The following is a 72089-nucleotide window of genomic DNA, read 5'->3' on the forward strand; positions in this document are numbered from 1 at the left end:
CTGATGAAGATGTCTGTTCATTTGAAAATACTCAAGACTGCCCTCTTGGAGTAACAAGTTGTGGATGTCTGTTCCCTGTGATATTTGTTATCTTGTCTTGTGCTGCAGATTGGTGTCAGAGATTGTTTATCTCGTTTGAAACGTGAATTAATTACCTCTTTAATTATCGTGCTGGCAATCTCATCAGAAAGTTAATATCTTTTAATAGGCAATCTCTCTTTCTGTCTAGTCATTGTGGACAGTGTCTGTGTCTGTGAGAGAAAGAGAGTGTGGAAGAGAGCAGGTGAGGAAGAGGGTTGTGTGTGTGTCTGTGTGCATATCTACAGGAAAGTTCTAATCATTCTTTCTTTTGTTTTGTCCCTTCTATTATCAAATCATGATCCGTGTGCAGTGTCACTGACCAATCAACAACTTCTCATTATAATTCTACTAAATTTTTTTGTCATTCAAGACTTCATTCGCTTTCAGAAGTTCCTGGAATTACGATCAAGCAGGATGAAGTATTTGACCCAACCATATTTCTTATCACTTGCGGGGAAACATATTGGGGAGATGATACTCTCTTCAACCGGGAAATCAGCCACATTCCTGACCAACCTTCTGGAACATCCACCCCGCGACAAATTGCCTTCAGTGGCAGGTGGTGTAGTGCATGAGTGTGTGTAGACAAATATCTGCGTGCGTGCGTGCGTGCGCGTGCGCGTGGGCGTGTGTTTGATTGTATGTGCTTGTGTGTGTGTGTGTGAGAGAGGATGTGTTTGTGATCACACAAAGTGTTTTCTGTAAGACGCTTTAGCCGGATATTGTCTACAGAAATGTAAACATTCTCATTTTATATTTATATATATATATACATAAAGCTTATTGCACTTACATAAAGGTAGTATCCTGCATCACTAATCAGTGGGACGTGCAAATGTTCTCATTCAGCCACACATGTCAGTGTTTTTGTTGTTGTCATACACTGTACACGAGTGTTTGTGATTACATTCAGGTCTTCAGTACTGAAACTCGGAGTTTTAAATCCAGATGCGGCAAAACCAGGGGTAGCGGTCACGGCTTTGCTTTCCCCTCTCACTGTCGGCTATGGGTCTGGAACTTGTGAAGACACAGGTAACTCCCCTCCCCACACACACACACACACACAACATTTCGTTGTTCATCTTCTACTTACATAGTGATTGTATACAGCGCCACCTAGACACTTAAACTGCTGACTGCTCAAATAGTTGAGTTCTTAAAGAACATATTTCACAGAATTATGATTTGTTGCTTGACCACTTGTTTGGCGCCCCTCCCCCCTATAAGACCTCAGGCTTGTGGTTGAGAAGCAATCCTCCCTCTGACCATCAGTTTCAAGCAGTAAGTATTGTATCTATCTATCTTCTTCCAGAGAGTAGTGTGGTCGAGTGCTCTTTTTTTAGAATGTAATATAATTTTAAAAAACAGAGTTGCATTAAAATCAGTGTTGGTGCATTTTTCTTGATCTTCAGGTCTGTACCGATGTAAGGAGGTGTATCGGCCAGTTAACGAGGGAAATTATACGATGAAAGTCAGCGAGGCGAGAGTTCAAGCCTGCTGTGAGTTTACACACTCTTTGAGGACTATGTTCTCTCGCACATGAACCACTTTCTTACTAGAAATACCTTTTACACAGTTTAACAATAAATAAATAAATAAATATTCCACATTCTAGCAGAAAAATAGAATTTAAGAAATTAATTTAGAAAAGAAATTGTTGTCCAAGAATTCAATTAAATCTTGGATACTAAGCGGTTCTTGCTGGTCTCCAATGGTTCCTGCTGGCTAACAGTGGTCCTCTCTAGCTCTCAGTTGTACTTACGTGTTTACAGTGGTTTATTCTGGTTGATAGAGGTACTTACCTGCTTATAGTGGTCCTCTGTAGCTCCCAGTTGTACTTACTTGTTTACAGCGGTTTATTCTAGTATTTAAGTCAAGTGTTTATTTTCTGTTCCTAGTGCCTGGCGCCATTGCTACTTTGGAGAGTTTCGTGAATGCGACTTTTGTGAGAACGAAGTTGGTGTGTCAGGTGAACACCAGTCTTGTGTTCGAGCTGCTTAGTCTGGAGATCAGCGTTGTCAGGCAGGGCACCCGTCACCTGCTGGCCTACATCAACAGGTCAGTGACGTCACTTCCGGTGTTATCCTTATACTTACACGGGATTTTCCCACTTGCTGCACCCTTAAGTTCTAGTTCAGTCTGACTGTTTAATTTTTGTTTTAATTTTGTGTATGACGGCCTGAGAATTAAAAGCAATTCAGATGTATATATAAATAATAATAAAATTATTTAGATCAATACTCAAGTAGCAGACTTTAAATAAAGCAAAAAACATAAAATACAAACACAAAATCCAGACAAACACAGACATGGACAGACAGACACACAGACACATATAGGCACACACCGACACAGACAAACATGAGAGAGGGAGGAAGGGAGGAAGAGAGAGCTAGAAGAAGGGATTTGCTAACCTTCCTGTGTTGACCTTACGACTGCTACCCTGACAGCTTTGAGCAAAACAACAAGAACAACCACAAAAAAAAACTAGACGAAGACAAAAAGGAGGAAAAGAAAACACACACACACACACAAAAGGCGACAGTCATGAATGTGTGTTATTACTGTATTATTATTTTCTATTTATGTCTCATGGGACGACAGTTTCCTGAACGACGCAAAGCTCAGCTACGTGAGCAAGGACGTAACGGCGGAAGGTCAAATCCACCCGTTTCACCCGGCTGCATCCAGTCTCAACGTGACCTCTGAGGTCACTTCCTTTCTGGATGCGTCCGAACACACGGCCACGTGCACAGCCGTGTACTTGGCTAGAAATGGCGGCGCCAGGAATGTAGTGTCCATGGCGGACATCAAGGTATGGTTCCAGATATGAGGTCTGGCAATGGAGCTCGAGATGGAAGATGGAAGATGATGGAAGATCTTCGACTAGCTGGACGTAGACATGACTAAACTGACATAAAATAATACAAAAGTAGTGATGCCATCTTAGGTGCACCTCTATTGATGCTGATGTCCACATAACATTTGTTGTCCATTTATCCAGTTGTTCACTGTCCTTGTTCACTTTCCCTTTATAAGGAGGCATTTGACTGACAGCAGAAGGCAGTGTTTCTCTCAAATAAAAAATAAAATCTGTGAAATATATAAAGTCGCAATGAAAGAGAGAAAAAAAAAAGAACTAATGAAGGAAAGTTGGCTAGTAAAGATTTTTGATACCATGTAGTACGCTTACATTTCTTGTAGAAGAATAAATGTCAGATTTATTATTATTGTGTTCTTATTATTTGTGACGGAAAATGTTTAGTTCCATCGCCTTGAGACACAGAAAGAAACAATTATAAAGGCTAGGGTGGTGTTCTATTTCCTGATGGTTTGAGAGTGTCAGCTCTCTGTATTTGTGGTTTCTAAGTTGGCCTGTGGTGAGTTTTCTGTCATTTGACACAGGATTCCTCGTCATTGTGTTTGTCTGTCTGCTTGTTTGCGACTTTGTGATTTCCTCTACAGACTTGTATTGTCCCGTGACTGCCACCCTCCAACTGTCATAACTGTCGTCTCTGCTTCGTTACCATGGACATCCTATCTGTCTGTGGACGGTTCTGTGGACACGACTATTCTGAGTATGAGCTGATGTGTTGTTATCTAATAACGACTTTGTGTATCACAGCTAAGAGCTGTTGAACTGTTCCTCCTGAACATCGTAATAGGAACAGATACTACACCTCTACATCAGCTGAATACATTAGTTCTATTGCAACACATAAATAGAAAGCTGTCTTCTGTATAGGTCTACAGATAATAAGGATGTAGACCTGTCGGCCATTGAATTTCTATCGATAAACGCATTAAGATCATCATCCACTGCCTCGTCGATAATGTCATCAGCATTCATCTACTGTGCTATTCCTCGTAGACTGTCACGACCTTACGTCGGACTTGCGCATTCTTTACGAAAAACGACACGAGATCACTTCCAGGTTGGGACGTTTGTTTAATATACACACAAACATAAAATACACAACTCTACCTCTCACTCGTCAAAACATCAATAATACATTGGTAACTAATCAGTCCGGTAATGGAGGTCGGAGCACCAATCTGGAACCTTGTCCAGAGTACAAAGGGTCTCCCTGATAAAGAATATGAATACACTTACGTTACCGTCTGCCAGAGTCACTTCAGTAAGCATCAAAATGTCCAACGTATCTCGGCGTCAGGAACACTCAGTCCGTCCACGGTGAGCGTGCAGGTACACCGACACACTCCCGCAACACACTAATACACACTCCACGCTGCTACGTATTCCTCCAGGATATCCGTATCTGGCGCTCACACAATGCTACACCAGAAATACACACTCCACACTGCTACGTATTCCGAACACTGGGTCCCGGAATATCACAATAAACACTCCAAGCTGCTACGAATTCCGAACACTGGGTCCCGGAATATCACGATACACACACTCCAAGCTGCTACGAATTCCGAACACTGGGTCCCGGAATATCACTCCAAGACGTCGACGGACTTCACTCCGCTCTGGACGTCAGACTCAAAATGGAGTAGGCATAGGAAGGCTCTCGGGCCTTGCCGCTGTTAGTGTCTTCTCTTGAAAACCTGGTCCACTTTAGTGGGTCCCCTCTCGAAGTTCCTGTAACTCGGTGGTTTATTTAATCTAATGAATTTATAACTTACATCTATCAGATAATTCCATAACGTTAAAAAAATATCTTTACTGTTAGAAATTAAGTCACCACGTGATTAATTTAGAAATTCTACTTATATTTAAACTTTAACAAATATTTAATCTGTTACCTTGTCTAGGCAAGGAACTTAATTTCAACGATTCCCCGATTCTATAATCCAGACATTCAGTACAACCGACCGTCTAGGCGGTGGCGTTGGGAATGCTCAAAAACAGTTCACCCCGCCAGAACGCGCGGTGAACACTACTCACTCCTAGCCACGTGAGCCACGTGAGGCACGGGAATTACACCTCAACCGAGCTCTGTCACACGCTCCAAAAAAAATACACACTGGAGGCACGGACTGGTCCTTGACATAGACTCAAGCTTGTTATTATATCTACGAGCAAGAGAGGCTACTCTCAAATCCATCAAAGATACCAGTATGGCGGTCTTGTGGTGAGAGACATGATGTGTGCAAGGCATGTATACTAATCCGTCAGTAGCAAATGGTTCTGTTACCGTGTTCTTCAAGTCACATTCCTTTCAAAGGCCACACAGACATTTTCTTACAACGACCTGATAGAAACTCCATTTACACAAAAGTTATGGCTGCTTTCATGCAAGACGGATTTGCAATCATGAAACTGAAAGCTGTACACAACCGTTTTTCAATAGTTTTTAATCACTCATTAGAAGACAAAGAAATGTTTTATGTATGTGAAAGACAGCATCTGGTTATGAATAAAAAGAAAGGTAGGAATAATATGCTGTAGCAGAAATGTAACAGAATACATCATCATATCGACAGAAGTCTGTGTGTCTACTTTGCTCTGAAAGCTAGACACGAACTTCATTTAATTTTGTTTAGATGGCAACATGTTAGAGATGCGATTCTAAATAGTTCTTAAAAGTATAACAATAATTACGAGTCGTGGAAGAAGGAATTGCTTTTTCGTCTTAGTCACGAGACATGATAGATACATCAAAGACATGCTTGAGAGACAGAAGGAAGAAGAATGGGGTGGGGTTGGTGTTTCTGTCAGTAACCGAGACTATCACGGAGATCAGCCAGCAATGTAAACACATGCCACATGCAGAGAAAGAACTGCGTGCGTGAGACGAGATCTGAACTGGTAGGTCTCCTACGAGTGGGCTTGTTTGCTCCAAGTTGGGCTAGTTCCAATGAATCGAATGACGATGTTGTTGATTAAGAGAACCAGTCCGAGTACTGACAGACGTCCTGTCATCAATTGAGCATAAGACCAACATATAAGACTATCCTAAGTGTGGTTGCCACCAAGATGGACCACTAGGCCTGGTTTGCAGTTAGGGTCTTGAAAACAAGTAAAGCACCGTTGTAAGTGTGCAGATAGCTTGGTCTGAATAGTCATTATGCAACATGAGACTAAGACGCGTGCCTCTTTTTCAACACTTTTAGTGGTAACCCAATAATCTTTTCTCAGAACAACAAAGCGATGTCAACCGGTCTGGTTCGGCGGTGTTACCGGTACGACGTCACACTTTGATATCGTCCTTCGGGGTACCATGGACGGTGGTCAAAACTGATCGGGTAGGGTAGACAGAAAAATACTGGCTGGGTATAACAGACTTGCCATACCATGCAAAACTGACATGCAGCTGATCAAGGCAGACCTCAGAAATGAGCCTGGTGAGTCGATGCATCTATATCCACCTGTCCACCCTCCCTCGACAACCAGTTCTGGAGGAGAAGCTTGACAGGGCGCCATTTGATACCAGTGAAGGGATGAATAAATTAAATGCTAAAAAGTAGACTGCAAAGCTAAAGATCATTGTCGCGCTGACCATCCGTTTCCGGACAGTAACTGTCATGGACCTGTTCTGATACTTTTTTTCCTCATAGTCCTGATTTCATCCACCTATGCGTTGTGTGCATACGTGCATGATGGTGACTGTGAGGCACTAGACTGTGTCTTACATGATGCTTCGTATCGGATGGCCTTGATGGTAGAAGCAGTCTATCAGAAAAAAGTTTTGTTGTTCTTTGGTGCAGCTAAAGGATGGTCACTCCTGGAAAAATGTCCAGTACCCAAAGCTCTGACATTACCACAGTGAATACAGAGTTATGTTAATCTGTGCAATTTCACCTTCATTATTACTGTTGAATATCTTAAGAAAAGTTCTGATACACTGGATATTGTTTTTTACAAATGCCTTCATAATAATATTATGCATCTATGCATAATATTTTATCCATGGCAGTTTTCATTGTAACCAGATAAAGCAGTTTTCCTGTCTGAAAACAAGTGAAAACATGTTCACGTAGCTGCATGACTCAGATAAGTTACAAGAATTGCCTCAAAATACATTTCTTCTTAAAGTTACTCTTTTATTACTAATAGAAGCAATGATATATCTTTGGAAAAAGGGGTTTTATCAACTGTTAATGTCCTTTTTTCATTGTTGGGGGCGAGTATCACAGTTGCCCATTGTTTTTGCCACCTTAATAGAGCATAAAAGTGCAAACGTCCAGTGAAAAGTGTGCAAACAGCTTGAATTTCTTGCAGTCCATACTGTGATATTGTAACACATTTATATTATTCATACTTTGACTATTTATGACAGCATTGGTGCATGTTAAAAAACTCATAAATACCACTTTTCTAAGGAAGGAAATTAGCATCAATTAGAAAAGTATGGTCTAGGTAATTACTTTTTTTTTTCAGTGTTCTTTTACACAAAGAAATGTATTGAAACAGATCACAATGTATTTTTGTGAACACATAATAAAAGAACCACATTGCAAATATTTTTACCTAGCACAGGTAATCTCTTCAATAAAATAAGTCACATATTGTATCAAGTTTAACTTCATTTTTATTTATTCTGTAGCTCTGAGTACTCTGTTAATGTTTTATGCATTAATCAGTATCACAACAGTCTACAAGTTAAGTGTGTACAGAGCAGCATCTAAGGACAGCATTAAAACATCCTTAATTTCATATTCTGTTTCCCACTCTAAGTAAAAACAGTTGAGAATAATAAGAGCAATTGAGAATAATGCATGTATCATTGAACACAAGTAGCAGAGATGATTAAAGCACCTACTTGCAACTATACTTAATCAGGATTACTCGCTTCATTTGAAAATAAAATCATTTGTGTGCATTTTTAAAGAGATTGTCAGTTTGTTAGTATTATCTGCATGATCCCATTGTCATAACAGTTCAAATATTGTATGGCTATCAGTATACTTAATCTTCTTCTAAAAGATTTAACAATGTATTTAAAGCATGCAGTTATAAAATTATAACATCCTTGAAAGTGATATCAAAATGTTTACATATGAGATCATTTTGACACATGTAGACACAAGCAGATCCTTTTTGTTACCATGAATGGTAAAGGATTACATAAGAAGTTGCCTGTCACTTTAGTTGTGTCCAAACAAATCTTACTTCCACACAGGCATGACTGTGTATAATTACTTGCCATGGAACCTTTCCGAACGACCAGCTTTGAAGAAAAATGTAATTTTTATACATCGGTTTCTGGTATTGTTTTCAATTATTGCTGTACTCTGTGTGTGTGTGTGGGATAATAATAATTTTTATTTAATTTTTGGGAGGCCATCTGGTCAATATCATCACCATATACTGCTGGTTACATGCACGTTAACAGTGGGTGGTTGCACAAAATCAATACCCCAATTGTGTTTGAGATTTCAACTTACTGGTAAACAATGCAATGACATTCAATATTGCATGATTATATGTACAGTTATGGTGTTGTCATTTTCAGACATTCTGTTATGTTTATGACAACATTAGTAGCTTTATTTCCCTGACAGTCCTTGCACAAAAGGTGAATTTAAGAGGAGCAGGGGAATTATATTATATCATGCTCATGTCATGTCCAAACTACTCTACGCAGCTCCCCTTTTTGTACATTTGAAATCTAACCATCTAGCGAAACTCCAGTCAGTTCAGGCTAGGGCACTAAAAGTAGTGTTGGGTGTCCCTTCGTATACACCAAACTTGTCTGTATTAGCGGAGACAGGGCAAAAACCAATAGAGTTGATTATCAAGGAGAGAGCTGCCACCTACTACTACAAAACGCAATGTCTCCTTCCAGACCATCCAGTGCGGCGGGTCCACTCTCAACCACACAGACACAGAACAGGTCGTCCTACCCCTCAACCAACTCTACAGCATCATGTCCAGCAGTTAGAAAGAACCAAAGGAGCACAGATCAACATAACGGCTCCCTACCCACTAGCTGACTTGGCAACTCCTCCCTGGTTGTTTCCACAACCGATTATAGACACTGGTCTCTCTCAATTTAACAAAGAGGAACAACAACATCTCATCATCTCCGAGATCAGACTCAGACTGGACACCATCTACAGGGATTCTGTACAAATATACACAGATGGCTCCCACAACCCAGAGACATTCGAGACTGGTCTAGGAGTCTATAGTCCTGATTTCATTAGCCTTTCTCTCAAACTACCAAATCACACCTCCATTTTCACTGCTGAAATGACTGCCATACGGACAGCCCTCGAGACTGTCCACCATGCAATGGGAACCATCACCAATCATCATTTCTTAGTACTCTCAGACTCTCTTTCTTCGCTCCAGGCTATTCAAAATTTATCGTCTGGAAGACTAGACATTGTTTTTGGTATATTGTCCACCATAAACAAAATCACTGCTGGATATGGTGCAGTCAGGTTCCTTTGGGTTCCCTCCCATATTGGGTTAAAAGGGAACGAGGAAGCTGACAAATTGGCTAAATGGCTGTACTCCATCCATTACACGAAACATTAGTACCCTAAACATCTCTCTTTCACCTGAGGAGAGGAGAGTGGCTTTAATGCCAGCGATACAATCACGGTGGTTTGAGATGTACAAGCTTTCGGGTAAAGGAAATAGGAGGTTGCTCGCTGATTGCCCCAGCCATACACTGATATATTTTGGTGCCAATCGATTTAGTCAATCAAAGATAGCCAGAATGAGGCTTGGCGGGGAGTATTTCACTACATGTAGATTACAACCTCTTACATGCACATGTGGGGTTCGGCTCACCACTTCCCATGTGCTCTTAGAGTCCTGAACTTAAAGATGATCGAGTTGTCCTAAGTCAGGTCTTTACATAATCACGGGCTATCCTTAACTTTATCACTGTCTTAACCCACCTAAAGATATATGCACCCGTACTGTCATTGGTGTGTCAATGGTGGCTCACCACCCGTGTGGTAAATTTCTTTAAACAGGTTTAAATAGGTTAGGCTAAGCGTAATGAGGGTCACTTTGAGTGAGTGTTTCGTGATATGTTTGTTTGGGATTAGGCTACCTACATGGTGTTTTTTTTTTTTTTTTTTTTTTTTTTTTTTGGAACTGGGGCTCAGCCCATTGTTTTGACAGAGTGATTGGATGATTCGTTTGTGTACTAGATAGCCTAAGTAGTAGACATATGGCAACAACTCTGTGACGCTGCACCACCTCTGCGACCCTGGCAGACCTCTGGACCATCCTATGCAAATTTAACTTGGTTCATATAACCTGAGCTTGCTGGCTACGTGGTCGGCATCTTCTCTCCCTTCCTTATCCACTTTTCTTTCTGTTTCTGTCACCCTCCATTTCCCTCACCCTCTTCCATCTCTACCCTCTACCTCCTTTCCCTCTCCCACACAGTGCAAAATCGCCCTCGGGTGAAAGCACTTTCCCATCTAAACTACCTACCTACCTAGCAGGGGAATTTATGATGAAAAAGTGAAATATATATCTATTACGTATGTACTTAGAATATGCTAAGAAAAAAATGGTAAAGGCCTTGCACACTTTTGTTATCACATTGTTCACAATCAGGTTTACTGCTGACGTGGTGCTAAATGATCCCATTAAGGGTATGATTACTGGTCATATGTGTATTTTTATTTGTCATATTTGAGGCTGTTTCTGTCTGTTGGAATTGCGAAGCATGCTAAATTTTTATCAGAGAGAATGTGTGCTGCATATAAAAGAACTGCATAACATGTAATGCACAGTTTAAGTCTGTATGCAATCATCATCAGCTTGCAAAATGATTGCCTTCTAACAACCATTACTATATGACCCCAAAATATATTTATTGCTCTTGGTTTTGCATCTGAAAAAAATTTAAAAAGCAAGGATTTTAATGCAGATCAATGGCTATTCTCTTTGTTTTGGTGTATACAGTCTATTAATTTGAAACCTACATAAGGCAATTACCAAAGGAATTATACATCTTTACAATGTGATTCTGTCAGCACTGCTATCTGAATTGGCAGTTGGTGTCCAGGTTATCTTGTTTTGACAACACTGACTTCCTCATTGTAGAGATCTTGCAAAGCCAATGTAACTGTCTGATAGCTCACTAATTACGAATGAAGCATATACCCTCTTGGAACCGTACAAGTGGCCAGGTTTGCTTATGTAAGGTTTACTTATTATATTCGATGGATTAAATTGTCTCTACCATCATTGCAGTCCCTCAAACCTGATTTATGTGGCTTACATGTGTTGACTTTTAGAACCCCTAACTGCCTAGCAGCTTTTTTCAAAACAGTTTATTTACGTACATTTGCTTTCTTCGCTTCCATTTTATTCGCCTTCCAAAATCAAATATATATAAATAAAATACTGGCGCCATAAAAAGTCTCCTAAGAGTTACAGCCCTTGTTGTACAGCAGATTAAAAAGTTTTGTCTGCGCCACAACGCAATAATTATAATGTATTATGGTATGCTAGTGAATTCAAGCTGATATTTAAAAAATTGCGTGAAAATAAGATAATCCCAATAGGACTCAATAAATAGCATAAGAAAACGCCTGAAGTAATTATTTCGTACTGTTTCTGTGTGACCCACGCAGTTTTTATTCCATAGTTACTGACCCAAGTATTTAAGTAATTTCATTAAGATCTATTTTCTTAATTTATGTATGCTATTGAACTACAGCTGACGGAGAAAATAATTGCACTTATGATTAAACACGTTTCGAAAGGTCCTTTGAAAGAGCATTTAAGCAGATATAATATATATCGTTCGCTGCCTCAGTTTACAGCAGACGACGCAATGTTGTTATGAACCCTGCATTTGTTTTGGTTTAGTTTTGTTTTTTTTTTTGGGGGATGGTAGACGTGATTTTATTAAGATCTATTTTCTCGACTTATTATATATAAGATGCCTATAATAGCGAATTCCTATGACAAGAGAGAGGAGAAATATAAACATGAAATCACGATATCGTGAATGTGAAACCGGAAGTTCGACTTCAACGTTTAAGTATCGCTGAATATTTGTTTACAAAATTTGTGTTTACCACGTCTCCACCTACACAAAATTACAATAAAACATGAATACGACTATGTCAAACAAAAATGACAAGGTCTATGAAGCATCGACTGAATGGCAAAAGGCCACAAAGCGAGTCGCCACATTGGATGTAATCTAGCGTAGCTGTGCACTGTGATTGGTAGGAGTCTGGAGTATGGCAACATATACTCTGACCGTGGGCCGATGTCTTGTGGTCACTCGGCCACTCTGGCGGTACTCTCACCGTACTGAGTGGGGATACACCCAGGCGAATAAGGTGCCTGCATAAAGCAGACATACAAAGGTCACCTAACTCACCTGTCAAGGTAAGCTATTTGGCGCCGGCCTGAAGACCGCAATGGCTTATCCGGTAGAAGACTTAGTTCCATAGTCAGAAGTGTATCATACGACTGTAGATGGCTTTCACACCCCACCACAAAGCCGAGTGGTCGGTTTACGTAGTTATCGAACGCTACTTCCAGCTTGGTATTGTCTGAAACATTCGCATTCTGTAATGCATGAACACAGTTGAAAACAAACACAACATAACATTTCACGAGCTGTTCACAACATAGGACCTGTAGACAAGAGCTAGTACAGACAGCTCACCACAAGGACTTGATGCCACCAGTTCCGCACGAGCAAGCTGGGTGTCTGACGAGTTGAAGTGTGAGTATGTGAGGACACAAGCAAAGTCTCCAGCAGCCGCGTCCTCACAGCTTTCAGCAGCAATGTCCACCACGAGCTGCGATTCTTCGGGATGAGTCTGGCTTACTTTTCCTGAGACTTTTGTGATGCTTCCGAAGGAATTGAGTCCCTTGGTTGCTAGTCCACCATTTTCGGTAGCATTGGCGTAAACTATTTGTCTCTCTCGCCAGAAGATTTCCATGAACGAGATGGATCTGACATTTTTATTGGCTGTTACCTGACACGTGATGAGAGAGTGAGTGGGGTTGGGGAAGTCTGATGTCACTTGTGTCAGTTGAATGACGTTGTCTGTAGACATACAGTTTAATAATAATAATAATAATAATGTATAGCACATTTAACACTACATTCAATGAGCCTCACCACTGCTTTCACACACAGCATGTCGGAACAGTTGAGTATCAAAGGTAGACATTACAAGACAGGGGCTAAAGCAAGGAGAGTTTGAAGTAGCCAGTGGAGCCGGAAGAAAGAAATGAAGTAGTCGTAGTGCGCGCGACTACAAGACTCCACGTGGTAACACAAGTTCTGACGTCAGCAGACAGGTGAGGCTGGAAGGTCACATGACTGTCAACTCCGGTCCTCACACACAGGGGCCCAGCTTCTGTACCAACAGTCGAGGGATTTCCTGCCACACTTGCCACAAAGGCGAACGCAGTTACTAGTAGACGATGAATGTGTCTGATAAGTCTGCTCACCATCCTTCTGTTCATACCTGCTCAGTCTCTCATTCTCTTTCCTGCACGCATACCAACACATACACATATCAGAGTACCCAAGCAAACCCACCGAAGGCAGCCCTGTAAACAGGTGTCACATTGAGATACAGGTACGTTGGAGCCGAGATACGAACCTACGTCACTCGAGTCTAATTTGTGGTCTCATACACTTGTATGTTGCTATTGTGTGTTTACATGATTGGGAACTTCCATATCAATATGTTTACCTTCAGTAGTTTGCGTCTCTGCTGCCACTGAAACAAAAGAATATTTTCCTAATTATACAATGTCAGTCAGTTAATATTGAAAAGGTCTCCATTATACTGTAGGATGCATGTATAGGTTTCATATTATTGCTGTAGGGTACATGTGGCGGTTCATAACGATCTAAAATCATCATTGTATCTGCACTTAATACTTTCAGAAGCAAAACCTTATGGCCTCTGAATAATTAACATTGTTTACCTTCAGTGGATTGTCTCTGAGCTGCCACTGAAACAAAGAAATGTATTCTTAATTATACAATGTTAGGCAGTCAATATTGAGAAAGTCTCTGTTCACTATAGGATACATATATATATCATGTTATTTCTGTAGGGTACATATCTATCTAAACACATCTCCGCACTTTATACTTTCAGAAACAAATCTGTTTTGTCTTTGGATAATTAACGCTGTTTACCTTCAGTAGTTTGTCTCTGAGCTGCCACTGAAACAAAGAGATATAACACAGAAATATAAACCAGAAATATATTCTTACTTATACAATGTCTGGCAGTCAATGTTGAGAAAGTCTTCATGACTGTCCAAAAATATGAAGCGATGCTTTTGTATCAATCAAGTTGTGTACCCTGTTTGTTATACTATGGGATACATGTATAAGTATCATACTATTACTGTAGGGTACATATGGAAGTCCATACCTATCTAAAATCATCGTCGTCTCTGCACTTAATACTTTCAGAAGCAAAACCTTATTGCCTCTGAATAATTAAGAATGTTTACATTCAGTAGTTTGTCTGTGAGTAATATATTCTTAATTATACAATGTAAGGCAGTTGAGAAGAATGGAGTAGTCTGACGCACTTACGTAACTTCTGTAGCCAGTGTAGTGTCTTAATTTGTAACCCTGTGTGTAAATGAACCAATGCATAAGGGAGAAAACACGGGAACCTTTAGTATACGTTCCTGTTTTGATTGCTTCTCTTTAGAGGCTTTAAAAACGCGGTTTGTTGACTACAGCGCCATGTTGACATTCGTTGTTGGCTACGCAATTTGACGTGGATTTGTACTCAAACAACAGAAAATGAAAGGAAACAGTAAGTAATATTTAAATTCTAATGTATATTCTAATAAAATATCATCTTGTTTGGTATTAATGTTTGTATATATTATGTAAACATATTTTTCTTAATTTCTGACGTTTGACATTAGGTCAAATTTCTGAAATCTGCCCCATACAGTTAATATCTTTGATGTGAGCTTACTAAAGAAATCAGAACCTATAATTCTTAAAATAAACACCACGCAAATGTTTTTAAAATGATATTTTAAACGGTGTATCACATATAGTTGTCTTTTTTTGTAGGTTAACGGGTATTTTTTTTAAACACCGGTGAAAATTTGCTTCGCAGGCACTCAGTGCTCCGTAGTGAATGAGACTGCCATCAAGTATGTCAGTAAAATTAATCCTAGAAATCACAATTATCAAATCAATAGCTTAACAGACAAAAGACATTCCTCTAGTAAAACATCAAAATATGTTTACCAGAGACATACACACAGAGAAGCAGGCACGGAGACCACGTAGCCATTCTGCTGTTCTTCATTCTCTCGCAGTCAGCCAGTCTAGTCAAGACCCAAAGGTGATACATGTACCTTCAGTTCACACTCACCCATGTGATAACAATTATCATCGCTCCTTATCTGTGTCACGTCTCCCTCGTCTTCCTGTATCGCGTACATTGATTTTTTTTATTTACTGAGTTTAGCGAGTGGTGTCTGACAGAAGAGATGGCTTGTATAATGAAGATCATTCTCTTCAGAAGAGCTTCATAAAGCTGTAAGAATGTATATCAACTTCACATGAAATCAGATAGACTAGGTGGCCCTGGAAAGACCAGATTACTGTTGTTTATTTTGCATGTGTGCATCCGTGAAGGTTTGTGGTTAAATTTCATTAATATGTATTTCCATAGTTCTCATTATACTACAATTTTCAACAATAGTTTGTTAATCTGTGCTTTTACAGTCACTAAATAATTATGGAAATTAGTGTAGCACAAAAATCAAAACATTTTCATCTAATGAACTTCTGCAGGCATTCCACCTCTTTCTTTACTCAATAGCTTTCAATCATCACAAAAATCAAGAGGAGCATGTTTCTCTAAACATATTTCTATCAATCATTAAACATTCACTAATTAACATTGTTGGAAAGAAATGACACTTACCTTCATCGACCTGTTGACTTCTAGGACTTTTTTTCTCAAATATCTCAAATGGATCGCTTGCAAAACTCGCCAATAAAATAAAAAGCGGAAAGGATATTGAAAAATAAAGACTGAAAACTTTAAAAACCCTTTTTAACAAAATTTTTTAAAAAAATTCTTCTTTTCAGTTAAAAGAAACAATCTTCTTTTCAGTTCTCCTTTATCTTCAACTTGATCTGTGCACGCGTGAAACATGTAATGTAGAAAATGAGTTAATTTATATTTTGACTACTCATTCTTCATATATGACGGAGGTGGGCAAACTCAAGACCGGATGCGGGCCCTGGCGTCTTAAGACCAATCCATCTTTCAAAATGTGGTCTACTTGTCCTTTTTGGTAATTAAATCTAGAATAATCTGATTAAAATTTAATTTATAAAATATAACTTACCATTAGAAATCATCAGTTCATAACATTCTTTCCCAGAGTACAAAAAATAACAAATGTGGTAGCGTGTGTGATAAAGTCGTGGGATAGGACCGTCTGAAGCATTTTATCAGAATGTGCAAATAACAGATCACGTGATCATGTAACAGTCTATCATAGTGCTAAATAATAGCAACTAATGTAGCTGATGGGGTCGTGCGAGAACATCGGTAGCCACTGTCTTCAAAAACGAGGCTGGCAGCAACATGTCAGTCAGCATGACTACGGATTTCAACATCGTCTGACCACCTTATGTTGGCCTCCTGGTATCACAAATGTGTCCTGTGAACCTCTACAATGCAAACGAAGCCCAGATCCCTTTAAAATAGTTGTGAGCGACTACAAATAGCCTCCCTTTTCATGTTGAATTTACTGTAAACACTATTTCTTAGCCCTATCTTCAATAAGTTCTTTTGTAGTCACTCAGTGGGGGCTCATGGCAGGGGTGGTGAACATTTTTAATTCCTAGGGCCATATCGATACTTAAAACATCATCCACGGTCGTCTTTTTTGCCTTGGGATGAAAGTCACGTGCATGCATAAATCTTTAATCTTGTCCAATAGGCCATGGGCCGCCGATGAAACGCATATGTATCCACCCTGTCATGCACTCGTATGTGTCAGTCCATCCCGTAATGGACGTTCCTTCTTGTTCCTCAAATTTTACATTATCTTTTCCACTTAATATGCATTTATGTTGCTAAAAATGTCTAGATTACCTGAAATCTTAGATTGGCTGGGCATGCAGGATCACATGATTTCACTAACCAGACGTTCCTCACGCCTGGTTTATACCTCCACACAGTTTGGAATCTTGAGACCTGCCGTTATCAAGAAACTTTTGCCCAGCCCTGATACAGACATTCTGGATTCTCCATCAGTTCCTATGAAGCTCTGTAGCTTTAAGGACACAAAGAGCAGACTTACCAACACATGCTATGGCTGGTGTTTCCCATTCTCCATGTTTGCAGAAGGTAGCTGTTCCCTTGGTATACTGGCCAGAGTTAAATTTACAGGTGCAAACTGCCACGTCATTGTGCTTCAGTCCGGTGTACGCTATACGTGTCCCATTCACAGCTGGTGGTAGACCGCTACAATCTATAAAAATAAACATTGGAATGACCCGCCACACGTGCAAGACATCCACTACAAGTTGCTAGTGTCCTAATTGTACATTTCTGAAGCTTATTTTAGAAATAAATATATTTTGAAGCATTTCAATACACATTTACTCAAGGAAGCATATCCGCAAACAGAAATGGCGGGATATTCAAACACTGTTAACAGGTTGGTTGGTTGAGTTATTAGTAAGTGCTTCCAACTTATAGTGATTTTGCACTATGGGGTGAGAGGAAGGGAGGAGGAAACCGGAGTAACTGGAGAAAAGCCACTGTGTCCAGCCCTGCGGACACAGTGTCCCTAGACGAGATCCGAATCCAGAGATGATTACTGCAATAGTGAAGTTCGAGTGTCTCAAGTACTACACTACCAGGTTTCCCAATATAATAAAGTTTATTGTCTCCCCTACCTCAAACATCACAGCGAGGTACGTCACAGTTGTCCCACCGTGTGTTGTTGTCTGTTGTGTAACACCAGGCATACGGGTGGTCGTCGTTAAACACTCGACAGTAACTGCCAGCAGCCACCTTGCTGCCGTCCACAGTGTACAAGCTGTCGTCCTTGAATTTGGTGCCTTTGTCGTGGGGACTGTCACTTGTCCACACGTTGCAGTGGAAGCCATTGGTGGTTTTTTGTTGTGTTCCCTTGTACACAGGTCCCCATCTCCAATGATTAAACCAGCATGTTGTGGCTACGAAACAGATGAACAAGGGACGATAATAAGGATGTAAAATGTGTAAAGTGCATATTCACACTCGTAAGGAGCATGCTCTTAGCGCTTAAGAGCAAGAAGGAAACATGGACAGCATACGGGAGACAGGAAAACAAACAACATATGAACTATGAAGGAATAAACATTGGTACTAAACAAAGAATAAAATCAAATACAGAAAACAGAGGAACCAAATAACAAGAACAAGAGCTGAGAGTAGCATGGTATTACAAAACGAAGGGTGTGACAAAGGACTAGCATTATGGGATAGGGTGGCAGGAGTCATGTTGAGAGAAGAGGTGTGTGTTCAGTACACGTGTAAGGGATTCAATAGTGGGTAGGTGACGGGTATGGAAAGGGAGAGAGTTCCGTTGTTTTGCTGCACAAGAACTAAACATCCTGTGTCCATATGTTGCTGTTGTTGTGACAGGAAGAGTCAGGAGACGATCATCAGACGACGAGCGGAGTTGTGTAGCTGGGATGTAAGGGAAGAGCAGTTGAGAGAAATAATCAGGGCAGGTGCCAGCAAAGACATTAAAACACAGCACGGACAGGTGGTACTAGATGCAACAACGGATGGGAAGCCAGTGTAGACAACCAAGGAAAGGGGTGGCGTGGTCACGTGTCCTGCTCTAAGCACCAGACTACAGCAGAGTTCTGTACTTTCTGGAGTTTGTGAAGAAGGTATACAGGGTATACATGAAAAGGTATACAGCAGGCAATGAGTTGTAGTAATCAAGTCTGGATAAAACAAACTCTCAGACAAGATGCTGGTAGCGCGGGTAGACAGGATGTCACGGATGGCGCTGATCTTTTGTAGGAAAATAATACACAGACTGACAGACAGCTGTAACTTGTCTATCATAATAGACAGACTGATAGACAGCTGTAGCAACACTTGGCCTGGCGGCCTTTTAAATGTCTTTGTGGATGGTGAGTCCAGTCTTCCGCCAAACACGCTCTGCTCGCCGGCGACTTCTCTTCAGGTCACGGAGGTCAACACGGACCTGTGAACACCAAGGTGACCATGTGGACTGGCACATCAGACATCGAGACACTGGGGCATGTCATCAACAACTCTACACATAACACAGTCAAGCTGCTCAGCAGAGGGTGGCTGGAGCAGGGCCTTTTGCAGTTGGGATTTGAATGCGACTATATCAACATGTAATGCCATTATATCAACATGTAATGTCAGGACATTAACATATAATACCAGTATGTCAACATGTAATGCCACTGTATCAACATGTCATGCCAAAATGTCAACATCTAATACCAGTATATAAACACTGCGTAACGGACGAGTGAGTCTAAAAGCTGGCTCCGATGTTGGGCATCTACAATCAAGCTCAATCAATACACAGTAATGATCAGATGTGAGATATTGACAAACATCAACTGCCTGCACTAATCGGTCATCAGGTCGATGCATGACCCAGTCTATGATGTGATCTCTTTTATGAGTGGCCTGCAAAACAGACTGGACGAGACAAAAAGTGTGCAACAATTCTGAAATCTGGTTTGGACCTTTCAAAGGTCAGTGTTAGGGTCAATGTCTATTATTATTCTTTCAATTTGTTGTTAAATTTAGTTCAAGCTTCTAAATAAACCTGTAGTGTTGTATTTTTAAATTAGCCGTTTCATTTTTTGGGCAAATATTCCCTTATTCAACACAACAATCTGAGCGATTATTCTTCTTTGACTCAAAGATGGGCATGTGTTTGCTTAACTGAGCCACACTTACTCTTACAAATACTACTTGCATGTAAGATAACTCTCCAGTCTAGAACAGTACTTTTTCTGCTTTCCTACTGCAGGTAAGGATGCCGATGGTTATATCTTTAAAATTAAGCATCAGTATGTACTTATATTGTTGGATATTTCAAAAAAATTAACTTAACTCGATCATAAAAGAAAAATTGTAATCGAGTTGTCCTTTAAATGTTAAAGTTGTAAAATTGCAGAAGATTGTAAGCAGTGCATTCTCTCATGCATTCGATTACAAAAGCGAATAGTAAACAACAATCTTCAAAAAGTTGTTATTATTGAAAAAAATATTTTCTTGATGCCAATTTTTATTTTTTGTTTTTCTTGTAAAACACTTTGAGCCTGCCTTTAATGGTGATGTAAAGTGCGATATAAATCCTGCTTCTGCTGCTCAACCAGTCCTCCCAATTTTTAGTGTTCCGTTTCTTTAGTTACACATGGATAGCAGTGTTAGAACATAACATGAAATTCAAATCCTCGTTGATGGAAAACAATTATGCATAGTAACTCAAAACGTCGAAATGTACGTCAGCTTGTGGAATCGTTCGTGTGTGAGTTCATGGTAGTGTACAAGGCTTAAACAGTCTACTCACGTGCACACAGTATGGTCGGCGTTTCCCACTTTCCATATTTACAGTAGACGGTAGTTGAACCCTTGACGTACACGTCAGATGTAAAATTACAGCTATAAACTGCCACGTCACCGTGTTTCCATCCACTGTACGTCACACGTGTCCGCCGCTGAGGTTGAGGTGGACCGTCACAGTCTGAAAAATATGTTTTCTCTGATGAAATAAGTGTAAATTTCGAAGTCTTAGGGTTAAAAAAAATTTCGACGCAAATATTTGCTCAGTAAGTTGTACAGGGCTGTTTTTTGAATCAGGTTTTGTGAATAATTATACGTGCGACCCGTGTAGGCGAGAGATGTGTCTGTCACTGAATGAAATAGCTTCCATTTGATTTTATTGCTAAAAATAGTATACAATTAGTTTACTGAAGTATCATTAATTAGATTTGCAGTGTCCTTGCAATGTAAAGGAGGAAGCCCAAGCTACTGTCAGCAAAGTTTTTTTTTAATATGTTCCCTGTATACGTAGGCCTAGAGTGTTTTATTTTTTTTTATATCTATTTTTCTAGCTTGAGTCGATAGGTAATGAAGATACCCTTGTGCTGTTCTTATACAGTAAGATGGCAGATTAGTCCACATTGTAAATGGTGTTGTGCTAAAGCAGAGCTGAAACAGATTTTGAACTAATCCTATGCACCCATCCACCTTCAAACATCCACTCCATCCAAGCTAGTTTACACCTTCACCTAGTCAGTGTGCCTTCCAGTATATCATAAGTTTTTTTAGGCAGTCGGGCAGACCAATGTTTTATGTACAATGGTATGGCACTTAAACAATTATTTTTTCACCACCATATTTCATGCAGGAGTAACTCAAATTGCCTAGCTCTGAAATTTCTTCCCTTTTGCTTGAAATGCTTACCAGCTTGAGTAGTCAGGCTTGTGACTGTTGGTTCAGTCTGTGTCCTGCTTGCTTTCAGATTAGAGATAAATATTTCCTTCTTCAGCATCGAAAGCACGGAGCTGTTTGTGCTGGAACAATGTGCAGGACAATGAAAGTCAAAGCCTGATAGAGTCCTCGATACTTTTTCAATGTCTTATTGAAATTACACTAATGCGAGTAAATAAATTCATTAAAGTAATTTATAAAGGATAACTCTTTTTGTTGTGATAGCCACATTATGTATTTGTGTTCATAGTATATAATTGCTAGAGATAAATTGTAAGAATTCCTCATAGTTCCTTGTTTTGCATGACTAAGTTTTGCTCTCTCTCTCTCTCTCTGTCTCTCTCTCTCTCTCGCATGTTCTCTCTTTCTACCTCTTTCTTTGTCATTAAACAGTTTTTACAGTTATGTTGCTGCAGGCATATTGCTCGGACTTGGAGAAATTTTGTTCAAAATATAAGGACGGGTAATGAATCACAGAAAAATCAACATGATGCTTATTACATTGAACGAAATAGACCAGCCAGACGATCTTGTTGTATACGAAAAACTAATCATAGCAAATTATTTAGGAAAACTGCGTAGGTGAAATTCCTCCCCACATCTCCATGCTCTGCTGGTTTCTAAATTTTGTTTACAAAGTTTCATTAATGTATACAATGTTAATATGTGATATCTTTGGATTCATTTGCTACATTTATCAAAACGCAGGGGCTAAAGCTTCTGGTAATAACATTATCCACTGATGTCACTGATTATTTTAAGTGTCTTGAGGTGTTTGCAACCTATTTGTTTTCTTAGTAGTATTTTTATTGTTCTTGCTGTTGGTATTATTAAAACACTACACTGTTTACGTACCTTTGTGTGTGGACGACCACAGACAAGCTGATGGAAGTCAGAGCAAGAAACCATAGCAACCATTTCTGATTCATTTGAGAAATATCTGTCAACACCTAGAAACAATGTTTTTCTTATACAGCTGGTAATTTTTGTTGACATAAGATAGGATAATTGTTTGTAGGACCTTGAATTGATGATCAATTGCTATTTTGAAATTAGCCGCCATTTCCAAGCTACAAATCACAGTTCAGTTTTATTAAGCTGTAGAAAGTACTAAAAGATTGAGAACTGTGATCTAACATACATTCAGGGTAAGAATCAAAATAAAACTGTTTTTCTAACAAAGCTACTTCATCTTCTCATTCTTAGAAAATACTGAGCTATGAACAAAGAGAAAATACTGAGCTATGAACAGTGACAAAATGCCGGTGAAACTTTCGTGCTCGATTGAAATGAAAGCCAAAGTGAGTGGCTCCTAGCAACTCATGCACGATGCATCATTTTGCAACTTTGGCCGAAACAAAGCACAGGATTTATAACACGGCTATGGGTTCAAATACCCTTAAAGATTTCCAGAGTTTAAATATTACTACTATTTCTATGGACTTTGTTGTAATAGTAGTAGATTCGTAAAACAATCAGTAACCATTTGTTTTCTAATATTTTCTAATTTTTATTCTCTTGTATCCCAGCTACACAACTCCGCTCGTCGTCTGAAGGTCGTCTCCTTACTCTTCCTGTCACCACCACAACATATGGCCACAGGATGTTTAGTTATTGTGCAGCCAAACATTGGAACTCTGCCTTTCCTTACCCGTCACCTACCCACTGTTGACTCCTTTACACGTGTACTGACAACACATCTCTTCTGTAACCATCACTCCTAACACCCTTTCCCATAATGCTCGTCCTTTGTCACACTCTTTCCCCCTTATTGCTACCTCCCTACTTGTCTTCATCAGCAGAATCACGATGCTCTCAGTCCTTGTTACTTGGGTCCTCCCTGCGTCTTGTGTGTTTGTCTTTCATTTTCATCCGTCCTGTTGTTTATCCTGCCGCCGTTCATTTCGTGTTTATTTGTTCTTTTGTCTGTCGTATGTTGTCCATGTCGCGTTTTTGTTCTTAAGCGCTGAGAGCTAGTGTGAGAATGCGCTTTACAAATCTGACGGTTTTTTATCGTCGTCATCATCGTCATTTTCGTCATCGCAATTTAGTTTCAATAGCAGCATGGTCAGGAAAAGGAAATCACTGAATTGTCAATAATATCTAGTTCAAATTTGGGCAAAGAGCAGGGACCCCTTAAAAATCTGAAGAAGGGTTCCCAGCGGTTGAAGTGCAGTCTTCCGTTTCTCAGTAATGTAGATAAGAGTTGCCTGAGGATTTCGAATAGTTAATCACCTACACGTGAAATTCCCTCCGGATGGCTTTGGTTTGATCCAGTCTTCCTAAGAAGGACGCTACGATTCTATCTATACAGCCATCGTGTCTGCAGTCACTACTTTCTTGAGCAAGAACTGATGTCCTCAATTTTCGATTGTGAAACATCTGAGAGTGACCAGGGCCGCTGAGAGCCAGCCCGGACCCCGGGACAGACGACCTCTCCGGGCCGCGTATCTTTTATTCCTGAACGATGAAGCAGCTTCGGAAGCCTTCGGAACTTCGGAAGCCTTCGGAAGCGTGACGTATAGTCTTAAAAGTGATTTAATGTTCTCAAATGTTCTTTACTCAATTTTGTTGAAGATTCAACAGCATTAAATAATTGCTGATGAACCACTATGGTATTCCGCCTAAATTCATAAATAAATAAATTTTACTTTCATAAGTTTTAGATTCAAAAATATAAGTATCACATCAAACGAAAAACATTCCAAAGCAAAATAAAAACGATCGCCACCCCAAATTTGGAACACACCTACATTCAAACATCAGGCTTCACACCTAACCACTAGACTACAGAGGCGAAGCTCACTACACTTTGCAATCTAACGTACTTGTAGAAACATCGTCTCGCTTGTGTTGGATGGGCCCTCATTGATTTTACTTTGACCTGTCATCAGTTTAAGGCCTTGAGCTATTTTGCCTGTCACAATTCACTTTATGCCACCCTTCATAGTATTTAAAAGTTGTAGAATTAGTCCCCAGAACAAGTTTCATAGCTTTCAAAGAGTGAAGCGGAGGTTGGCTTAGAAGGGAAGTGTGCAAGGTCGCTGACGTCACGCTTCCGAAGGCTTCCGAAGTTGCTTCATCGTTCAGGAATAAAAGATACGCCTCCGGGCCCCTTGTACTTGTAATCCTAAATTATTTTCCCAGTACAGGTAGTCCTCGGGTTACGACGGTCTCGAGTTACGTCGTTTCGTGGTTACGACGCTCATTCCGACTTACGAGGTCAGTGCATCAAAGAAAAGGAAGGCCATCACCATGGAGGTGAAAGTGGATTTCATAAGGCAATCTGAGAAGGGGGAGACAGCAACAGAAATTAGCAGGTCATTAGGACTTAGTCGCTCGACTGTCGCTACGATTATCAAGGATAAAGATCGCATCCTTGAACACGTGACAGGATCTGCCCCTATGACAGCGACAGTGATGACAAAGCGTAGTGTACTGCACAATATTTTACTGTACTTGTGTTTATTGATAATTATGTAGGTTGCTGTGTTAGGATAGGTGTTTGGATAGGCTAAGTGTTTGCAGTACTGTACTGTTATTATGGTACAGTACTGTATGAACGTATGATCCAACTTACTTCGAAATTCGGTTTACGACGCCGCGTTAAGAACGGATCCCCATCGTAAGTCGAGGACTACCTGTATATAATGTATGTTTACAATTGGAATCTCAATATCTACACTTCATTCAGTAACGAAATATAGACTGCAAACAGTAGGACAAGTGCACTAGGATCTACATCACTACTTGAACATAAAGTTGTTTACATGCGAGTGGTTAGTAATTGAGGAAAAATGATGTTAAAGGATCAGACTTGTAGCACCCCGCTCCACAGCCCCCCCCGAGTAAGGACTGTTACGTCAGCAGCGATGTCAAAACCTCGACAGATTAGAAAAACGGTAGAGCCTAAAGACAGCACAACAATCATTTCCAACAGCCTATTGCAGGTGTGATAAAGAAAGCTATTCGCCTTATATACAAGGAACGGTGTCTGGCATTACACAAATACAACAGTGTCCTCCCTACCTCTATCCGGGCCATCCACCCACCGTGCGAACACTGTCTCTACACTTAAATTACCTTTCTCATGCTAGCCTCCTCTTTATCATCCTCCTCCAGCTCCAAACTTCCCGCGACACCACCGTGATCAATTTATAAGCCTCATATTTGCGGGACGGCAGTTTTTAAAATGTTTTGCAATAATGTGTTCTATGTTGCTGGCTGCGATAGTATTACAGGATAAAATAGTCTCATTGTATCAAGGATCTACTGTGTAGACTAATGTAGTTGTTTGTTTGGTGATGGAGATACGGTTAAAGAAAGTCTCAGTGTTGCTTAGTAACTACGAAAAAAAGCAGCCTTGATGTCTCTCGCTTACAGGCTGCAGCGCCAGGGGCGGGCCCCACCATGTCGGTTCACAGAGTGGCACACATCAGTAACATACCTGCCTGATCTCCACTGTTCATTCCGATTTGCTTGCAGGGCCCGCCCCTCCTCCACCCACCCTTCCCCGTAGTGGCACCTGTAGCCAGCAATCTCATGGCACGAACGTTCTTCAGGGCGGTTGACACGCGATAAAATCTTCAGTGTCCAGCGGCCGTCACCTCTTGGCTTGTCCAGCGAGAATATGATAACCGCTGACTACACTTCTCACGACAGGCCCCAGCAACCCGAAATTGTATTCTACAGACTTGAAACTCAACTTCTGCATGTGTAATGCTTGGATTTTCTGTCCTTAGACCTTTCTTTAAAAGAAAAAGAAAAAGAGAAGAAGAAAAAAAAAATCCACTGACTAAGGCCGGACCCCCTTGACAGCCGCGGGCCCGGGTACACCAGACCCCCCTGTCCCCCCCTCTCGTCAGGCCTGACAGTGACAGACTACAGGAATGTCAGGACAGCTGTTGTCGCATACAGAGCTGTCTCTGTGTACTCGCTATGGTGCCAGCCGCCTGTTTAGTCACACATTAGTAATACTTTCTAGAGTTTTAGAACAGACCAGTCTAGAATGTTTCACACATTTGTGACACAATACATCGTCCCCATAGGATTTAAACAGTACACACTAATACCTGATGTCCCTTTGATGCACACGTCGTTGTCACTGTTCGTTATCTTCTGCACCATTGTAAGGACGCATCCGAGAGGTGAAGGGTCAAGTGAGCAAATCCAGTGAACTCATAGTTGATACCCTGGTGACACTTCAGTGTGTGTGTCGGGCTTCACATATAATATCTTTGTAATCCTGTCTGTCTGTCTGTCTGTCTGTCTGTCTGTCTGTCTGTCTGTCTGTCTGTCTGTCTGTCTGTCTGTCTTCATTCTTCTTGCAGCTGTTCCTAGTCTAAGCTCATGGGCCAGCATGGAGCATGCCTGTTGAATCAGTAGCCACTATCTCTAATCTTTAACTTGCGGAACAAACTCTTATAAACACACGTACTACTAAAGAAGTGTATATATATATATGTGTGTGTGTATGTGTGTTTGTGTGTGTTCATGTAAAATGTCATCACTTTGTGCATGTACAGAATTTCAGGCGGTGATAGAAATAAACAGAAATATATTTTACACATCGATGAGAGCGGTGTCGGGGGCAGCTGTTGTCAAGGTCAAAGGTTAAGGCCAGACAGCAGTAGAGGAGAAAATATCTTCACAGATCCTGTATCGTGTGTCACGTGAGGCCGGAACACGCCTCCACATCCGTTTTACTGCTAATTTGCTTATACAGCTCAAAATAGTTTCAAAGGTTAATAGTGGATTGGACTACCTGTACACACAAACGCACAAATGCAAATAAACGCCTGTGAGTGTACAGCTGTGTGTGACAAGACTGTGTGTACCAGTGTGTTAGTATGTGTGTGAACCCTCTTCTATGTTTACTTCTCTGTGTGTGTGTGTCCCTTGTTCTGCTCAAGAACGTGTTACTCCAGAAAGCAGCCTCCAGACCATCGTGACGAGAGTAAACAACCTGCTTTCTTTTGGCATTTATTTTGACTGTCAGCAAATAGAAACACATTCTTTTGATTTTTTTTTTTTTTTCAACTTCACAAAACTATTTTGAGTCGCTTACTTAGGCACAACACTTAGCTAATACCCGAGACACCTTTTAAAATATCTTTTGTGTCATAATGCATATTTTAACCAAATAATCATTAGTGACTAACTAGCTGTTTAAAGGATAAGGCAAGTCAAACGACGGGATAAGCTTCTAAAATTTATTGTCGCTCATTTTAATCCCGTCTAATCGGGTCTGTGGAGGCTTAAGAATGTCTCCATCGTTTGTACAAAGACTCCCTTGACTATTTCTTATACCTGCGTTCACTTTTAGTACAAAAGTGTGGTTGTCGAATCAGTGGAGAAAGTGTCATACAAGGTGGAAACCCACGACAGCGGGGAAGAGTTTAAAGGGGAGTAGAGTGGTGTCACCAAATGCCTTTCTCGTCAAATGGTGCATTCTACATTGCCACTTTGATGTCCTTTGTGAAACAGCAATAATGTTTAGAGCCCCGAGAACTGTTTCTATTTGAAATTCGAGAGTTTGAGCTTCAATGTCATTATCTGGTATTCATGCCCAACATTTAGTTGTATTTGCATTTTCTTTTGAAGTTCAAGTAAAAACTTTTAGTGAGTTGCATTGATCATATTCTCATTTAAGCCACTATGTACCCTGTTTTTCACAGGTTGGGCTAAAATACTTGTAGATAAAGGCAGCAACATAAAGAATTAAGATTCTTTTATCCCTCAATGCAATTCAATGCAGCTCGATATGAAAGCATAAAACCATTCCGCAACATCTTACTACAAAATATTAAATATCCGCTAGACAGACCCGTAGAATCATTGCACAAGCATCTGCATATATTCGAACACAGTCATTTCCACAATTCGCACGACCGAAAAACGAAGGACAGCCTCAGTCTGTTGGTCCTGCCTGCAGGTACACAGAACTGCGCTATGATGGGAGGTGGACAAAATCTTTTCACGAGACATGTTTGTTGTCATCACGAATAATTTCAGACACTTTTAAAAGTGTCTTCCTGTTATACAGAGATTAAAGAGAACTTTTGTCTGCTCCAATGACTTCAAAGCAGGTGGAAATAACTCGATTTAAGCTGCTCTTGTCATTCACCGATAAACTGCGGTCGATCCATAAAAGAACCGAAGAAATCTTTGGGAGACAGAAAAAGACTTCAGCTTCCGGTGAAAGGAATTCAATACAATAAAACTCAGTTGGTACAAACACAAAAGTTATAATTATTTGGTCTTTAGTTGTGAGTGAACAAGTAGATGTGAAGAATTCACAGGAAAGCCAAGAGGCTCAATAAGACAAACTTTACATCGTGTTGTGTTTAGGATGTGGAAGACATCGCTGGCGTTTGATTTGACAGTGAATGTCACGTGTGGTCGTTGGCCTCTCTCTGGCTGACTGAGCCAACCTGTTCACACCTAGTGGAAAACGGAAATGCGTCAAAGTGACATCCATCACTTGTGTAACATTACTATTTAAATCCGCATTTGTGCTTGCTTGCACATTCCTCTTCTCGTGGTGAACCAGGTGTTTGCACTGCTCCGGTGAGTTTTCATTTTTCTTACTGTCTTCTGGTTGTTTAACGCTTTTAGTTCTGTTTTGTTAACAATTTTCATGCATTCTTATACTACAGCAATATTTTTAGTACAGAGATTCGGCCAGAGAAAATATGCATGTCCTGAGTCGAAGGAACCACTACCATGCCAAAGTAGCATTTGCCAAACCCTACCATATGTCAAGAAAGTTTTTATTTTTCTGGGTTAGATTTTTCGTTGTCTTAAACATTTATCAGTACAGATTTGATTCTTTGTTTGATTTAGATAAAGTTGATATCATAAAAGTATAAATTTTTCAATAAAATCATGTAAAACTTAATTTTTTTTCCTTTTCAGGACATGGCCGGAACTGCTAGTGTGGTGAGACAACATATTTTGACAAATCAAAAGCTTTTTCCTGTCAAACAGCACAGACCTAAATGTCGCAAACATTCTTATTTATTATTATTGTTATTTTACAAACATTTTATAGTTGTATCTCTTTTTAATGTTTTGTAATCGAGTTCTTCTAATTATCTCAATCTACAGAACAATTTCAAACTACCAGTGACAGTAGTTGGCACTGAAAGTATGTTCCAAGTTCTAAGGCTTGTTCTAAGACTGTCCACACTCTTATATTTTAAGTTATTTGTTTGAATGAAAATCCGGAGAGCTAAAGAAACAACTCTATGTCCGTTGTAGTGTGTTGAATATCTCATCTTTTCTATTTTTAACTTTTTAGTCTTTGAGAATTTTGTTTCTTTGTTTGTTTTTGCTGTCTTTATCACGGCGCTATTTCAATTTTAAACGAAACTAGGCTTCATTTTCAGACAAAAGCTTTTCCTGATGCTTTGGCCTCTTCTTTTGTGGGCAGCTTTTTCTTTTCATTGCGGTTTAACACATCTGTTCTCTCTCTCTTTCACCAGATGGTCGAGTGTTGGTGGAATGTGACGGTTGATAATGTAGCGTGCGGTTATTTGACTGACTGACTGACTCACTCACTCACTCGCCGCTTTCTCTTTCTGTCTGTCAGGGTTGGTCGATCATTTTCGTATTGTGATACGCACCCTACTTTAACAGCAACATACTCACGCACATACTGCATGTCACGGTTTACAGATTATTTTTCGCTTTTGCTTGTGACTTTATTTCTTCTTACAGTGCGAGGTAGTAACATAGTTCACTAGTTAAGCAGCAGTTAGCTATCTCCACTAACTCGTCCTATAAGTTCTCGTAGAAATTAAAAGAAACATTTAGTGGCTTGCTGGAAATGGTCTCATTTTGCATTATCACCGTCAGTGAGTAATGGGTTAAACTTTCAGACATTTAGGACGATGGGAAGTGGATGAAAAATCAAGTACAAACTTCCACCGACAACAAAGGAAGTTAAATAGAAGATTTTAGTAATAATATAGATGATTGGCTCTTGTGATGTGATTACAAACATATTTTTTTCAGAATAATTTTCTCTTTTTTTTGAAATAGATATCAATCTGATTAGTTTAGCCTCAGTGTTTGTATGATTAAAGTTCGAGGCAGCAAATCATAGCAACTACATCAGTGGTCTCTAAACAAAGACCTGTCAGTGATTATCCTCGCACTACCTCACTTAAAACAGAAAAAACAAGCACAAGAATGTCATAGGTACTTTAAGATTTCTATGAAAACTGGCACTAGCACTGTAAAGTGTAAACACTGCAATGAACTCCAACCGCCACAGCATCGCAGATGCACGCTCGAAACCGCTCATACAGTCGGCACGAACACATGCACAAACACGCTCGCCCAGCCAGAGACGGTACGCGCCAGTCAAACCAGAGTCGAGCGCTGACCACAACAACAAAGACTGAATGAACTACGGTACAAAACAACAAAATTATTACACACAAAAGCTAATACTAATAAAAAGCCGTATACACATTTACACACCCATACTAAGAAAAATAAAAACCACCCCAAAAACAGGTGAGAGACAGAGATAAAAAGCTTAGAGGGGAGGATGACAGGGGGACACAACACCCACACACTGTGGGGTAGCTCTGGGTACGCGATCTATCGTTCTTCACAGTCTCACTGTAGCCTGCCCTCTGGCTCTGTGTACCGCCCCCCTCCAACTCCTTCTATCCGCCAGGTATAATACACCCGGCAACCCTCTGAAGGTCCCGAACCCGAGCAGCCCATTGGTCACTTGGGCGCCTGCTCGCAGGTTTGCGACCCTGACCTGACCCTGCGGCATCTCCGTCGTGACGTAAGCGGTTCGCGGTTCACAGGTCTACTGATTCCAGGGGAGATAAACGGTGGTGGGACTTAACGGCTTTTCGTCCACCTGACGGTCCAGTGCCGCCAAAGGCCGACTACTGTGTCGCCGCCGCATCATCGCAACCGCTAACTCATCCCCATCTTCTGTCAGGCTGTTTACCAGCGCGTCCGCCCAACCTGTGGAGGGAGCAGAAGTGCGGGACCAACACTATAACTGTATTCCTAGCTATCACATGACAACAATAATCAATTTGAGCTAAGATGCGTGTGTGTGGGAGAAAGAAATATTTTTTTAGGCTATCTCTTAAATGTTCAGAAATGGACTTTTAAGCATATGACTTCATGCATACACACAGATTGGTGTTGCACTCAGTCAAATATTTTCACCAAAACCATCTCAGTTGAAATGTTTTAAAATTCTTTCTATTGTGATGTCCACTTCCGCATCAAATACAGAACTTGCTGGCATCGCTTTGGGCACTAACTGTGTGGACATGTTTTGTTGCTGCTTCCATCCACGGGTGGGTATATTCTATTGTAATTACTGTTGGTAGCTCTTCTAAATAAGCAAAGGAATAATAAAGTCATTGACACCTGTGATACGTGACATTAAACTATCTCATAAGATATAAAATATTCAAACACAGTTACATCAAAGGCAAAAAAAATCAATTATTCATAAAACATTTTTTTTCAATTTGTGTAAACGCTTTGCTGCAATGCTCTTGCTGCAATGTAGATAACATTAAAACTTGAAACGGATTTATTAAAGTAATGTGCTTATTTACAACTTAATTTTAACATCAAAATATTAAAATAATTCTTAGAATAAAGGAGTATCCAGCTCTGTACATAATTCACATCTATCAAAGGAAGTGTCTGGTTTCAGATCGAAAATGAATGGAGTGAAGATTGAACAAACTGTCAAAGAAAATCCAAAACCTATCCTCCGTACGACTGGTAAGCACCAATTGTGGGAAATGTCAATAGTACAACTATAAGAGTTTTCTTTTTTATTTCAAATATTGAGTAAACGAAGTCAGGCAGGCAAGATCTTGCAAATTCGTACTTACCTATATTCTTCTTCTCCTTTCACTGGTACCGTTGGTCTTATAAAGCCTAAATAATGTGCGGAAGCTGACATTTCTGTGGTCACACTTTGTGCTGAGCCTTGACATCCTCGTCACCCTGTGACGTACTTCCGCCGCGCAGTTACCGTCCTTGCAAATGGTCGCGCCCAAGTACTCGTGACTCCACCTTCTGTAGCCTTACCTGGTAATGCGGATCTTTGGATCCGGTGTTGATCGTCAGGTTTTCCTCATAAGTGACTATGTCCATTCTGTATGCGCTCGCGCTGGCTGTTCACCCTCAGGTTGATGTCACAATGAGGGTTGCATAGCAGCCTCCCCCAGTAACTCATCTACGACGTCTAGGCTAGAGGCAGTTTGACCCACTTGGAAGTATGGTTTTTCCCTTTTCCAAAAAAATATTAAAAAATAACTGAAGGAGGTAGAAGAATAATTCAAACTGGTAATGATAGATCAAAATGTGTAAAATAGAAATAATTTACCTGAAACTTGCTTGAGAGCTCATTTTTATTATTGTAATCCATACAGAATCGGGTAGATGAAGTGAAGTTTTTCAATAAACAGCTGTAAACGTCTAAACAAATTTAAGCAACGGAACGGGTAAAACTATCCGTTACACACAAGTTGTTTGTGCGCGGTAAGGGTTAACAAAATACGCCACGTCCAAGAAGAGGTAAACACTGAAGTGTAATGGACCTAGAGCAGTGGTTCTTAACCTTGTTTGAGGTACCGAACCCACAAGTTTCATATGCCCATTCACCGAACCCTTCTTTAGTGTCATCACGAATTGCGGGTGTGTCTTGACCTCCGTGGCGGAGGCTCCGCCGAACCCCTGAGACCGACTCACCAAACCCCTAGGGTTCGATCGAACCCTGGTTAAGAATGACTGACCTAGAGTCAAAGATAGTTTAGTCCATAGTAGATGCTAAACAACATTGAGGACAGAGGTCAACTCTGGTGACCACCCACTGTCGTGGGAAAGAGCTTGCTATTTGAAGACTGTGGAGCTTCAGACGCCGCCGTGGTGTCTTAATCGTCCGAAAATATCAGTCAATCAGTCATTTGTCCCTTTACTGTGCCTGTCGTTGTGCGGAGCTCATGAGTAGACTTGTTTGCGAACAGCTCCCGCCACTCCAGCCTGTTCTGGTTTGGGCGATAATAAGTATGTCGTACTCCACACGACCAGTCAGCTGTTGATGTTCATATACTAGTTCTTGCTTTGGCCACCGTGGCGTCGACTGCCACCAAAGTGCCTTGAATAGTCTCGGTCACTTGCAAAAGAAGACCAGACTACGCCACTGGACTGCAGCAAGTAGACTTTGATGGTGTCCTACGAATTTGATAAGCTTCCTATGTACACAGCAGTTGGTTTTATGTTGTTTGTATGAGATCGAGAGCAGATTTCTGACTTACTTCACCTCGGATGCCTATTCTCTTGTCAGCGTCGAAGAGCCGTTCGTTACCCATGGTTCTTTCTTCATCGCAAGACTCGCTGCAAAGTTACATGATGTTCAATGCACACAAAAAAAAAAAAAAAAAAAAATGGCAAAAGGGTAAAATGACTGACTGCTTCTGGCTTTGTGGTACAAGGAGATAATTTCGCTGATAGAGAACGCAAAGCCGAAGATTGATTATTGGAACTGATATTATTTCTCAAAATATTTTATAATCTCTATTTTAAAATTAAGAAAAAGTTGCTATATTACTAACAACAAATTATAAACTAAAACAGCATATATGACAACAAAAACTTCCAAGTTTCTTTAACATTTCAAACACAAAATAAAAATAAAACTTTCACGTTACAAAAAAAAAGATTAATAAAATACAAAAAAAAAAAAAAAAAAAAAATTACCACGAAGTTGCTTTTACTTGTGTTTCTTCGTGCCTTCAGACTGTGATTGTCCACCTCCGCTAATAAAGCGCACTAGTGTGACGTACAGTGGAAGGAAACACAATGACGTGGCCACGTACGCCTGTAGCGTCACCTCAGATGTATACATCAAGGGGACAACTCAAGTCTACTGCAAGAATGGAGAGTGGGAAACACCCACAATACTCTGTGCACGTGTGTATACTTCTTCAGGCCATGTTACTCAAGATGGCAATAGCCTCCGATACTTGGTCTGCTTGTTTGTCTTTATCCTGGACTACTCTATGTTCAACACACGAAGATGCTATATATTATGACAATTTGAAGTCCAATAAAATATTAAGGTTGACCAGTGTTAATTGTCTACATTCTGATGTTTTAACAAAAGGTGAGAGTAAACTGTTTTTATTGTTACTTTCAAGTGGGACATTTCAAGGAGCGAAAAAAATACATAATTGAAAAGTTGATGTATTCGTTGACTAAACCTAGCTAATGGGTGTTGTCTATTGTCTACTATAGCAACCACCTGTTGGTATGACCATCCCATATGGGGACCTGTCTACAAGGGGACACAGGCGACAACGGAACTGGGGTACACGTGCAACGTGTGGACGAGTGACTCGCCCCACAATAAAGCAGACATATACAAGGACGACAAGGCTTACACTGTAGACGGAAGCAAGGCTGCTGCCGGCAACTTTTGTCGCCTCTTTAAGGACAATCACAAACAAGCCTGGTGCTACACAACAGATAAGACAAGGCGCTGGGACAACTGCCAGGTACCTCACTGTGACGAGACTCGAGGTAAGGACGGCAACCACCTGTCCACGTATAGTAACCTTCCCTTTGAACGCCATTGTTAGTTCGATAAAAACGGTTTTGTATTATATTCTTTCAGATTGTAATGGTCCACCTCCGCCAGTGAATCGCACTCGCGTGACGTACACTGGAAGGAAACACAATGACGTGGCCACGTACGCCTGTAGCGTCACCTCAGATGTATACATCAAGGGGACAACTCAGGTCTACTGCAAGAATGGAGAGTGGGAAACACCCACAATACTCTGTGCACGTGTGTACACATCTTCAGGCCATGTTACTCAAGATGGCAATAGCCTCCGATACTTGGTCTGCTTGTTTGTCTTTATCCTGGACAACTCTATGTTCAACACACAAAGATGCTATATATTATGACAATTTTAAGTCCAATAAAAAATTGAGGGTTGACCAGTGTTAATTGTCTACATTCTGATGTTTTAACAAAAGGTGAGAGTAAACTGTTTTTATTGTTACTTTCAAGTGGGACATTTCAACGAGCGAAAAAAATACATAATTGAATAGTTGATGTATTCGTTGACTAAACCTAGCTACTGGGTGTTGTTTATTGTCTACTACAGCAACCACCTGTTGGTATGATCATCCCATATGGGGACCTGTCTACAAGGGGACACAGACGACAACGGAACTGGGGTACACGTGCAACGTGTGGACGAGTGACTCGCCCCACAATAAAGCAGACATATACAAGGACGACAAGGCTTACACTGTAGACGGAAGCAAGGCTGCTGCCGTCAACTTTTGTCGCCTCTTTAAGGACAATCACAAACAAGCCTGGTGCTACACAACAGATAAGACAAGGCGCTGGGACAACTGCCAGGTACCTCACTGTGACGAGACTCGAGGTAAGGACGGCAACCACCTGTCCACGTATAGTAACCTTCCCTTTGAACGCCATTGTTAGTTCGATAAAAACGGTTTTGTTTTATATTCTCTCAGATTGTAATGGTCCACCTCCGCCAGTCAAGCGCACTCGCGTGACGTACACTGGAAGCAAACACAATGACGTGGCCCAGTACAGCTGTAGCGTCACCTCAGATGTATACATCAAGGGGACAACTCAGGTCTACTGCAAGAATGGAGAGTGGGAAACTCCCACAATACTCTGTGCACGTGTGTACACATCTTGCGGCTTTGTTACTGAAGATTGCTACAACCCCCTATGCAGAGTCTGCATGGTTTTCTCAGTCCTAGATGAATCTTGATAATCAAGCAAACAAATTGTTTTCGGTTTTTGTAAGTAATGAACACTGTACATCTGTTTGCATAAAGCTGTCGGTTAAGATTGGAATTGTAAACTAAACTTGGAAATAGGAAACGGAACATTTACTGCTTGACAGATGGTATGACACCTTCAATGTCTGGGGCCTTTCAACTGTCATTTCTCGTTATCATGTCAAACAAGTATCAGTCATCCATTTTCATTATTATAGTGAACTGATGTCAAACGACTCACATGTATACATTACTCAGCAACACATTTTCATCTTATCAAATGTGCATGCATTACTCAGTTACACAGGAAAGCAAATATTTTGTAGAAAAGTCGTAATACTGAACAAAATTATCAACTTGTTTTTTTACGAATGGTCCCATCACGAATACGACAATCAAAATGCAAACTAAGCTGTTATTTTGTTTATTAAATCAGCAAAACCTGGTGTTGAAAGCCAAAAGTTTTGCTAATCTTAGGTGACCTGTGGTGAATTCCCTCCTAAAATACCGAGTTATAGAAGGCGTCTTCGCTTTTTGTCGCCTGTCTCTTGTACAGCTTTTCGGGAGGGAGCATCTTTGAGAAGTGTTCAACAGCAGTCAGCTACCATGGTAGTGAACACTGATCTCTGCTACTTTTGTCGATTGTTGGACATCTCGATAAAAACGCTGGCCATGTTCATCACTAACAGTTGTCAAGAAGGAAATCCAGATGGCAATGATGGAATAGGATCTGTAGAGAAATATTGCCGCCACGTTTGTAATACTCTATCGACATGTCTCCTTCTAGCTGCTTGTAGACTTCTTCTGCACTAACACTCCCAAGAAAGTTTGTAGACACTAATCGAAAAGCGTTTCATGCTTATTTCGTATCAACTTCCAGCGAGTTGTTAAAACCAGTAATTTTTCAAGAGCTGCGAAAAGTAAACACCGACAACACTCCCTGTATACAGTTTGTCTCGCTGAGTCGAGGGCATTTAAAATGCAGGTAACGAAAAGCTGGCGAAAGTCGGTCCACAGCTTCCACCAAGCTTTTTATCCAACATAGTTTGATGTGAAGGGTTGGCATAACAGAATTGTGTCAGCCTAGGAAGGAGCTTCTTCTCTCAAACTGCTACGTTTTGTCAGTCTGCGAGTGCATTCCTTCCGCAAGCTGCGCAACTCCCTTTGCTCAACTGTCCCATTCACACTAGAAATATCTATTTTGCATATCACTCATGCCGTCTTGTGAAAGAGGCAACTTAAGTCAATAATCATTTCAATGTTGACCAGTGGTGATTGTCGACCTCGTGATATTTTAACATCTCGTGAAGGTTAAGATGTTTTTATCTTTACCTCCACGTGGGAAATTTCATTTCATTCAAGCGTTTGGTTAGTGGACAAATGATGGATTGTTTGACTAAACCTAGCTAATGGGTGTTGTCTATTGTCTACTATAGCAACCACCTGTTGGTATGACCATCCCATATGGGGACCTGTCTACAAGGGGACACAGGCGACAACGGAACTGGGGTACACGTGCAACGTGTGGACGAGTGACTCGCCCCACAATAAAGCAGACATATACAAGGACGACAAGGCTTACACTGTAGACGGAAGCAAGGCTGCTGCCGTCAACTTTTGTCGCCTCTTTAAGGACAATCACAAACAAGCCTGGTGCTACACAACAGATAAGACAAGGCGCTGGGACAACTGCCAGGTACCTCAATGTGACGAGACTCCAGGTAAGGACGGCAACCACCTGTCCCTGTGCAGTTACTTTCACTCTAGATAATAGGAGTTTTTTGTACATTATTGAGCATGTGCAATAGAGTATTGGTGAGATTAAAACTGTTTTAATTATTTTATTGAGATAATCGTATCAAGCTCACAGAATAGATACAATTTTGTTTTTGTTAAGATTCATTCATTAATTTTTTTAAGGGCATGTAACAAGATCTTTTATGTTTTGTAAACAGTGCATCGATTAAATTTTGTTTTATAATTTCTGAACAAACTTCTCCAATTTTTTGATTTACCTGAAGTTTAACGCATTTTTCTTTGACAGGAACTAGCTAATTAATGAAGAAAGACTGATAAATTTTTTAACCTGTCACATGATATTTACACAGAAAGATGAAATCTTTGTTTTTGGTTTGAGCTTTACTCTGAACTCTTGTTACATTTACCACTCTGTTAGTTCTTTTACCCTGCGAGCCTGGTTCTCAGCTTCTGGGTAGAAAGATTGCTCACGTCCACGTCAGGGAGGCGAGACGTTCGGCTTCCGGTGAGTGTTCTGCCATCTGCAGTGTAGAATTTTTAAGCTTAACAACGAAGGACACTCTTTAACAAAGAAAAGGTTTTGAGTGACACTTCGAGAGTACTGGTATTCTATAATGTTACTGTTAGTGTCACTATTATGCTGCTGCACACGATCAGAAGGCGATGACGATCAAAAACAATATTGAATTTTCTCTCATATTGAGATCAAAATAGGCGCTGTCGTCTCAATCCGTCATTTTATATCTCAACAGTGCCCTCAGAAAGTAAAATAGAGACAAATAATTATCAGAAATACATTTCTGTAAGTATGACCATTGATGTAGGTGATCTAACTTCCCACAATCATCTACGGACACCATCATCAGATGTCTTCATGTTTCGATACAGTGCCTGGTGCAATCGCCACTCTCATCAGTTCTTCCTCCTCAAACGACTCCTGGGCTGAAACAATTGTATGCAGGGCAGATCCCACATTGGTGAAGGAGCTGGTTAGTCTGGGGGTTAGCATGGTCAGGAATGGGTCCCGATGGCCGCTGGCCTACATCAACAGGTCAGTGATGTTACTTCCTGTTTTCTCTTTATGCTTTCCAAGGGAGCAAACGTTTACTCTCACTTACGGAGACATCTTGTTGAATTCACACTGAGCATCAATTTAGAATACAAGTAGAAATTAAATATCTTTATACATCTCATGCTGCTATACTCCACCTATTTTTATTAATTTTCTGTGCTAATAAAAGGCTTCTTGCCTTTCAATCAATGATGATCAATGGATGAATGATAATTAATGCAAATGATGACTTTTTTTTAAACACTTGCGGGGGCGACAGCTTCCTGAACGACACCAGTGTCAGCTACACAAGGGAGGATGTGGTGGTGGAGGGTACGATCTACCCGTATAACTCGGCTGCTTCCAGTCTCAACGTGACTTCCATAATGGCACCACAGGATGGCAGCCCCGTGTACACAACCACGTGCACAGCCCTGTATTCCGGGGGAGACACCAGCAACGGCCTTGCGGTGTCTATGGCGGATGTCAAGATGCGATTCCGCAAATAGCATCGTCTCGAGACAAAATGAAATCCAGCTGAAAACGTTTTATGAAATCAACCCTTTAATAATTTTATTGACCTTATAGCATACAATGTTTATGTTTTAACTGTAAACAATGAGAATAACACTGCACACAAGTAAATATTTTGCCTAAAGGCTGCCTTCTGCATGTCTCATGTTTGTTAAATAGACTTATGTCATACTGAGTTGTTTTTGAACTATTATTACTTAATGTTAATTACATGTAAGGTGAGAAAAACAAAGCTTAGCTCTTGTCCTTTTGTGTACTATTAGGCAGCCTCTGCGCTATCTTTTAATTTAGAATTATACAAATAATAAATCCATCTTTCACAACAAATATTTGTTGTACTCTCAAATAATCGTAAACGGACAAATGGAAGTGCGCAATAATTAAGACAGTTTTGAAAAAGTTAACACACCCACCCACAGACACATCCATCACAGAAACATCCGTTACAAAGGGGCTGAACTCTTTGTGACTAACAGCAAACACTACACGAAGTTGTCGCCCGTTAATTATCTCCGCTACTCCAGGCTCTTAACAGCTTTACAACTGAGTGAAAATTGCTCTTTTATTTGTGGTGACGACTGATTAATTTCTCTCTGAATGACCCCTGCTGGTGACCTCATGGCATTGTAATCAGGACGAGTGACGTGTTACGTTCGACAGTTAATTGAGAAATGTGTCAATATATTTCATTGTCGTTGATGCCAGTTACGAGGCCTGGACATCGAATGATGAGACTAGCAGCAGCAGTCGACGGTCATCTTTCTGTGTGAGCGGCATGGCACTCTGTTCACACGTGCCTGGTGTTCGCTCTTCTTGCTGGAAGGAAGTGACGTAAGCTCGAGGTCTCCGACTGCACGTGATGGGCTCCCCTGACAGGTGGTCGCTGTGACGTCACGCACGTGCGGGGAACAATAGCATCGCCGATTAAACCCGCCAATCACGCAACCGTTTGAGGAGATTGATGACAGCTGTCACTGCGTGCTACTATTAATCTTGCTTCCGTTTGTTCTCTCTTTCTTTCCTTTCATCTGTCGTTCGCTAGAACCCTGTTAAGTAGGTGAGAGTGCGACTCAATTAGCCCCTCATCAATGCATGCCCTCCATCTGTTAATTATTGTTGTCACAGTTGTAGCCTTAATTCCTTTTTTACACCTTTGCTCATACCGAGAGAGCTGAATCTATTATTCCTAAATAGCAGAATTATTTCGTTCTGAATAATTTTAAGGACGAAAGCAAACAGAGATTTTGAGTTTTGTAAAGAGTAAACAAACAAGACAACAGATGTATTACAGTGATATTTTCTAGAATAGACGTTTCCTTTATGGTTGCTGTTGCCGTAAACATTTCTGGGGAGCAGTGCGTCTTCAAAACAGATATTTTCTTGGAAATCCTACACAATTGCATGTCGTATGTTTGAGAAAAGGAAAAATATAATTGACTGTGTTTACTTACCAAGATTATATCAAGCTCAGCTGTAGAAGCTAAGCTTACCTCCTACAAATATAGTTTGTTCGTAGGCGTCAGATGATTTCACAAAGAACAGTGACTGTCCTCGACCCTGTGTGAGACATCAGCTTGAGGAATCAGACAAAAACATCGCTCTTTTTTTCTTCTTCTCAGACATTATTATCTCACTCCAACGGAGCCATGTGCATGCGAAAAACGGCCACAGACACACTCACACACACACAAACACACATCTAAAGGGAGTCGCCCGCACGCCCAAGAGTAGGACCAACTGCATCATGTGAACAGCCGTTGGCGTTGAGTGAAACTCTTCTGTTTGAAGAAGGACACACAGCGGCAAATCGGCAAACACGGCCGTGATGCTGGCAAAATGCAAAGAAGTTAGAAAAGTAAACAACTTGTTTGCCGGGTCACCGCCGACAAGACTCGCTGCTGAGGCCACGAGTTGACGCGGAAATTGGCGAGCAAACAAGGGAGACAATGGCTCACGCCTGGCAAGGGCCGCAACAAACGCCGATCTCTAGTGTGATGCTCAGTCCACGTGACCTTAGCGGGAGGTCACGCTTTGCCCCCCACACCTACTCCTACATCCTTGATGTTTTGGTCGATCTCTCATCACACAAAACGTTTTCGTTCATTACTTTTTCTCCTGTTACCATGAGATATGTGAAGGTTAACTCCCTTGTAACTGCAAGTTTTATGTTTTTAATGTAGTAATCTCTCTCACTGTTGTTTTAACTGTTTTTATAACCAGAAGAGAAATCATTTGTGATCATCAACCATCATCAACAGTCAGGACTGTTTCTCGTGTTTTTGATACTATAATCCCACAATTCCTAGCATCTAGTCTCGTCTTTTATTTGCTCCATATTAAACACCTTCAGGTACAGATATCACACTTACTAAGTCTTTTATCATCATCGCCGTGCTTTGTCCACATCTCAAATATCACAGAATCATTTTGTTGATTTACTATGATAATTACATGGTCTTGGATTTTTTTTTTTTTCATTTTCTAAACAATTTTCGAATTTGAGAGAAAATGACAGCCTAGGACAAACATTTTAATGAATCCTATTCATTCAACCCCTCCCCCACCCTTATAAATTTCCTTAAATTATTGTAAGGCCCTAAATAAAGACATTGCCCCAGCTTTTCCATAGGTTATAACTCTTCTGCGTCAAATTTCATTATGTATATAAAAATAAATAATTTTAGTGATAAATAATAAACAATGATTAACTGTACTAAAGAGTGAATCAATGGAAAAGAAAATAAAGTAATTAAGAAGACATTCACGGGACTTTGAAAGAAAGACATGAATGAACCGATGTATGAATGAGTCAAATAAGCACCAAACGCTGTCGTCAAGTTTGTAAGAACATTCAGCAAATGGAGGAACACAATTATTCAGAACACACAACAAGCACATTCAACCAATTCCCAACAGACAGCAACGGCAGTGTCCTGTCTCTGTGCTCATCCACACTCCCAAGGGGGCCATGTTGGAACTCCACTGGCTGTCACGTGATGACTGGTCGCGCTATGCCCCCTCATTCCCTCCCCCTACACACCCCCACACCACACCACACACACACACCCACACACCCTCCACACACCACACACCACACACACAACACCCACACACCACACACCACACACCAACACACACACACACACACACACAACACACACACACACACACACACACACACACCACACACACCACACACACACAACACACACACACCACACACCCACACACACACACACACCACACACACACCAACACACACAACACACACCACACACACACACACACCACACACCACACACACACACACACACAACACACACACACACCACACACACCCCACACACACACACAACACACACACACACCCACACACACACCACACCCACACCACACCCACCACACACACACACAACACACCCACACACACACCCTCACACACACACACCCTGTTTTTAACAACCCAAGCGAGAGAACCCTCCCCACGCTCCACCCTGCAGGCTGTTCCATCCTTTGAAAGCGGAGAGGGGACTGTGGAGGACAGGGATAATAGTGATGATAGTGATGATGATGGTGATGAGCCGCGTACTCCGTGACGCTGCGTCTCCATGACAATGGCAGTTGTGACGTCGGCAGCGCGCGGCTCAAAACGTTTGCCGCCTTTGTTTCGGGTCTCGGTTCGCCTGAAGCGAGTGCGCATGACATGGCTAACAGAAACTTCCGGTCCTGGTCTCCAACATGGGAATGATCTCAAGCGCTGGGAGAAGAAAAAGCGGGTGGAGGGTGGCCTATGACATGCTGAATAAACACAACTTAGGTGTTTAGAGCAGACGATACCAGCGGTAAGTAGACACCCGTGTTAGGAGGAGAAAGGTGTGGAAAGGGAGGAAGATTAATACAAGATGGGTATCATCAGTGATGAGTGATCGTTAACGTCATCCCCTTTACACCCGAGGTCACGACCATCAGTGAGGCGCCTGCTGTTGTAAGACTAAGACTTCTGAGACTTTGCACGGAAGGACGACAAGCAAATTGCCGATAATATTGTTCCCATCGAGCTGCAGTAACCAGACGCATACACAGACATCTGAAGTCCTTTGGCCATTCTCATAGTCAGGTTGCTCATCACGTCCTCGGTTACACTTCAATGACTCCGTGGACGCCTGACTGGTCACGCGGGCCGTGACACACGGATCACTGTCTTTGTGACGATGGGAGGAGGGCCTCCCGGCGAGAGCCACGGTGGTGTCTGGAAGCCGCCAGAACGGTTGTGGAGGTCTAATTGCCTGACGGCCACTTTGATCACGTGACGCTATGCCGGGCCACGTGCGTCGTTATGACGCCTGACCATGTCTGTTTCATAGCCGCGCGCGTTGCCCTGGAGACCAGATCAAAGGGCCCGCGGGAGGATGTTCCCCGGGGGTCAAACAGAAGGTTCCTTCTTTCCTCCTCACCAGAGCCTGTAACGTCAGCTGTCACATGTGGTTTATGTCATCCTTGCCCCTGTCGTTGTATCATCATCGTCGTTGTCATCGGCGGCATGTAACGGTTGTCGTTATGGTTATCCACGGAGCTTACTGTGTAGAGTGTAGACTGTTTCATCTAAAATTGTAGGTATTTAATTGTTGTTTTTTTTAAATTTGTTTGTGTGGGTTTTTTTCAATTCGTATTACCTACTTGTCAGATGGTGTTTGCATACCCTGCTTGGCCTCCTGCCCTCTGTGCACTGGCTCTGTTGTCAGGTGCTGCAGGTGTCAGGAGTGTGACTTACATGTTACAAAGGATACCTGGCGTGCCGAGTGATGCACGAAGACAGACACGTGACACGGGAGCTCACCTGTGAGTGACAACGTATATCCTGATGAACGCTGTGATCAATCTTCCTCACCTAACCCCTCCTCCATCCCCACCAAACTCTGAGTGTAAGGAACGGGGGAGCACAAGGACCCCCTCGAATCTGCGTCAGGATTAAGATGACATAGTCTTCACAAATCCATACACACAGTCCACCTGTAAATATTCGTAAATAATTACTACTTTCATCATTGCCTGTTTCTGTGATTTTTATTGCAGACATTTCACCTGCTTTTCGCTGTGTTGTGGGGAGGTTAGTTTATTTGTTTCTAATCCTCGAGGAGCCGAGGGCCTCTACAGGCTATGGGGAGGTGGTTGACTGGAAAAATTCCACCGCTTTGCTCATCGTGTCGTCCTTGTAAATAACTGAAAATAATCTGTTTCTGTGTCTTTCTCGGGGAATAATTACGCGACCAAAAATATTTGTGCTTCTGTACAACAAACTGACTATAGTTTTAGCCGACGACTGTCATCGGTCAGACAGGAATGTGACAACAGATGCATAGACATCATCGTAGGTTTACAGTTGGCAGAACCACAACCACACGATATCTGTTATTTTATTCTGACAGTAAACCACAGGTACAAGCACATGATTGCTGGGTCTTTGAGTAAACCTTCTCATGCTGCTGGCTCCCGTTCCCAGAGCTCCTGGTCCTTCTTGTTTTTTATTTTATTTATGCTTATATTTAATGTCATTCTTGATGTATCATGTAATCTCTGCTTGACTGTGCAATAGTAACATTGGCAGACAAACATTTTTTGAAAAGGATTAATAAAGATGTTTTGCATCTCGTATGGTATGATAGAAAAAAATAGATAGCGTGGGAGAGTAAGGGGAGATCAGCTTTGGTGGAACCACATCCAAAAAAATACAAGAGTGAAAGGTTCACTAATTTTTTTCCCGTCGTCTTGTGAGCAGGAAGTATAGGAGTGCGCATGTCTCAGCAACGTCAGCCTCACCTGGTTCGTTCCTGAAGCACCAGACCTGCGACAAGTGTCGCACAAGTCTTGCAGCATCGCATGCAGCACACGTCGTGTGTCGACAAGTCGCAGCTGCCAGTGATGTTGGCAGTCGCATCACCAGGAGCTTCACACTGGCCGCAGCAGCATCGCCACATGCGCCATCAGACGCGCAGCAGGACCGCGCACGGCAGCTGCACTCATCGCGTGCACGCGGCAGCTGCCAGGCTTTTCATTAGGAAAATAAAGCACATGCAACAGCAATCAATACTCATCTCATTTTCAAGCAATCGTCGCAACTTTAATTGTCGTCGTTAGCAGTGCGAAGGTTATTTTGTAGCTGCAGGTTGTGAGGGTGGAAGCTGGTTATATCCGGGCAACTCGATATAAAAACCTCACGTGAAGGGTCGCACTGCAGATTTATTTCAACTAATTAACTCAGAATGCATTACGATGACATTTCCGGGTAAGGAGCACAATTGTAAACATTTTATTTAATGTCTTTCGTTTTCTTGGGGTTTTTCTTTTTCTTTAGAAGCTTTGCAAATGATTTGAGGACTGTGTGACAGCCTTGTAAGCAAGAGGAAAGTCGATGAGTAGGGTTCAGCAAGGCAGTGTGGGAGATCAACCACGTGACAACTACGTCAGCGTTCAGCTCATGTTGTGAACATCAGAGACAGAACACCATAGAGAAGCAACAGGATAAAGCAGACAAGGAGAGATAACTCAAGAGGAGCAGCAAGAAAAGAATAAAATAAAGGGAAAAGAGATGGGAGATGAAAAAAGAGAGAAAGGAGAAGCGTGAGTGTCATGAAGTATAAGCTATAAGTACAACAAAGTTACTTCTACAAAAACTTACTGAGGATTTCTAGAACATGGCTGGCTGCCTGCTGCCTCACATGGGTGGATGGGTGGATGGGCTGGTTTGGAGGATTCAGAAAAACTAAATCGCTGCAGCACATCTTTACCTTCAGTTGAGTGAAAGTAAAGTTATGGGAGGAACATTGAGAGAAGCAATTAAAACTCAACTTGTAGCAGGGTGTGATACATAAACATTGTTTATTGTACATTGTTTAACATGTTGTGATATGTGAGACATAACCATTAATACAATAGACATTTTGACGGGATGAATGATGTGATACATAAGAATTATTAATAATAATACACATAGTTCGTGTAAAGTCTGCTATCTTCTAGGATTTAGTTTTCTCACTTTATAAATCGATGAAGAATGTTCGAATGAAAGTCTCATCTTCCTAGTCATCAGGGTTAGGATCAGTCAAGGACACCCGTCGACGAAGAAAGGTCATTGGAATAGCAGAAAGCATCCGATACCCGGCCACCCCACTGAGCAAAGCCTGTGATCCTGATGCTCTCAGATGACAAATGTTTGTCGCTACAAATGTTGGCGAAGAAAAAAGATGAAATTGCGATTTCGCAACCGTCTGCGTGAGTGCGGCGTTGTTGTTGTTGTTGTGCACTGCGGGTGTCGGGTAGAGGGGTGGGTAAGGTATAGCGGGTACAGCTGTCAGACGAGCTGTAGGCCAGGGTGGATGCTGCCGCCGAAACTGAGGGTAGCCGACTCTCTGGACACTTTCATCCCAACAAAGTGTCTATTCGTCCGTTACAAAACTCATTTATCATGGAGACGAATATAAACTAACAGGTGGATTTCCTCCACAGCCCCATCTCCCACCTCTTAACACATTCTCTTTTTTTCTTTCTTTTCTTCTTTCTTACTTCTTTACTTTCTTTGTTTTTTTTTTTTTCAGCAGCCAAGTGACTCAAGAGCAGCAAAAGACACTTCGTTTAGTGATGTGCGCCTGGGCGAAGAAGAATCCACTTAATGTCCATCAGTTTTTTTTTCTTTCTATTTTTTGGTAGAACTTTTACAGAAAGTGATTTCTGTTAAAAGGTTGATGTCTGTCGACATCTGCAGTTCGACCGAGGTAAGTGCGCATGTGCAAAAGAAAGCGCATGTCACCTGTCGATAACTAGAACTCCTGGGGTGGGAACTGCTCAGAATCGCGGTGGGTTGGTTGGTTGGTTGGTTGGCTGGCTGGTTGGTTATTTAATTTTGTCTTGGGTCTCATTTGAGAGATCTGACGGCATGAGAGAGAGAAAAGAGAAGGGTTAGGAAAACAGTTCTCTTGACCTCTTGACCTCCTTTGCTTTTTCACACACGACTGTTGGCCTCAGAAAGCTGTGGTCACCGTGGGCCGATGTCAACAATAAACTCATTCAAGACATCAAGGCCACACACCTCGACACAGTTTGTCACTTTTATCATTGTTTATGATCGTAATAATTCTGATAATAACTTTCGTGTTCTGCTGTGTACTTGCAATCAGCATATTATTTTACATTTTTAAACGAAAGTAAGCGCGTGTGTGTGTGTGTGATTGTTATTTGCATGACATTTGGATTGCTCTTTATTATTATCATGCTTCATGTTGTAAATGCTAATTCCTTGTGTTGTTTTTCTCGCTAATAACTGCTCAGCAAGCTAGAAGGAGTTCGGATTCATCCATCTGTGAAAAGACATTAGAATACGGAATAAAATGTACTAACAAATAGAATTCATAACCTATATCACCTGCTTTCCTTATAACTGTCATTCATCACCTACCCATGTCTGTCTGTTTGTCTATCTGCATGTCTGTCTATCTGCATGTCTGTGTTTTCAGTCCAGCGATGGCAGAACATTGACAACATACTCTTCACTGTTGGACCCAATGGGAGCCGTCCTCTCGCTGCAGTATCTTTTCTGATTAAAAAAGTTGTGGAATTCTTAAATCACGCTCGTGGAGATCTTTAAGGTGAACGACACGTGTGCCTGTTGCCCTTTGTAGCTCCCTGTAGCCCTCTGTAGCCCCCTGGTGGCCATCTTGCTGCTGTGGAGAAGTGGAGGGAGGCTGCAATGTCACAAGAAGCAGCTGTTGCACTCAGTCCATTGACTTCCAATCAAGCTGTCAGCCTCTTGTCGTGTTCATCCGCGAGTCAATTAAAGGATATCACGTTGATGTTCACTTCAATCTTTGAAAAAAAAATCAAAAAGAACGAAAAATAAATTGTAAGACCATAAAACTGAGAGAAGAAAAAGTACAGTCGCTAGCATCCTGGCTGAGGTGTGAGTGACCAGACACACACACACAACTTAGCAAAGTTTTGAACCTGCAGTTATACAGAAACCTTGACCCGGTTGCATTGCTCGGGCGTAGCTAGTCCCCTGCTAGTCCCGACTAAACCCCCTTATACCCGACTAGCTAGTCTCCTCACTTACGCCGGTTGCACTGCTCTGGACTAGGCTCGCGACTAGCCACGTCCGAACTAGTAACTACGGACTAAGGGTTTTACAAAAACCTTCGCAGGCTTCCACCGCGAAACGAAATTTTCACGCGGGAGATCACTCTAATCTCGAAAATGTCAGATGCAAAAGTGAAAGACAAATTGAAAAATGAAACGTCTATGGATTAATAGTGACAGTCGCTGCAAATCAGACGTTGCTCTTGTCAAAATTTCGAACGGACTGCAACTAAAAGAAGTAACGGAAAGATGTGGTGAGGACGGTGTGTGCCCAGTCGTCAGCAGAACGATCAATGCATGAGGTAAATAAACAGTTTTAAGTTTTTTGCATGTAAACAACCACAAAAGTAATGCATAAAAATAGTTTTTTTGGATAGGTGGAATCAATTTGGAAAATAAAGTATCGCTCTGGCTGACACAGGTTGCAATTTGTTATTTTCAGGCAATGAAGAAATGCTCCGCGAGTGATAAACAATGTCCACAATGTAAAGCGGCCCTGTACAAAATGAAGTCCACAACCTCAGATTGCAGAGTGGATTGATGCAATCCTAAATTATGTTTAGGTTGCATAATCATGATATGTTTCAATAACATGTTACTCTCAGCTCTTGTTATTTAGTTCCTCTTTGTTTTCTGTATTTGAATTTATTCTTTGTTAGTACTGTTGTGTATTCTTTTATATGTTATTTGTTTTCCTGTTCCTCGCATGTTGTCCATGTTTGGTTCTTGTTCTTAAGAGCTAAAAGCAAGCTCCTTAGGAGGGTATGTGCTTTACAAATTTTGCATTTATCATTATTAATCCAAGTTTCAATGGCGTTGAACACATCAGTTACTAAAAAATATTTAAGCACTCTGTTAATTGATCATTCTTCTCTATTTATAGCCAATATCATGAATCATGGCAGTTTTTTAAACAACATTAATAGTTCTTAAATATTAATGTAATTTTTATTTTACTTTATATATTATTGTATTAGTTGGGAACTTACTAGCTGTAGTTCTTTTTTGTGTTGATTCATTAAACTTTTCAGTCTTAAGTCCTCATAGCTGAATGTGTATTAGATCATGTCACTATTAGTCAGCATTCATGTATCGGTTGATGAATTGAGTGCATGTCTGTTATGTCTGTTATGCTGCATGGATGGTACCAACATTCTAACATGTTAAAATGCACATATTTTTGAGGGAATAAAAAAAAGAAAGTGCAAGAATCCTAAATTCTTGTCTTGAAAAAGGAGTTGACAAACGGGATATCTATAAAATCTTTTTTTTTTTTTTTTTTTTTTTTTTTTTGCAATCATTAAAAGTAAATTCTGCCATACACTATGTATTGGTTTTCATTCTAGTCAGCAGCAAGCGAGGAATGTAATGTTACTGATCTCTCCCCCTATTGAAATGAGCTCAGGACTATTCAATAACACTTCAAGTGCTCCCTCTCTACTTTATTCAGGTGATAACGAAAATTGTTCAGTTGAAAAAGTGAATCAAGGTACAAACATAATTATAATTCATGTACATCTGTTTTTTGCATATCATGTATTATAAATGAAATATTTTTCAGTACGCAATCTTGTAATTGCCATCTCAGACATGTCCAACAGTTTGTTGGGATGTCGCCAGTTTCAGTAACCATATGCTTTTATATGAATGAATTGTTAGTCCATTGCCCATCCCCTTTAACCTAGAGGACCAGTGAACCACTTTTGATCTCTCCAAAATGGGTGACCATAGTGCTCCTGTCGGCATATTTCTGGGGGTCATTGTGACAACCATGCCACTTGACCATGGCAAAGGGGTGGTCCAACAGAGGGAAAAAAAAAACATGTGCACACTAAAATCTGTAATATACACCTGTAAACGCCAAGAACTACAGTATTTACATGTAGGCTCGAAAACCTACAATGTGTGCTTATTGAGCCACACAGATATTTAAAACTAAGACAAGACTATTTTCATTGAAAAAAGCTCTTTTACTGTAAAAAAAATATTATAAAAAGAGAAAATTGCTTGAATTATCTGGCTTCATACAAATTTAAACCACTTTCTAGAAGCACATCTTTTTCCCAGTTGGTACCCTCTTCATTGTAAGCCCTGATAGGGAGAGTGTCACTAAGAATCATATGACTTCCATCATCTGGTCCTGCTGCAACACTTGTGGAAATGAGAGTCCCTCTGTGCTGCAACATTCCAGAATCAGGGAAACATACACTGTATTAGTAATAATGAGTGAGGGTGGTGACCATACAGGAAAATCATAAGTTCCAGTAAGGAACATTTGAAGCTGTACCTGGGTAAAATAACTAGGTGTTGTGCTTAGTTTAAAGCTCCCACTGTTTGAAGATGTTCACCATCCAAAATCATCAGCACTTTTGTTTCTACCTTTCATGGTGATGGGACATTTGACCTCCACACATCCTCCCACAGTAATCACACCTTCCTATATTATTAACCAAATACAGGGTAATCATTATTTAAAACTAGTCCTGTGTCGCATATTTGAAACTCTTTATGAACTTTCACCAGGACATCTTTATACAAAAGCTTCTAAAATTACTGACAAGGCTGGCTGGTCTACATATATGACAAACACTGTGCAAGTTTGAGGCTGTTATTCATCCAGCCTTCATCTTAAACCTCTAGGAGGACTTATGCTGATCACAAGTTTTGCTTAATCTGATGAAAAAGACATGTCTTAATTTTAACTTTGAAATTCTGCGTAAAAATAAATTGTACTTTACCATCAAATATTAAAGCTCTAGGAGAATAATCTGTGAATAAGGGATTCTTGCTTTGTTCTTGCACTTAAGGCTTGTTGACCTCCATAAAGTTCAACATCATGATTATCATCATGCTCATCATACAGAATGCATACCATACTTGTGCAATACTATGCATGCCATGATGATAACTATAGCTCTCTTTGGACTGTACCTGCAAATAGGCAAAAAGGAATCATATATTCTGCATCTTTATACAAATGACATGGGCACACAACAACTGCTTAACCTAGAAAATGATAGTAACCAAATTAATAACAAAACTGAACAGTATACATGAGAAAAAGCTTAGATGTAAGTGCATAAATATATGTTAATTTATTTCTTTAGGGTAGAAACATGGCTTGAAAGGTGTGTATGTGTTATACATGCAAAAGTTTTACTGAAAAGACACATTTGAACACATTCAAACATGCACATTACTTTCTGGTCTTTGTTATTTGTGCAAAATATAATATATTAATTTATTAACATATAAGACACTAACTTGAAAAAAAAACATAAGGCAGTTATTATAATTTTCTCTTCCTTCATGTGGACATAATATTCAAATATAATGTAAAAATATTGTTTCCAAAACTTATGACTCCAATATAATTTAGTATGACATACCTTGATGTTTCTTTAAAAGGCAAGGAAGGCGTGTTTTCAGCACACTGTTGCATCTTCAATTCTTTCTTGAGTTTATCCCCTGACTAATCAAGGATGTACTTCATAAGCTCGGTACAGCTTTGACTCGGTCAAAATACTGGTGTCATGACTATTTCCAGAATACTTAACAACACAGTTAATTATATTTATGCAACTATCCCAAACTAGCTGTACATTTATTGAATGATAACCTTTTTTATTTACAAATTCACTTTCGTGCTCAGACGGTCCCTGTATTTTTACATGGGTCTCATTTACGCACCCAAACGCTTGGAAATCCAGCGATTGCGTAAAATTATTATTTCTGCTTTTTTTTCATCCCTCTGGCTAGCTATTTGATTTATCTAGACGATTTGTAAAGAGCCTTAGAAACACGGTGAATTGTTCGAGAAACTGTCGACCTATGCGCGTTGATCGTATCTCCTGAAACTGAAAACATCCCGAAGAATAGAATCGAAAACGTGACTCCGAAGGCTCGCTTTCGCCGTATTTTGTTAAAGTTCACGATAACGATTAACAAGTTTAAGGTCCATTTTGTAAAAGTATATAACTTTCATCTACCAAAAACAAGTTTCACATCGTCGTCCTACGTTTCTTCTGTAAAATTTATAAACGAAAACCGAGTTGCTGTGGACGCTCGTCAGTTAGTCACTTGCTAGTCGGCAGCTACGCCAACCCCCTGGTTGGACTAAAGTTACGCCCGAGCTGCGGACTAAAATTCGCCTAGTCGGGAGCAATGCAACGGTCGTAAATTTAGTCGGGTACTATACCCCTGCTACGTCCCGACTAAGGCCTTGCGCCCGAGCAATGCAACCGGGTCCTTGTCAAACTCGGGTCAAACCTTGGTTCAAAGGTTACAAACGCACTGCGACCCTTCATACGCGTCACTGCGGCCAAGAGTGGGCTGACCTTGACGCGGCAGGTCAGCGAGGTCACAGCGCTGTTCAGCGGGCAGCCTCCTGCACCACGTGCAAGTCACGTGACACTCACAGCAACACGCTTGTCTCGTCAACGTTTTCATTTGCAGACTCTGCAGTCACAGTAGGATACAGTGTGGATGGAGCTGCTGATGACGGCATCAACACACGTGACAAGGTAAGTGGATGAACATCGTTGGAAAGATAGACTGAGAGTAAGATGTACTTTCATGCTGCCCTCGTGCTATCTCTACAGGCCATCTGCTATTTCAGTTGTGTCCAGTATACAAACATTGTCATAAGACTACATCAGAGTTACTAGTCGCTCGTTACCATGACAACTTGTTGTTGTTGGAGGAAACTTTTGTGGCCGCGTGTAAATGTTCTCACTGAGCTGACAACACCATCAACTCGTCAAGTCGAAAAGGATTCGTCGAGAGGGTGTCTGCGTGTCTTTAGTGCGGGTTGGGGAGTATGTGGAGGGACTGGAGAGAGAAACAGAGACGAGAGAACAGCACTGTGTGTGTGTGTTTTGGTGTGTGCGTGTGCGCTTGTCTCTCTGTTTGTGTTGGGTTGTGTGTGTGTGTGTGTGCTTGTCTCTGTGTGTGTGTGTATGTCTGTGTGTGTGTTGCGGCTTGCGGTCAGAACAAAAAGCAGCGGATGTTTACATCATTCTATCGACCAATGACTATTAGAAGCGTTTGTACACGAGATGAATCCGGGAGGTCAGACGATTGCTGATAATTATGAAGATGATGCAGGTGATAATGCAGTTCCCTTGTAAGCATCGCTGTGCGTGAGTGGCGCCCTCTACAGTTCATTGGTGTGTTGGTAAACCTCAAATTAAAACGCGTGTACATACTACTGTAGACAATATAGTATTTATTCTCGTGATGTCTCTCGGGTCCCAAAGCCCCTAGCCTCATTTTTCGCCAAATCTTCTGAACACTGAACACTGAACACTGAACGATCTTGGTGTGCTTACAACTAGTCTGTAGTCCACAGGACCACTTTGCTATCGAACACCCGACAGTGAACCGGGTATGCTGGGGAGGAATTGAAGTGCAGCATAAAATAAATAACGGGTGAGTGGGTTAACCAGGGAAACTAAGCTCAGAATAATCCAGATAATTACAGAAAGAGGGATGGGGTACTTAGGTACTTAGACCAGAATTTTTTTTTCAAGTCTTCCAATTATTTGCAAACCAGAATAATGCAGCCATGCTAAAATGCATCCAACCAACTAAAATTGTCAATGTTTTAAGAGACTGAATATTACAACTAAACATGACAAGTCTCTAACGAACTAAATGTTACAACTGTGACTGACATGAGGACTGACTGCTCGGTGTGTATCCATGCTTGTGTGTATTTTATTTATTTTTTGTTTTTTTGAGTGGAGGCTGGTGTGTTTTTACAAATACTCTAGATGCTTTTATCGAAATGAAAGATGTGAAATAGCAGAAGAAAACAATAACTGACTTAGCACCAAGAATTGCAAATACCAAGTGAAATCATCTCCACCTCCTGACATATTGATGAAGTGATGAAGTGGGACACTTGTCCTCCATCGAGTGTGGCCGCCATGTTTGAGACGGTCCGACTGCGCATGGCTGGGAGCGATTAATGTCGTCAGCCACACCTCCCCCTAGCGGCGGACTCTCAAAACTGATGCAGGGGAGGCAATTAAGTGTAAACACCTAAAAAGACGACCACGTATGGTCGAAGGCAGACTCATTGAAAATGAGATTTGTAAAGCTCGGGTGAGCAGGCCAGAATTCACTAACAGCAATTTAAAACTTTCATTGAGGAGTAAAGGTTTGAAATTGTTTTCTATTGATTGGTGGAGGTGACGAGAGGTGGGAGGCTGAGGATAATGGTAAGGGGATCGGTGGGGCGGGGGTAGCTGTAGGTGGGGGCTGTGGGGGCCGAGCATGGTCGAGGGTGAGTAGGGGGAGCAGAGCGAAGTGCCTGGAAAACGAAAATGGTGGAAGGGTCGGGGAAAGAGGTTGGGTTTGATTTGCATGTGGCCACCACGCGCAAGCAAGAGGCCCTGACGAGCATGTGACGCCCCTCCTGACGCCCTCCTGACGCGGCCAAGTAGACCTTACAGCTGTTGGAAGCAGGAGGACATCGGGCGGAAAACGAGGTGGCGCTGGTGTTGGTGCTAACGTGCTTAGTGTGTGGTGTAGGTAGATGTTGCCACACTTGTTGGCAGCACCAGTCCATCCACAGTGACAACGAGGCTGTAGTGCAGCTGGTGGAGCTGCTGAAGGTAGAGGCTGCAATATCTTGATAATGATGGAGGTTGATGGGAAAAGAAAACGACTCAAAAAATTGCAATTATTATTTATTAGCGAAGCTTTTCGTGCTCAAACATTGGAAGAGAAGTATAACAGTAACACAACAACACATTAATAGCTAAATAAGCATTTGGGGAAAGACAAAAGCACCTAATTTATTCCAAAAATGTGTGATTCCAGCTACAAAAACTGTACAAACTTTAGAACATTTATTGCTCATAAGGACTCGTGAAAGTGTTTGTGCTAAATGTTCCTCTGGTGTTTGAGCAAGTGAGCATGGGCTATCATATAAATATATTTTTAATAATTCTAATTTGGACAACCGTCGACTCTTGCAACAAGACAGAGAGAGACAGAGAGAGAGAGAGAAGGTGGAGAATAAATAAAAAAATGATTCCAAGGAGTTCTGTAGAACTTGTCTACAAAGCTCATGACACATGAAATAGCAGAAACTGGGCGATGGGTTTCACTAGGTGGACGCTGGTTGATCTCTCAAAGAAATGAAGCTTATTTTTCTCTGATTTATTTTCGTTTGGTGAATACTGCTGATACTGTGTTTAATGATGCTAAGAGCGTTCAGTTTGCATTCTGTGATGACAATAAGATACTGAAGGCTCAGTTGGTCTGCGACTTCACTTTAAAAAAATATGTGGATTGATAAACTTCGACTGCTGCTAATTAAATCTTCAGACGAGGAAATATTTTCAATCATGCAAAGTGTTACTGCCGTTTGTTAAACATCATCTAACCTTTCTCTTGACTCACTTATCTTCAGTTTACATTCTTTACAAAAATACAACCTGACAGACACTCGCTGAAATACAAAGACAATGTCTACCTTGACAATCAAACTGAGTTTTTATATCTTTGGTTAGTAGATAGTTCACGTGGCAAATGTTGCGAGTATCGGTGGCAGTGTCGGTGTCAGTGTCAATGTCATTGTCGGTTGAAAGTCATCTGTCACTGCTGCTGTTCCACGTCATCCTCTGTAACCTGTAGATGCTGCTGCAGTTTGCCAGGAACAGTGGGAACAACTGAGCTGCCATTCCGTCCTATCTTTCGATGGAGTGATGGATGGATATCACGAGGAGAGGTAACTCTCGTTACAAATTGAAAGTGTTATCTTCCGGTGCAGGGCAAATCGATGTACAGTCTGTGATTAATTGCCAGACACAGCTTATGGTTCACGTGGAAAAAAAAACAAGGGTTGTCATGCGGCTATATGGTTGTGGCCTCCATCAGAAACACGAGGCAAGTGGAACTGTTTGTAGTAGGCTGTCCGGACAATAGACTTGTCTGCTCCTCATCACCCTCCTCCCTGCGAGTGTCACCGACCATCTTGTCCTCCGCCAACCGATCTTCGTGTCCAGAAACATCAGCACGTGTATCACGCACTCGACAATTTGGAAATGTTGTAAACAATAAATTTATTTAGCAGGTGATATTCTGAGTGTTTAGCCAGCAAACGTCTGTAATTTATAGCAGGTAAGCTGTCTGATGTGTATCAGGTGAACTATCTCTGATGCACAGATGTCAACAATCTTTGTGCGTGGGTGTGCATAAATGAAAGTGTGTGTGTGTTTGCGTGCATGCACACGTTTGTCATATGCATATTAGAATGTGTTTGTGTGTGTGTGTGAGAGAGAGAGAGAACGAAGGTCTGAATGATGGATCGAGCCGGTGATTGAGCAAATTATCAAACAAAGGCCACAAAGACCGGATAATATCGAGCGGAGTGATTTGATACTTGAGGCTCAGTTCTGCAAGTAGATCCTCTGAGTAGTAAAATTACTTACGATTCGACAGAAACAAAGAAGAAGAAAGCAGCCCATGAAAGCGATAAGAACAACTGGACAGAGTGGGAAAGAGTGAGAGAGAAAGAAAGAGACAGAGCTATAAAGGAACAATTCGCGTCGCGAGATTTGTCGGAAGTGACGTCACGGCCCCGTGGTGTGAGAGACGACAGTGGAGTTCACTCGCTGATTGATTTATGCGTACCCTTTGTCTCCAGTGACTGATTAAACTCCAGCCACCGACCTTTTGGCCGTCTCTGGGCGCTGCCATCGCTTTAACAGTTGGGAGAACGACAAAAACTGTGTGCGCATGCGTGTGTGTGTGTGTGCGCACTCGCGCATGCGTGCTCTCTGTTAGCAATGTGTGTGAATACCTTATGTCAGTAAGAGTTTTTATTCTTCATCAATGAATGTGATACCCGGTGAGTTGTGCAACTGCAGGTGGTCTCACCGCCACACGCGGCCAGTGCACTCAGCCAACCGACAATGACATGAAAGTGAGTTGTACTCATCGAGGAGTAATTAGTGTCAAGCTTTTGTGTCAATGTCAATTACTTTCTTTACCACTGCCTTCACTTTCTTTCAGCGTGAAACCTTATTCGTGATTCAGACTCCAAAGTGAAGGTGAATGGGCGTGATATCAAGCACCCGACCTCTGCTTTAAAGGTGGAAGAACGGGTGTTGTGTGACGGTCACACGCAAGTGTCAAGTGGATAGACAGCCTTCCTCAGCTTTTTGTTTGTTTTCTTATTTTGTTGGTGGGGGTCTTTGATACGGGAGGGGCTGGGACGTTCGCAGTAGATGAAGGGAGGGAAAGATGCAGTAAGCCGCAATAAAACCAAACTAGCAGAGCACAGAAAACAAAAACTTTGCGATGAAATCGCCAATAATTTGGATATTGGATATTGCAAACGGCCCTTGCATGCTATCATCAGGCAGGTTGAGTTACAGATGTTCATTACATAATGTCTCTTAATTGCTCATAAGGCTTGATTGCGTCCTGCTTGTTATCGGCTCATGTCTCTCAAACATCAGGAACTTGCGCCGGGACTGGAATAGTCCACTTTACACCAAACAAGTGTCCATCTTGAAACTTATGTCTAAAGAATATTATTTTCTCAAAACAGAAAGAAATCTATGTAAGTAATGTGAATGATATCTGATATCGAGTATCTCCTTATCTAAAGTTTTGACATTTGAAGATTGTGACCAACAACAAAATAACTATTGATAATTCAGCGATTTATAAAATACTCTAATGGTAAAGTCATGTGACCATCAGTCTTCACTGTTGCTATTGTATCGCTTGGAAGCCATTTTTACTACTTGATACCTCCACGAGTGAAAACTTGAGAATTGGAGACATTGTACTCTGAACTTGCTGCCACGAGGCAGAGTATCGAACTGACACATGTCTATGTCAGTGACAGAATATGTTGTCATGACATTGATGCTAATGTAAGCAACTACCTTAGTCCTGTACCAATAGTTTGCCGAGCAAACACTACAGTGTCAAACTAACCCTTTAAGCGGCTAATAAACAAATTTGTTGTGAAGAAAGGACATCAAAGACAGGCAGCGGGCGGCCGCGCAGAATGGGAGGCAGAAATCAGGGAATTAAAAAAAAAGTTCGTTTCACTTTATCCTCAATATCTTCATCCTCATCAGAGTCCTAAACAGCTTTCATCAATTACCCATCATCCCTCTGCCTTGACCTTTAAGCCTTATTTTTGCCGAAAAACCTCTAAATAGCCGGCAGAGTTTCTTCCCTTGTCTCATCAAATTACTCGGCTTTCAAGCTTCATGGACAGAAGGGTTGGGGAAGAATGTTTAATAATGACAAGCTTTTACTAAAAATAGGATCTTAGCTCAGGGTTTTACAACAGGCACACAAGCCAACGGTTGTTGTTTTTTTTTTTTCTATGTTGTCGAAAAGAAAAGTTCAGCAAACTCGCCTGTAGACCTGTAGACGGACATTGGTGGCCATCACTTTGGAGGGTGCATGGGGTGCATGGGGTGCATGAAGTGTATCGACAGTTTGATACATTCAGTGTGGGGAAACATATCAACGTAAAGACTTATTAAATCTTCGAAAAAAATACGAAATAAAAACTACACTTTAAATAAAGGGGACCTCGTTTTCAATGATAAAAGTATATTTAGAAGAATAATCATTAAAGGAGGTTTTAACCTGTCCTTTGCCTTCTTTCTTCTCTGTTACTTCGCTTCCTTCCTGAATTCTTTGCGGTTCTTTGGGTTTTTTCCATTTTTCTTTTTTATTTATTCTGCTTTCCTTCTTTTCTTATAGTCAGCCTTTCTTATTTTCTGTTAACTTTTCTTCGGTATCGCATTTTTTTGTTCTTCTAAGCTGTACTCAAAATATTTTTTTAGCTGGAAACATCACAATGAGTCCCTACCGCCAGTAAAAAAATAACAAAAGCCAAGAGAAAATGTAAAAAAACATGAAATCCCGTTCCTGTGCGTGGCTACGAGACTTCCCGAGAATGTTTTTCTCCAGCGTCGGGGACGGTTCGTGTTTCGAGATATTTGAGGAGGCAACTGTTTATAGACAGAAAATTGCAAATCCGGGCAGACAACTCTCGAAGAAAGAAATCTTGCAGAGTGCGAGGAGCGACTGGGCGGTGTAATCTGGTTACAGCAGTTTCTCCGCTGTTCACACAGTCCGCCATACTCTTGTGAACACCACTGACTGCGGGGGAGGCTGAGGCAGAGCAGGGGATGGGGAGGGGAGGGGAAGAGGAGGGAACACAGGTGGAGGCTGTGAAAAGAGGGGGGAGACTATCACTTTTGCAAGCACGCACATTTCTGTGGAGGACAAAGGGAGGGTAGAGATAGGGTCGGGATGGTGAGCAAGTCAGGGTTTGATCGCCTTATCGCAGATTGAGGAGAAAAAGCTGAAAAGGGTTTTTTAGCTTGGCCTTCTGTGTGCTTTGTACGACTGTGCATGCTTTGTGATGGGGGAGGGTATGTATACCGAGTACACCTCTTACAGTTCTCTCCCCTTACTGTCACCCCCCCCCCTACCAGGATAAATACTTGCCCTGGTTTCTGTGACCTACCATGTATGGATTATATCCAATAAGTTTACTGATTTTGTGGCTAATATTGAGACATCATAACATATTCACTGGACTGGTTGCTTCTCATTTTTCTACGTTTTCTCTGGGATTTTATTTTAATCTTTTTTGCTTTCCATTCCTTTCATTTGAACCATATGATTCTTTGCTTCAAAGTTTCCGTTTTTATTTGTAGTATTGGAATTGGTTTTTTAGTTTTTGTTAGAATTTTTTTTTAAAAATTCCCACCATAATCATGACTGTCGTCGTCATTATCATCTTGACCATCATGAAGAACGCTTACACATTTCTGTATAGGAGAGTTAGCTTAATCTGCTTGTGAAAAAAAGAAAACGACACAAGAGACACAGCGGACAGAAAATAATGATAGTCATGGTTAGTGAAGACACAAGGGTTGCCCAGACCCTTTAGTTCAATTTGTCAAAGTTCAAATGGTCAGCTTGCCATTAAGGTTATCGGGCAACGACATTAGAAGTTACGCATTCAGCGAACTGTTTGTTCCTAACTGGAAAAAAGGAAAGGTGTGAATGCCAGGTACAATTTGTAGTGTCTAAATCAAATAAACAGCCTCCTATAATAGTGGAGACTACCAAGAGGTTCATCCCGTGGATTGATAGCAGGACCTAGCAGTCCTCTCTCACGCCGACACTCACTCACTTATTCAATAATAATTAATAATAAACTTAATTTATACAGCGCCCTCCCCCATCATCAGAGAATAGCTCAAAGCGCTTTATAGAGAAACGAAATGTAAACAGATGATGATGATGATGATGATGATGATGATGATCTCAACACAAACATCTCTGTGTTCTTATTTTGAGAAGGTGAATGTCATCAGCATAGATAACATCATTACAGCTCAGCACCACGACCACAATATGCATGATTAACTTTGTTTTCTTCTTTGGCTGTCGCTTGACTTGCAGCTGTGATCTGTAGTTGTAGTGTCGGTGGCAGTGGTAGTGACACTAGCAGGGAAGAAAATGAAGGAAGCAGAAGGCAGGATTGTACACAATAGATCTTTACTCACGCACCCGCGCACACATACACACGTACACACACACACACACACACACACACACACACACACACACACGCACACGCACACGCACACACACACACACACGCACGCACACACAATCCACCAAACAAGCACGCTCAAGAGTCAGCTGTCAACCTGTGTCCACAGACACCTTCTGGTCACAAGAGATGTGAGTGGTTCATCGCCAGACGCCCCGTGGCACGCACGACACAGAACACACATCACACGTCGAGTGAAAGAAGGACAAACGAGATTAGACAAAAAGACAAATTAACTCTCTTTAGCCAGTTAGGTAAAGGGACATCACTCTCAGATTCACAGAATCACTCTTGTAATAAGACAATGACTGTTTCTTCGTACCACCGCTCTTTTCAAACTTATTCATTTTTCTTGCCCTTCCTCCTCATTGTGAGCTATTCTCGCTGATTTATTTTTATCCTCCTACGTCAACTGAAAAGTCTGTTCCTCCTCCTTCTGTCGCTGTCTTGCGGATATACACAAGTTGTCTTCCTTGGCACGTCAAGCCACGTGGAGTGTCGTCTGCGAGTCTGTCGACTGTTTTGCCTCCGGCGAGTCTGCTGCAACACGACGACTGCGCCACCATCACCAACCCCGACCCCCACAGGGAGATGATCGATAATGATTGGAGCGACGATGTCTTCATCAGCAGACAGATAAACTCTGGCGATGTACACACCAGCAGACAACAACCACACTGACAAACAAACAGTAGTCAGTGCTATAGTGAGACTTCTACTCAACATCGTAGTTTATGGATGGTTAGGCCACTTCTATGTCTGTGTGTGTGCGTGCGTATGTGTGTGTGTGCGAGAGAGGGGATGGATGGTGTTTGATGAATTGTGAACTCAGTTTGTCTGTCGTAGGTTGGTGTGGTTCATCGTGCAACAGGCCAGGTCATCAAGGCTCTTCACGCTCATTGGCTGCTCTCTGGGACACACGTGTCTTACACTTTAATTAGCTGTTTAGACAGTTTAACTCCATTTAAAGTCTCATTACCTACACACCTGGGGTAATGGTGTGTCGGACTGGCCAGGAGTAATCTCTCTTGTCTCCATGTTAAGTCGTGCATCTCTCCCACACTTACTTCACTTTTAGTGTAAGACTGTCTCAAGACTGTTATAGTAAGGTCTTTCTGTTTGACACTCATAATATTTCATGGTATACTGGACCTTTACAACAAGGACCAATGAGTTTGGGGTAACAGAAATACCATTTTAGTAGTTCTGCCTGTGATACCAAATGTGCTGGACCTCCGAGGTTGCTAGCCTGAGACCTGCTTATGTCGGTGACAAGAAAGTCCATTGTCCTCCAGCAGAGTCGGGTACCTGATTCTGCAAGAAGGCAAAGACTGAGAAAGGAGAAAGTTTACTCTGCCCTGAGTCTAGACTCGGTGAACCACTTACACCTGCTTTCTCTGTGTTAATGAGGCTGTGGGACACTTTATCACTAACATGAAAAGTGCGGGAGCGCGTGCGCAAGTGTGTGTGTGTTCTCCTATTCGTGTTTAACTTTAAATCGACACAGGCTTAAATCACTCAATGTGAAACATGTGTCGCAGACAAGTTTGCCGGCGGTGGTTTATTGACTCCTTTATTGACTGTTCGTTTCCGGCGAAACTAATTAAGGCCGACCTTGCTTTCTCTTGTTGTTCCTGTCATTGTAATCACCATTGCGTGCCAGCAGGACATAAACATGGCGGCTAATCTCGGTGACAGTAAGTGGAGCATGCTGCTACCTGTCACACACTGCTTGCGTGCATCGACACGTCACACGTCTGTCTGTCTGTCTGTCTGTCTGTCTGTCTGTCTGTGTCTGTCTGTCTGTGTGTCTGTCTGTCCGTCCGTCTGTATGTCTGTCTGTGTGTATGTATGTCTGTAAAGAACAAGAGGGAGTGGATTCCGTTCTCAAAGTATTTGTCGTTATCAACTTTCCATCTTCCTCCATCAGCTGTGATATCATCTGATTTCTATTTACCTGTCAAACACGTATACACACGCGTGTAAAAGCGTACACGCATGCACACACACTGACTGTCTGATAGCCGGAGTACCGAGTGCGAGCATGGTGTCAACACGTGGCAGCTCAACTAAAGTAGTAACAACAACAAAGGCAGGCTGCTATCAGCACTTTGTCACCACTGCCAAACAAAAGCACAATCACCAAGCTTTGTGTCGCCCGGGTCCCCTCCATCACCTCGCCGGGGTTCGACCACCGCGCACTTCAAAAGCGGAGAGTTGCTGGCGTCAACACCTTTGATGGCGCATGTCAACAAGCAGGACCACAACGAGGCTCTGCTGGCGTCATTAGCAACGCTGTGGAGTAGCACTCACTTGTCCCGCGCTTTGCTTGTGTGGCGAGCGGAGAGTCACAAAGGGGACTTAACCAGTGGTTAAACATCAGTTCAATGGCGGATAATTGCTGCCACTCACAGCTGCAAAGCCAGCGACAGACAGCATTTCACCGTGATTATACATATTCACACACGGCATCTGATTTTTTACTGTCATTTACTGGTATGATCTTCGATTTCAAATGTTCAGCGAGTCTAACGGTCTGATATCCCGACTTTTTAGTGAGTTGTAACAAAATAATGGGAATTATTTCATAACCTTTGGTTGTCTGCCATATATACACAAACTATAATAATGTGTAGTTATAGGCCACCGAGTCAAAAGCTGAAATAATCTGGTTTTATTCTATCATAACGTATCTAAACTTTCTGAAGCAGAAATAGCTAATGTAATAATTAAACACGACTGAGAGCAGAGTTTTATTTTCCATGCTCACCTTGAAACATTTTTATAAAAGCATGTCTCTCTAGTATCATTAGTTGGAAACAAATAAAAAGAAAATAAGAATAATATCTCTTTCTGTCAAATCACAGACCATTTGTAAAGGTAATGATTAATACACGTTTGCACGCATACACATACACACGCACGCACACATAAACTAAACACACGAGTAAACAAACGCAAAAAGCGCGCTGGCATATAAATAGATCCCCACACTCGCACCCACACACCCCCGACCTTCTCGCCCCGGGTGCCTGTCTCTCAAGCTCGTCCCCCACCCACCTCCACACACCCGGGTGCCTGTCTCTCAAGCTCGTCCCCCACCCACCTCCACACACCCGGGTGCCTGTCTCTCAAGCTCGTCCCCCACCCACCTCCACACACCCGGGTGCCTGTCTCTCAAGCTCGTCCCCCACCCACCTCCACACACCCGGTGCCTGTCTCTCAAGCTCGTCCCCCACCCACCTCCACACACCCGGGTGCCTGTCTCTCAAGCTCAGTCACATCCTCGCATCATTCACCCAACGTATGATCGTCGCCGACGCACAGTGAAATCCCATTAGCGCGCTGCTAGTCTTTATTGAAACTTTTTCCTGGAAGCGGAAATCGTTGCCAGCGCATGCGCACGGCGGGTAAACGTTGGTTAATAAGCGCTTCATTGAAGTCCGGCCATAGACCTGGGCGCTGAGCTGCCACTGTGGTCGCCATGCTGAATGACCGGCCTCGTTCTCGAGTGCGGACGGTTCTTCCCACCCGTCCGCACACAAAGTTCGGTCAACACCAGCCGAGTAACAAATGTTGTGAGTGGAGAGGTCGGTGAGTGTGTGTGAGTACGTGTGTGCGTGTACGTGTGTGTGTACGTCGGTGAGTGTGTGTGAGTACGTGTGTGCGTGTGGGTTGGTGAGTGTGTGTGTGTGGGGATGTGTGTGTGTGCGAATCTATGCATGGGATCCTAAAGAGTTTCCTGCAATGCCTTCTGGGAATTTTGCTATTCTGGGACTGCATGACTGTGTGCTTGTTCTTTGCGAACAAATAATCGCAAAAACAAAACACTTGTTTACTTGGCCATGCAGGCGGTAACCAGTCTGTAAATCTTTTCTGTTTTAACAGTTTGTGGCATGTAGAGAAAACTTTTAAATTTATTATTATTTAGAGAACAGTCGGATGGTAACCACCGATGACCTTAGACATGTTGGTGTTACCTTTGGTACATAAATTACTAAACTGTGTGTTTGCCTTAGCGTGTGTCTGTATGTGTGTGGAGGTTGGGTGTGGAAGCTCACGTGCGCTGCTGAAATGTGTCTGTTGGTCGGTGTGCAAACATACTGTGGCGCTGATGTCGTCAGCCAACAAGCCGCCATACACGTCCTACATCACTGTCAATTATCGCTCTTGTTCACGCACGCGCTGACCTCCGCCACGTCACTTGGCGAGTCGTGTTCCCTCAGCACCCGTCATGGCAGACAACAACCACCACAGCGCCTCACAAGTCCGCAACATTTACGACCGGATGTGGCTTTTGACCGAGCAGGAAGTGCAGGAGTACGCTTGTTATACACCACCCAACAAAGAAATTAATTAATTCTGTAGACTGGTGTTAATTGTGCAAGTGAAGCGTATCACACGTGACGTGCAGCAGTCACGTCGTCACACTGCGCATGTCCAGCACACGCCTGACGCTGATTGGATGCCGGTGAGTGCGTCACAGCAGCGTGATTTCATTTCATCCTTCCCTTCGTCTGCTGCAGTCCTCCGGTCCCTGCCCCCCACGTTTCTAATTTTAAACACTTTCAGGCCTGAAATCTGTTTAGGTAATCAGCTTGATAGCAACATGGCGGTCAATGCGCGGTTAAAGTCTTTTCAAAACTTAAATTGTTTGAAATAAGATAAAACTGTTTAAGCCACATTTCGCCTCCGTCAGCACATTTTTTGAGCAGCGCATCTAAATGGCACAGACGCAGTTTTTTGAAAATTAAAAGCTTCTATATTTGCTGTTTTTAGAACAGTTTTAAATTTCAGTGCCATGTTGTGCAAGCTATCCCCTCTCAATACATTTCTTTACTATTGTGGAGTATAACTTTATACTGTTGTCACTACTGTAATATTGTCACTTTAAAATGTTTGCTAAATACATATTTTTCGATGATAGTGATGACGATAATAATGGTGATGAAAAGGAAGAGGGAGTATTGATGACTCAGTTGTAAAAAGCTAATTTCAGATGGATTTAGAGTAGGAATATTTTTCTTTTTTTTGGGGGGGGATGGGATAGAGTTTAGAGAGAGAGGGATAGAATGTTTGTGTGTGTGAGTGTGTGAAATAGTGTGTGTGTGTGAGAGAGAGAGTGTGTGTGTGCGAGTGTGTGAAATAGTGTGTGTGAGTGTGTGTGACTGAGAAGTGGGAGGGGGAGCATGTAGGTGAGCGGCAGCAGCAACCAACGATCTACCCTCCGCGGGCCGCCACCCAACACACGCAGTCTGTGGCGTGTATGGCGGTAGAGACGGAACCTGTCGCTAAATTTGTTTTTCGTGTTTGGCCTGAACACGATTATGGATTTCTTGTGATATGGTTTGTTCCTTTCAGCGGGTCTTCAATGCCCTGGGACATGGACGCTTTGGGCTCTCTGTTTCTTTGACACGAGACAACTCTCGTCCCAGAGAGAGAGAGTGAAGAAAAGAAAAGATGAACCGCTAACCTGTTCTATCCCTCTAGCTCGCATCTGATCGCTTGCTTGGGTGTGTCCGTGGACAGTCAGTTTTCAAGACAAATTACAAAATCGAAGGACTAGTAGCTTCTTTTGTTTTAAATCGCAGACTAATTTAAATTTCTCGAAAGTACAAAAATTAAAATATTAACACCTGAGACGATTTTTGAAGGCTGTTACAATTCTATTTTACTAACAGCATCAACCTGCACTGTGATGTTGGATGCTCCACAAGAGCAGGTCGTTGACATACACGAATGTTCAGAGCACGTTAGCTTTGGAACAGAAAGACAATCGTGCTGACCGCGTGCACAGAGATCAGGGTACATGGTTTTTTGAGTGACAAAATAAAATAAAATAGTTTCTTCTGTTGTTCTTGTTGGACTTTAGCCTGTTGGTAATCAAGCCAAGCCTGACAGACCGTTGGACAGATCTGGCAGCGTTACCTCCCCTCCATGGCTGCGACCTGTGACGTCAAGCGGGAGGGTAATCAGGCCACTTGTGTCCACGTGACTGTCAGCCATCGTCAGTTGTGTTTTTATCATGGCTGCCATCTTGTCTTGTTATTCCAGTAGCGCAAGTCTCGATACACTCCACGAGAAATGCAGCACGCTGCTGTAAACAATTTCTGTCTCCATCCTTGCAAACCAACAAGTCAGAATTATGGCGAACAGCTTTCCGTGTTTTCACTTCTTTTCTTTAAGTCCTGAAAATACTGTCCCGTGTTAAAGCTTTTAAGACGATTTTGCTTTTCGCTTGGTTGCAGTTAGTTTTAATTGACTAGCCAGTTATTACCGCAGTCCACCGAGGGCTTATTACAACTGCCAATATTCCCTCCAATCACATCCTTCGTCAGCATCCAAACAACATGCAAGAACGGTGTCCCTCACACCGAGGTTAAAGACCTGCCAGTCATTTCTCGCGACTGGGGTGACCCCTAGCCGATGGGATCCTTTGGCTTTGATGTAAGGGTCACCTAAGGTCAGCCAAGTTGCCCCCCCCCTCTACCACCACCACCACCACTTTCTTGTTCAGAGTTGGTTGCTTTACTGGCAGTTAAAAATTCCAGTCCCTAAAAACAAGAACGGATTTTTGCATGGAGAAAGAAATTTAATCTTATTCACCGATCAGAAGCCAGCGCCTGTCTGATGACTGACCGGCGAGATGTCACGATATACCTGTGACTTGGGTGTGTGACGGGGATACAGTCCAGCATAACGGCAACAGTAGATGGCCCGTACATTGGCCGTAGATGGCCCGTATGTAATCTCTACACAGCCCATCTATGTGAATGTTCCCAAAGTCGAAATCTCGTTGGTTCACGCAGTCCGCGCTGGCGTTGTATGACGTCACACCAACGTGTCCAGCAGCCGAGTGCTTGGTCTTTGTCTTTGAACTTTCCAACCAACGACTCCATCAGGACCATCCACTTCCTGACAACCCAGCAGAGTGTCTGTCAAACTTTTGTCAGAGCTCTCGCTCGTCACCAGCCATCACCGCTTGGACGTCAGCCTTAGAACTCAGACCACCCATGTAATGTCCCTCCACCTGAGTACGATGTCAGGTGCAAGCACGCTTCTTCTTTATTGCTTGTCGTAATACTTGTTTGTCATTATTGCTTGTTGCTATTTTAGGTGTGGTGCTTGTTTACTTGATGTTTGTTATTTGTTGTTTTTGTTGAGGCGAAAGGTTGTCCCGTCTCTCTGGCCGTTTGTCACAGTTTCGGAAACGAGACAAGAATGATTGACATTTGCGTGACCACCGCCGTAGTACTCGTCTGTTCGGTACATAATATCTGCCTCGTGGGTAGTCTGCTCCCTCCTCATTTATCTGCCCTCCAGCGTGGTGCGCAAGGTAGTCACGTGGCCGAGGTCGCAATTCCGCGTTACTTCTGGTGGCTCCGCGCTGTGGTTGTCTCCCCCAACACTGTGATGATTGCCCCTGGCGCCATGTGCCTTGACACTGGGGCGCGTTTTGATTGAGATATTGCTTGGCTACTTCTTCAGTCTGTCGTCCCACGACTTATTGCTTGAGACATCCCCCCTCAATCTCAGAGTCTGTGGACGGCTGCATCTCCCCGCCATTAGCCTCCTCTCTATCTCCCATGAAACTCTGATGAAATAATATTCATTAAGGTTGCCTGCGTCTCACTCCTTTAATACTGACGGACTTGAGGCGCCAAGATCTTGACTATGGTTGACTGCAGTCTATTGGTTACAGGGAGCCTCCAGACGGTCCATAATAATATTAAGATGCCTATGTAATATCCGCTTTTTCTCTTTGTTCCTAATCCCTCAAGTCTTAAGGAATGCTCTCCTCACATATATGTGTGGGTGCAAAGATATGCCATAAATAATAAGTACATGGCAGAGTACAAATCATAGGCTTTGAAGTTTAAGAAGGACCTTTATAAATTGACCTTTGATTGACCAGCGTTTATCTTGCAATGAGTTTTGTGTTTGCTTTTTTTTAACGTTTCTTAAACACAACTTTAAAATGATTTAGTTTTTATTTTATTTTGCTTTTTTTTTTTTTTTGGGGGGGGGGGGGGATTGCTTTTACTGCTTCTTGGCAGTTGTGCGCGACCAATAGAAGCATAAAGCTGAACACCGTTACATATACAGTTACACGAGGGCAGTAAAGCTCCACATCATCGTGACAGCTTCCTCTGCACACGCACAGCAAATAATTATAGCGAGCCAGACGATCTGCAAGAGTGGCTGCCGAGAGTTGAGGCCATAAAAAGCTAATCGTGGAGGCGGAAGTGGTGGTGTGTCGAGTGTTGTGACATCACCATTGTTCACAGACCCTCTGCCAAATCTGATAGCAGCACTGGACTAACTTCTTGCACACGACACTTAAGTGGGCCAAACATCGAAACATCATTTAAACGGCCAGACAAAAAGGGAAGACGTGAAAGAATGAAAGTAGCCATTTTACACTATTTGTTCGACTTTAACAAAAGGTAGAAAATTGTTGTTCTGCCATTTTCTTTTTTTTATTGCTGTGCAGGAAGTTGTTAGGTGTTCAGTCTGATTGTAGGCTCTTGTAGTTCACACAGCTTTTGATCACGAGAGACTGTAACAGAAAGAGAAGAGAAAGAAAAAGAAAGAATGCAGAAGACGGACTGAGAGATTGATATTCACAGGGACAGACAAATGGACAGTAAATGGAGAGATAACCGTACAACACCGCCAGGCGCAGGAACAGGAAATACAAGCAAGGCTAAGATAAGGGTTGATAACTCTGCTTCATCATATCCTTCCAGTTTTTAAAAAAAAATAATTTCTGCATTTCAGGAATTCAAATAATTAATGAACGCTTCAGTATAAATATTTACTTAGGTGTTTTCTCTATCATTATCGCTGCAAAGATTCTTCAAACTCTGCATCTCGACCCTGGCTGGCAATAAAAAAAAATCAAATTTTTTTTTTTACTGCCTCACACAAAATTTGCATTTGATTATAATCGTGTTGCTTCATAATAGGAATTTTTACACTTGGAGGGAGATTTTTCTTTTTTTTTTCCTGATAACAGCTCAGATGATTGCATACGATGCCATTTTCCTTAGTTTGTTGTTTGTCATTACATTTCAACTTTTATAATTTGCGTAGCTGTATAGCAGGTACTAACCCTAACCCTGACGTGATATGACTTCACAGTCTGTCACTCCAAGGAAAACTGTCCACAATACAAATGCTTATAGAAGCTTTGTTTTAGTTCCTCCTTGGGATTCGCATTTTTTTCACAAATAATTGTTTTTATTTGTTCCTTGCATCAGACTACAAACGCATTATTTTTTATTTATTTATTTTTATTTTTTTTAATTAATTTTTTTTTTATCACACGCAGACCAGACCAAACCAAGTCGAGACAAAGAAAGAAGAGTATAGCGAGTTTACATCTATACCTGTTGTAACAGATGATTGCACGGTTACTTTGGTGTCTGCACCTGCAGCAGCACATCTTGAAGCTGCCAGCAGACCACAACAAGCGGAATGAGGGAAGAGTGTAGGCCACCCTGGCTTACATCGCTGTCACTTCGTCCAGAAACTTTTGTTGACCTTTGTCCTGGTTCCGGCGCCGAAATGAACAGGAGCAGTTCACTCTGATCAGCGCCTAATCTTCACCGCAGCCAGCGCGGCGGCCTCAGCCTCTGCAGCAGTCAGTCTGAATCTGACCCCTTGACCCCGACCCCCACCCCATCTACAGCAACAGCACCAACAACAGCCGCTGATCGTTCACCGGGGTCGTCCCCTCCTCCTCCCCTCCAGTCGATGACCCTCCCCCAAAGTAAAAGGCCGAACCTGCCTGAAGGGAAGGGAGTTAATCCGGGTTTCATCGGTAACCACCCCTCCTACTCCCCCCTCCTATCCATAGCTTAGCTTGGTGGATGCTGGAGGAGGGGTGGAGGATGGGATGGTAGATTGACAGGTGGGGGGTACGGCTGGCTGCTGCCCGTTCGGTCCAACAGGCCACCAGGCTCCGCGCACGCGCACTGCACGCGACGCAGCGGAAGCTGACATCCAATCTCTTGTCAACGTGGCCGCTTGATGCTCGCGCCGCCCGGCGGGTCCTGCACGCCCCACCTCACCGTGTCACGGGTAGGTCGCTCATCCGCGGCGACGTCCTCAAGTCGCAGGTCAATTGGTGTTCAATGGGACAGAAAAAGACAAGACCACACCACGCCCACCCCACAACAAATCGTGTTTTGTCAGGTCATGTGTTTGCCACTTCCGACAGCCACCGGAACAACTTGTGCACAGCAGCCTCGAAAGTTCTTTGAAAAGTTGGTGGAGACCGGGACTGTGCAGCGCCATCGTCTTGCCTCGCGCCGGAAACTAATATCGGGAGAAAAGGGAGATCATCCAAGTGGGTGAGTGGAATCAACGGAGGACGTAATTACGTCACTGTCTTGGGTGCCGAGGGTGTGACGGGTAAGTACTAATTAGTTTCTATTCTTAGCAACAAATCAGACTGTTCTCCTCGTTTGTTTTAAGTGTTTAATGAATTTCGTTTGCAGCCAGACTGTGTGTGTGCGGGTGCGCATGCGTGTGAGAGCAAGTACGCGACACGATGCAAGTATTTTGTACTGCATCATACAAACGTCACTAGTCAGAAACATGAATTCATCAACAGGTCAGATAAAAACATAATATTTACTATTTTAGAAG

At 41.9% G+C, this 72089-nt stretch overlaps 3 protein-coding genes and 1 long non-coding RNA gene across 4 annotated transcripts in view; 3 read left to right on the forward strand and 1 right to left on the reverse strand.

Moving 5' to 3' along the window:
* LOC112567501 overlaps positions 1-3183 on the forward strand; it is a 3195-nt gene extending 12 nt beyond the window's left edge. The window contains exons 1-6 of the mRNA XM_025244193.1: positions 1-50; positions 452-640; positions 995-1113; positions 1494-1580; positions 1980-2139; positions 2686-3183. The exon at positions 1-50 is cut by the window's left edge and continues 12 nt beyond it. Of these exons, the coding sequence (XP_025099978.1) occupies positions 1-50; positions 452-640; positions 995-1113; positions 1494-1580; positions 1980-2139; positions 2686-2914 (834 nt within the window). The 3' untranslated portion in view covers positions 2915-3183. The remainder of the gene's footprint in view (positions 51-451; positions 641-994; positions 1114-1493; positions 1581-1979; positions 2140-2685) is intronic.
* An 8999-nt stretch (positions 3184-12182) lies between these two features.
* On the reverse strand, positions 12183-14188 carry LOC112567502. The gene is made up of 6 exons (XM_025244194.1): positions 14157-14188; positions 13940-13966; positions 13702-13728; positions 12657-13043; positions 12366-12540; positions 12183-12198 (listed from the first exon to the last, which is right to left on the reverse strand). The coding sequence occupies exons 4-6, from the start codon at positions 12934-12936 to the stop codon at positions 12183-12185; spliced, it is 471 nt and encodes a 156-aa protein (XP_025099979.1). The 5' UTR covers positions 12937-13043; positions 13702-13728; positions 13940-13966; positions 14157-14188.
* A 14820-nt stretch (positions 14189-29008) lies between these two features.
* Positions 29009-40012, forward strand: LOC112568932 (plasminogen-like). The gene is made up of 13 exons (XM_025246504.1): positions 29009-29079; positions 29428-29451; positions 31786-31850; positions 32219-32289; positions 34312-34485; positions 34810-35094; positions 35189-35362; positions 35688-35972; positions 36067-36240; positions 37779-38063; positions 38519-38605; positions 38989-39151; positions 39432-40012. Exons 2-13 carry the CDS (start codon positions 29431-29433, stop codon positions 39658-39660), a joined length of 2013 nt encoding a protein of 670 aa, XP_025102289.1. The 5' UTR covers positions 29009-29079; positions 29428-29430; the 3' UTR covers positions 39661-40012.
* Positions 40013-52973: 12961 nt separating this feature from the next.
* Positions 52974-72089, forward strand: part of LOC112569236 — a 24726-nt gene continuing 5610 nt past the window's right edge. The window contains exons 1-2 of the long non-coding RNA XR_003100341.1: positions 52974-53334; positions 70768-71852. This is a non-coding gene — a long non-coding RNA (uncharacterized LOC112569236). The remainder of the gene's footprint in view (positions 53335-70767; positions 71853-72089) is intronic.

This window comes from Pomacea canaliculata, linkage group LG7 (assembly GCF_003073045.1).
Source record: "Pomacea canaliculata isolate SZHN2017 linkage group LG7, ASM307304v1, whole genome shotgun sequence".
In the NCBI taxonomy this organism is placed as follows: Eukaryota; Metazoa; Mollusca; class Gastropoda; order Architaenioglossa; family Ampullariidae; genus Pomacea; species Pomacea canaliculata.

Excerpts from the sequence above, each read along its gene's own strand:
- LOC112568932 (XM_025246504.1), top strand. The coding sequence starts at position 29,431 with ATGGCCGGAACTGCTAGTGTG. Across the intron at positions 35,363-35,687 it reads ACCCACAATACTCTGTGCAC|CAACCACCTGTTGGTATGAT; the intron begins GTGTGTACACAT and ends TGTCTACTACAG. Across the intron at positions 39,152-39,431 it reads CCGCTGGCCTACATCAACAG|CTTCCTGAACGACACCAGTG; the intron begins GTCAGTGATGTT and ends CGGGGGCGACAG.
- LOC112567502 (XM_025244194.1), bottom strand. The coding sequence starts at position 12,936 with ATGGAAATCTTCTGGCGAGAGAGACAAATAGTTTACGCCAATGCTACC. Across the intron at positions 12,541-12,656 it reads GGTGGCATCAAGTCCTTGTG|ACAATACCAAGCTGGAAGTA; the intron begins GTGAGCTGTCTG and ends CGAATGTTTCAG.